Source organism: Mytilus edulis, chromosome 12 (assembly GCF_963676685.1).
Source record: "Mytilus edulis chromosome 12, xbMytEdul2.2, whole genome shotgun sequence".
NCBI lineage: Eukaryota > Metazoa > Mollusca > Bivalvia > Mytilida > Mytilidae > Mytilus > Mytilus edulis.
In genome coordinates, this window is record NC_092355.1 from 59853418 (window position 1) to 59919143 (window position 65726).

The 65726-nt window shown below is 32.2% G+C and overlaps 2 protein-coding genes across 3 annotated transcripts; one reads left to right on the forward strand and one right to left on the reverse strand.

The window, feature by feature from the left end:
• Nucleotides 1-514: 514 nt before the first annotated feature.
• LOC139498875 (uncharacterized) lies at nt 515-21280 on the reverse strand. Of its 2 annotated transcripts, none has more exons than XM_071287463.1 (4): nt 21176-21280; nt 12953-14093; nt 9194-9223; nt 515-4750 (listed from the first exon to the last, which is right to left on the reverse strand). In XM_071287463.1, exons 2-4 carry the CDS (start codon nt 13878-13880, stop codon nt 2733-2735), a joined length of 2976 nt encoding a protein of 991 aa, XP_071143564.1. In that variant the 5' UTR covers nt 13881-14093; nt 21176-21280; the 3' UTR covers nt 515-2732. The 2 variants fall into 2 exon arrangements, with proteins under 2 accessions (XP_071143564.1, XP_071143562.1); XM_071287461.1 differs by lacking the exon at nt 21176-21280 and adding an exon at nt 19430-19496 and having other exon boundaries at nt 12953-14113.
• Nucleotides 21281-31066: 9786 nt separating this feature from the next.
• On the forward strand, nt 31067-54589 carry LOC139497738 (uncharacterized). The gene is made up of 9 exons (XM_071285973.1): nt 31067-31392; nt 32933-34496; nt 34957-35161; nt 35462-35662; nt 36050-36240; nt 49629-51221; nt 51728-51932; nt 52233-52433; nt 52821-54589. Exons 2-9 carry the CDS (start codon nt 33708-33710, stop codon nt 53015-53017), a joined length of 3582 nt encoding a protein of 1193 aa, XP_071142074.1. The 5' UTR covers nt 31067-31392; nt 32933-33707; the 3' UTR covers nt 53018-54589.
• The last annotated feature ends 11137 nt before the right edge of the window (nt 54590-65726 follow it).

The window sequence follows — 65726 nt, forward strand, 5'->3', positions numbered from 1 at the left end:
ATGTGTAAAAAGTTAGCAATTATGTGTCAAAGTACAAATTATAACCGCAAGCAAAAAGTACATAGCACACTATTAAATCGTAAAGGTGATTGATATTTAAACACATTTGTTCGGCAATTATTTCTGTTTCTTTTTCACTACTTCCAAGGAACTTCAAAAATATAAGTTCTGATCGATTACTGTTCGTTGTTAAAATGGAAATTGTCGGTGTATTTGAGTTTATATTAAATTTACTTCTGCGAAGGCATGTACGGTAAGAAAAACATGAACATGTTAAGGCTGGCATTCTTGCAGTTTTGTCAATTTATTTCATAACGTGTACATTGCATCCTTCTGTAACTAAACCAGGAACATTATTAACGCTTATGATCCATATGTCTGAATACACCGTTTTCATATCATGTCACAAAAAGCTTGCGCCAAGTACTGATCGTACCTTTCTTCCAACAGGTTACTTACTCGTTCAATCAAGTTCAAAATTCCGTGTTTTTGTTTGGCAGTAAAGTAGCTCAATAGCTTGCTTAATATAATAATATGAAATCTCACATTGTTATGCTGCTTGATTAAAATAACATATAGCATAAATGTCGACTGCAACTATTTCATAGTGATTTGATCAATTGTTCACAATCCTTTGATGAAGTCGAAGAGAGATACATGTAAGCAATCCAGTAAAATGTAATGAGTTTACCTATATATGACAAATTAGAAGTACTTCATCCGTTTCGTTTGAATAGTATGTCCTGTAACTTTTCTTAATATCACTTACTATGGTCGTCAATTATCAAACATTGGCTACGGGTAGCATACTCATTGGGCCTAGTTCTTCGATATTTTATAGAATGAAGGGCCATACCTTTTTCAAATCTTGAAATTGTGGCAATAAATTGCTTTCCTTCTTTACATTCATGGCATACATGAGAAAATAAAGCTTGTAACTGAAAACGAGTTAAAGGCCTTATTGTTATTAATCTATCCCCAACATATTCACTGAAATTAATCAAAATCATGCTAGCGCATAACTTGTGCGAGGGAAGAACATTTCTGGATAAAAATACGATAAAACGCCTCTTCAAATAAAGCCGGTAAATCTAGTAAGTCAATCAGATGTAGTCGTGACATAAGTTAGTGTTCGATGTGGTCATCTACAAAACAACGTACAAATAGCAAGAAAATTGCGTCGTTCATCATAGTTTTTTTGTTTGGGATTCGTGTAAAACAAGTATTATAAGTATCAATCACTGTCAAATATAACTGACATATTATTGTTTTGCCTTTTTCTGCAAAGGCGATAAATTCTAATTTAACATCCAAGTTTCAAATATAACAACTGTGTTCCAAAAAAAGCTTTAAGGCTGATGGCTTTTTATATTGAAAGGCGAGATACATAAATTCGTCCAAATGAAATAGAAAGTCTTCATATTTTGGTTTACATGTATCTTCATTTAGGATCATGACTATATCGTTGACATACGATTCATCACCATGTATTATTGCATATTGCAATAATGTCAAGTAATTAACTTACGGAAAGCTCATGAATATTCGCCGTACACACATTGCATCTTGCAAATCAATAGCATTTACAAGTTCATCTATAACTTCCTTGGTCATGTGAAGTACATTTACACTCACAGTTCTCAAAATCAGAAGTGCTAAGTCAAAATTCTCCTGTTTTAATGCTTCCATAACGATTTCTTTGGCATCGATATTTTCATGATCAACGTTTCGCAAGAGAAATTCAAATACCTCTAAGTCCTTAATGGCTAATGCTTGAAAGAATTTAGTTTGCAATTTTTTCTGTAGGTTGAGTTTGGAAATATTTCTTTTAAGAACATCCAACAACAAGCCTTTGAATTTTCCTTTAGTGATTATCACAGTGAGTAATTTGTCAATATCTAATAAATCGATATTACCATATCGGAGAAGAAGTTCAAAACATTCAGGTTTTCCTGCTTTGATAACTTTTATGAGGTATTCGTATATTTTCCTATGGTCTGAAATTGGAAACTCATGTAACAATAATTCAGCTACGTGTGATGTAGGATTATCCAAAGAGTAAACGAATGCCTCATCAACCATGAGCTTTTTAATTTCTACTTCATTCAAAAATATTTTAATTTTCTCAATATCTCCTTCTTTTGCTGCAAGCGGAAATAGGCTAGGATTTTTGTGAAGAAAACCTATTGGCGTATTCTGTAAAATAACAGAAGGCAATTTTGAGAGATGACAGAAATTATAAAAGTTAAGGCTATAAAAGTCTTCACCCGCTTTTGTTATCAATTGACCGTAAGTTTCTTCGTCATAATAATTTAAAATCATTTCAAGCACCTCAAGGTTTTTTGATTTACATGCATCTAGGAAGACACCTTCCATGTTAAAATGTGTTCGATGACACGATAGAATGAAGGATTGTTGCCAGTGACTAGATTTAGCTACAATTTTGAATACATTTAACGCTATTATTATATTGGATTTAATTCCTTCTGTTATGAGATCAATTCCATAATCTCCTGCACTCATTGAATCGTCTAGCACTTGTCTTATGTTACTTGAGTGAGGTAGGTTTCTCCATTTCATAATTCGTATAACTGGTATGGCTTCAATTTGTGACGATATCTGCATATCACGTGACCATTCTAATAACCATTCAATTATTCCATATACATGATTATCCCATGCCATCGATACAGCTGTTTTGAAATCAAATGTTCGAAGATCGATTCTATGTCTTAGAAAATCAGCTGACTCTCGATTTCCAGTTTTAAAGCTTCAATTAAAAGCTTATTTGTGAATTCATTGTCGTAATTTGCACTAGTTTTCAATAAAGTTTTTAAAATATTTTTGTACATATCCCAAAATTCGAAAATGTTTTCGAAAGCCTTTTTGATATTCAATCGATGCAAATCGTATTGACCAAGGAGCCATTCCACAATTGTTACGTCATCATCATCATTATAGCATGCTTTTAAAAACGTCTCTTCTAAATTGATATCATTGTCATATTTGCTCATCAGCATTAGAAAGATTTCATTGTTGCCTATCTGACATGCTTGATCAATGATAATTTGTTGGACCTTATTCTCTCCAGGTGAATAAAAGACCTCATTCATTTTTGTTATTAAAGCGTCATTAACTACTAATGTTTCCAAAAAATGAGATTGATAGCAAAATGTCTTTTCCAAACACTGTTTAATAAACATTTGATTGCTATTCCAAACCATCCATTCCAGTAACTTCATCTGATTCCTTTCTTTATCAACTATTATGAATACGCTGCACATGGAATGTACAAAATATGGGGTTATACTTTTTTCAGCGAATAATTCCCAGATGAACTTAAAGCAAGATAGATTATCCAAAGAAGCAGTCTTTTTTAATGTCAAATCCAAAAGTGTACACACACGTGTCCTCAACTCGATATCTTCACTTGAAAAAATATCTTTTGGTTTGAATAGATATTCAAATGTCCCTACAATTGCATGCAGAAATTCCACGTTTTCAAAAATTTTACTTTTGATGAGAATATATTCAATAAAGCACACACCAGTACAATTTAGAAGCAACAACTCTTTAATAACTTTAGCAAGATGTCTGTAATTATTTGACGGAATTTTCAAAACCACTTCACCATCTTTTTCCATGTAACAGTCTGGTTTTACCATTTCAGCAATGAAGTCAGGATTCAACAAACTAATTACTTGTGATATGTTACATTTACTGTAGGAAATCATAACAGCTTCTGCAACTATTCTATGCTGGAAGTAATACGCATTCTCGAGAGAACTGTATGTCACGTACTGGTCTACCATATCATCAGCTGCATCAATAAACTGGTGTTCCATAATTGTACCACAACCATTCACAGATCTAAAAATGTCTTGAACTTTACAGAAATCTAATGAGTTCTTACTCAGAACTTCATTACTCAGCAGCATATATACTAATGCAGTGAACTTGGACTTTAGTTTGAAAGATATGTTGTCATTTCCGTCTGCTCTTCTCAAAGCATCAATTTCAGTTCTAAGTGAGATAGTAGGGTGGCGGAAGAAGTTGATACCAAGTCTAGTAAAACATCGAATGGTTGTAAAAAGACGACAATTTTCCGGAAAACCACCCACAGTCTCTAAGTGTAATATTTCATCTATAACTTTATTGCTGATTGTAACAGCTGCATCTGGCTGTAATTGATCGTCCATGCAGTTTCCACATTTCGATACAGTTATGTTATTCAACTCTAAATATCTCTCTAACAATTTTTTCTTCTCTGCTTTAACTAGTTTAAAATCCCTTGATAAATCCACAACATGAAGCCCACAGAACACATTGCTTGTGTAAAACAAGGACATACATGATTTCATAATTGTTGTTCTTATTGTTATGATAACTTTCAATGTGTTACCTATGCATGTACCCAATTCGCCTAACACATTTCTATCACTGTTTTCAACATACGTGTAATTTGTTCGACCAAACATGTCTTCCAACAGGACAATGACACGTTCATCAGGATTTGGATTAATAAGAATTGAAAGATCTGTAAATGTTGATATTTTCAAGGGTGGGTAGTTTTTGGTCATTTGAAAATGTTTTAATACATAAATAGCAATTGCAGACTTTCCAGAGCCAGCTGATCCTGTAAGTACGACCATGTTTTGAGATTCCATTATTTTAATAGCCTCATCGACAGCTCTGGTCTTTACAAAATTGTTTCTTTTCATCTGTCCCTCGATTTCTAGTTCTGTTAAAGCTGAAAAGTTAAACAAATACAAATTCAACAAGTTGCTTAGTAACAATCTTAATTTTCATTTGCGTTTATAATAGACGTACAATACGATATGTTATCATGACAGCAAAACCTTCTGACATTCATGAATATTTCTTTATTCGAGGCGTTTCCTAGGACATAAGCAAATGAGGAGCAGTTCGAAAAAGTATTGACTTCGACCTTATATGGGCTTAATGTACCTCCTTCTTTGATTTAGCAATTCCCTACGTTATATAACATTTTTGGTAAATTAATCGTTCCTTTATTTTAAACATCTTACATGTACTTATTAATACTAAATATTAGCACATTGAGAAAACTATTATAGTGCAACTGAAACGTAGCGTCATAAGTTCTTTCAACGTTTTCCTGGAAAGACTTTTTGGCTTTGTTCTGATTATTATTACATCCTTCCACCTTTCTGTGGATGAACCCTTTAATTTTGTTCTTTTTTTTTTCAGCTGTTCGCCAAACCCTTTTCTTGCGATATCAAGTGTTTTCGCAAGATATCGCTTAGATGTTTTGGATATGATATCAAACGGTTTTTGAAACTCCCTTTTGTAGGAGTCATCTCTTTAAACACTTTCATTGCAACTCCTTCGTAACAACAAAAAAATACCAAAATCTCAATCTTTGTTTCTTAATTGTTAGACATATCTTCAGGAATTTTAGCTAGTTTTGTTCAGCACCACCTGGTGAAATCTTGTAGGAGTTATCTAACTATACCATATATTATGTGTTTGTTACTTATAAACCGTAAGCTGTATAAATCAAGAGTCATTTGATCTGAAGTCGTTTAGTCCTATATTAGAAATGTATTCAAGATCAGAGGCTAAGGTCATATTCTCAATTTGAATTTTTCATTTTTTAACCATCTCATTTAACACTTTTAGTGTTAATCAGTACTTCTGCATGTTCTGTGTTGACATGAATTATCATTGATTTAATTATAATTAGAAATTTAGGCGATTCGAGTATATAAATTCATTTTTGTTTTAAATATAGAATTTCGCTATTTTCTTCTATAAATGAACTTAATAGAAAAATGAAATGAAAAATGGTGTCACCGTTCATTTAAGCTCACAATCTACGTTTTAAAGAAGCCTGCATTTTTTCTAAGGTCCTTTTTTCTGTAGAACTAATAAGAAACATAGTGGTAATATCGAAATGAAAAAGACATCTCTTAGATTTTACAATTGTTTAGTTTAAGTACATCTCATTTGAATAAAAAAATAATAATAAATATCGGTCATCGTTAAGTTATAAAAGATATTGTAATGCAAACAAATGGCATTTTTTCACCATAGGAAGATAATTTTGATATTTTTCAATGATGTAAACATAAAATTCATCTTTGGACAAAACGAGTCGTTTTTTTCTGGATTATTTTGTAGTATATCAGAAAGTAACAACTAATAGTGTAGTGAATAAAATTGGTTATGAAAAAAAAAAAAACGTTTAGATTTTTGCTGAAATTTTTGTAACCTCGAGCCTCCTTAACTGTTTACAAATCTTAAACTTTTGAAAAACAAAAGCTTTTCTATCTCAGAAAAAGATTACCCTAGCTATAATTAGCAAATCATTTAGGAATTTGTGGTCCTCAACTATAGCTATAATTATACAATTCTTTGTTTTTAACATCATAAAAAAGTAATTTCTTAATTTATGAGATACAATTTTTTACTTGTAAAATGAAATTCCTTTATTTGTCACATGAACGTTTACGATCCGTTACATGCATTTCTACATTTCTTAATTTGTGAAATGTAACTTCTTAATCATGTTAATTTAAAAATGCAATTTCTTATTTGACGTTTTTTTTTCTTCGTTCGTTACATGAATTTATACATTTCTTAATTGTGAAATGTAAATCGTTTCTTTTTTTTAGTCACGTTTTGGGAGTATGTTACAATGCAATAGTTACCACTGACAGCCAATTAAAAATTCCATTTCTATAAAGGAAAACTTCTAGTTAAATACAAATCATGTTACAAATCAAGTATCGGAAGGGAAAAATTACATGTTACAAAATAAAAAATTACATTTTACAAATTAAAAAAGTGCATGTAACAAATTAATCAATTAAGTAATAACATTGTACAAATTAAGAAATTTCTAATTATGGTGGATCTTCCCTTCCACATTTAAAGAGATGATTAAACAAGAAAAAATAAAATTTGAGAAAATAACCTTTATCAAATTTTCTAAGCTAGGACCAAAATCCTTAAAAAAAGACTATGGGTTTGTACAGCTTACGGGTTACATGGTTTAGGAGTAACGAATCTATTTTGGAAAGGTAGATAACTTGTACAAAATGTCATCGAATTCGAATCGTTTCAATCATAATCAGCCAAAAATTTGACAAAAATTTGAGTCACACTACTTCATTTTTGTCCATGTGCTAATATCATGAATATTGTATAGTAAATGTAAGCTCTTTAATATGTACATACGATTGATTTCACTTAATTGTTCTATAACGTAGGGAAATGCTTATTGATTCAAAGGAGGAGGTACATTAAAGACCATATAAGGTCAGCGTCAATGCTTGTTTTATAACTACTCCTTATTATTTAATGCTACAGGAAATGCATAAAAACAAAATTTACGTAAATAAAAAAATTGAAAAATAACAGCTCTTGAATACATATCATATTGGTGAAAACATTTGCAGAAGCATCAACAACAACAAAAATTTGCAATATTCTTTTCTAAAGCTTTTCATATAATTTTAACTTATTCCATCATCATGAGATATTGATCATCAACTGGGAAAATTTGTTTTAGTTCACCTGAGTATCTTTTTTCAAGTTATTTCAGAGAACTTTACGGATCATGAAATATTTTACTGTCATCACTTTTAAAAACTTTAAAAAGGTACTATTCACCTCACCTTCGTAACAAATACTTGATTAAATAGTGAACGATAAACCTATATGTTAGATGTTATATTGGGAAATAATTTTCTGATGACGAAAACAAGCATTAAAAGAAAAATCAAAGGTACCGAATCTAGCCTTTCTTTCAAATTGTGAAACACTTGCTTGGTATGCACAAAAAGTCAGTTCTGATAAAAGGGCAAAAACGCAAGAAAAGTTATAAGATTGACAACTATATAAAAATAATGTTCAAATGAAGTGGATGTAAGTAATTATGGGCAAACGTACGGCCTTCAACAATGAAGAAAACCAATACCATATGGTTGGCTCTACAACCCCTCTACATGAAGAAAACAAACAAATAAATGGAGAAAACTAACGGCCTAATGTATAAAAACACATTTTACGGAAAAAAATAATAAGATAAACATGAACCAAAGACAACCACCAGACTACAGACTCCCGACTTTGGACAGGCATTTAAAGCTGTTGCTTGGTTAAACATGATTGGGGACACTCAACCCTTCACCTACTTCGGACAGTGGTGTAACAATACAACACAAGAACAAAGTATAACTATAAGTTCAACTCATCAAATGGACATAAATAGAATTACATTCAACAATAACAGAAAGTGAACGTGGACGAATACTTAGACGAAAATCAAAACCAGACGATACTAATCATAAATCTGAAAGTACTCGCAGTTACTGACAGCTAGTTCAAAGTCAACTACAACTTATGAAAAAAAAAACATGTATATTAGCTTTTTCCACAAACAATTCGTCAGACGATCCGATTATTCCATTTGGTCATATGAATGTCAAAACGAATAACTACACACACATATGTCAGAATCGCAGCCTTGACTATCGATCTTTGTCAATGCATTAATGTTGATTAACAATTTGACACAATGAAAAAAGTAAAATCACAAAAATACTGAACTCCGATGAAAATTACTGACAGTTAGTTCAAAGTCAGTTACATCTTATGTAAAAAAACATGTATATAAGCTTACTGACATTTAATGAGTTGAACCTTTTCCAACTTATTTTTATACTTTGTTCTTGTGTTGTACTGTTACGCCACTGTGAGTGAAGGGTTGAGTGTACCCAAACATACATTTCAAAATATAGTTACGTTCAAAGTTAAACAACCAATTATTAGGCATGTGGATCCATGTGAAAAGAAATCAAATATTTTTTTTTCTTTTTGGTTGTAGATACATTGCAATTACATTTTGTGTGTTTTGTTTAACTTTCGATTATTTTACGAGATAACTGTATTGTATTTCAAGCTAGCAGACGTCCATTGGCATAATTTCCCTGTCAAATCATAGCAGAAACATGACAATGAAACTACGTATGTATAAAGCTTGAAACAGTACAGTTATTTCAAATATAATGCAAAATAAGCAAATATATCAACTCAAGTCATCAGTTCAACATGAAAGTGTCATTAAATAAAAATTGAGCGATTTGTATGATTCTTGGAATGTAAATCAAGCATGAATAAAAGGAGATATGAATAGATGTTTACATACCAATTCTTTGTTTTCTTTTTTCTTCTAAATCTGAAAAAATTAAAAATTTAACATAATGAGAAAATAAAAAAACACAAATAGATATGAAAAATCTATGAATTGGTAATATGCATGTTTTTAAATACCTACTAAAGCATATGCTCAAGTTCTAAAAATGGACTATTTTTTTTTAAATATATATGCACATATGGAATCTAATAAGTCTTTGAAATCATAGTTCCCTTTATTGAACAGTGTATATTTAAAACAGCAAAAGGTCCGAGACCACAATTGTCGTCCCTTGATTTTCGTTGTTCACAAATATAGTCCCTAGTGTTGACAGTGGGTTACTTGCCATTAATTTTTATACCCCTTCCAAATTGATTTCTCCATGTTTAATGCCTCAAATTGCAAGTAGGGGGGGTGAAATTACACTGTAAAAAAATTTGGGTCCAGAATTTTAAAGAAAAGTAGTGAAAAAGGTTGAAAATTAGCACTTCGGAAGCTGTCAAAAGATTTCAAGACGCCCTAAACATAAAATTGTCCATATTTTGAGTTAGAGCCGATGAAGTTTTCTATAATTTTGATATAATTTGTCCCAAAAGTAGTACAACGCACTGTAAAAGTTTCTTTGAGAAAGCGCAGGTGGGATTTTTTTTATTTTCATTTATGTTCTAAAAGAAATGCACTACGAAATAATTGTGTTCTCGGACCTAAGAGGTGAAATCTGTAAATATAGAATCTGTACTTTGGCAACTTCCCCAAATGTTTTGATGGTGTCAAATTGTCAAATAGCATGAAACTAAAGGATTTAAACTTTAATTTTATAGAATTTCTGCAAAAATGACCAATTTTGGCATTTTATGGTCAAAATAGACATTTATAGCTTTTTCACTATTGATGCATAAATGGCATCCTGACTTTCTATCTGACAGGTTTTCATGTGTCAATATTTGTGTTTCTGTGCCTTTATCTAGTTCTTTTACTTATTTATGAACTCTGAATCTACAGAAAAGAAGATTATCTCAGACAATATGTGCAAAATGTGTTGTATAAATGACCCTTGTCTAACGCCCTGTTTGGATGAAGTAAAAAGTGGGGAGCTTGGTACATAAAATTTGAAGTCCATAATAAAGACCTCACTAAATTTGTATCAAAAGCACTTTACAATGTCTATTGTACCTGTTCCATTTCACATAATATCTTTCTGTTCTTCTGTAGGATAGCAAGTGATTTAAATATAAGCCTGTTGAGAATAAATTGCATGCAAGTTTTTCCCTAAAAAGGCAAAATTCTTTGTATCAGACCATACTGTTTGTAAGAAAAGTTAATTGCAAGAGTCTTTTTGTGCTCAGATTTGTTGTATCATGTCACATGAGTATAGAAATGATAAAAAAGACAAAATTTTTTATTTCTTATAGCCTCAGTATGCATTTTTTAATGTAAATATATGGCACCGCCTAAATTGACCCTAAATTTTTTCCAGTCTTACTTGGCCTAAGACCCTTTTAAACTAATATGATATGTTATTTGTAACTTTTCTTTCCATTTAAAGTACTTTCAATACATATGTAAAGATCATTTATAACCAAAAAGCTTCACAAATTTAAATTTGCTGGAAAATATTACATCTTCATGTAAGGCTCCCCTTCATTGAAAAACCTCAATTTTTAGGCGCAGGCTCATATAAATTTTACTTATGAATAATTATGCCAAGTATGATAAATCAAATGAGTACTCTATTGCTTTTGGTACAGGATGAGTTATATATTACGGCATTTAAAAAGATTTTTTTTGCAATATTTTAATATTTAAAGCCCCAAATGTTAATAATTGAAATTTTTCAATTTTAACGTCAAAATTTTACGCGCAAAGATGAGTATAGAACTTAAGTTATTGTCTATAATATAGATCCTATTGTCATGAAACTTTGTAAGCAGTGTTATAATTTATTAAGCTTTGGTCATACCAAGTTTTTTTTAAGATTTGTCAACTCTTTCTATCCTATTAGGTCCGAGACCACAATTGTCGTCCCTTGATTTTCGTTGTTCACAAATATAGTCCCTAGTGTTGACAGTGGGTTACTTGCCATTAATTTTTATACCCCTTCCAAATTGATTTCTCCATGTTTAATGCCTCAAATTGCAAGTAGTGGGGGGGGGGGGTGAAATTACACTGTAAAAAAATTTGGGTCCAGAATTTTAAAGAAAAGTAGTGATTTGGTCCAGCTGAAAAAGGTTGAAAATTAGCACTTCGGAAGCTGTCAAAAGATTTCAAGACGCCCTAAACATAAAATTGTCCATATTTTGAGTTAGAGCCGATGAAGTTTTCTATAATTTTGATATAATTTGTCCCAAAAGTAGTACAACACACTGTAAAAGTTTCTTTGAGAAAGCGCAGGTGGGATTTTTTTTATTTTCATTTATGTTCTAAAAGAAATGCACTACGAAATAATTGTGTTCTCGGACCAAAACGGGTTTGAACATGTTGAAACAGTGAGACATGTAATAACCACAAACATGGGATCAATAATCTTTTATAGCCGACTATGCGGGATTGGGTTTGCTCATTGTTGAAGGCCGTACTGTGACCAATAATTGTTACTTTCTGCGTCATTTTGTTTTTATTAGGGAGTTGTCTCATTGGCAATCATACCACATCTTCTTGTTTTCTTTTTTTTATAAGAGAGCCTTAATCGTTAACCTTTCAAAACATTTTTCACAAGCAGCCTAATTTTTCATTCAGAACCCTCTCAGCTAAGGTTATTTTCACATGTACAGATAATTGATATCGTTAAGCTATGAAAACAAAACAAACGAGTCGCTTTTTAAGTTCCATGAGCATGTTATTTTTTTACTTTAATAACGCTATACAATGTATGTTACGAAAATCTTTTCAGTTCCCCCTTACTCCTTCACTTAAATGACCAGCCACAATTATTTTTTAATTAAAACAGTCCTTAAAAATAGGAGACCAATAAAACAACAATTGTAATTATGATATTGTCCAAGCATAAACATCCATGCTAACAGTTTCTCTCTATCCATGATAGTTTTGATTGAACAGCTTGATACGATCACAGAGGTCGAATTATAAATAGCTGGGACAAGTATGGACACAACTTTTAATTTTAAACAGCTCTGAATTTGAATTATTATCACAGCATAGTTGTCTGACACAGAATAAAAGCGGTTTAAAAACTCAAATATGTGAAATTGGACATTTACCTATTACTGCTTAACATCTAAATATAGATAACTCATTGCTCAGTATATCAAAGATCTCGAAGGATGCAGTATTAATGTTTGATGAAATCAATAAAAGTTGAGTTTTGGACCCTTTTGAACCTGAAGGTCGATTAACTTTATAACGGAACCCAAAATTCAAAGTAAGATTTGGCATATAAAAACAAACATTTTATTGTGACAATCCCGAATTGATTGGAGGCTTAATCGTAAAAAACTAGTCTAATCCTACCACATTCTATATCTGTTTTATTTGCTTATCGTTTATTTGTTTGCCTAGTTAGTTTTTGAGTTCTGGCAGATGAACATTCTTTAAATGTTCTTTAGTTATATCCCTTTATAAATGAAAAAAAAATTGCTAAATTTGTCATTTAGAAACTCTGATATAAAGATAAGATAATAACATATAGGTTAACAAAAATCATATTACCTCCTTCTACAATGAACAAAATCCATGGCGCATAATCAGCTACAAAAGAACCGAAATGACAAAAATAAAACTTATATCTGACAGTTAAACAATGGTTAAACTTACCATCTAGTTTTTTATTCTTCAGAGTTACCAGTTCTTTTATTTGTTCATCTTTGATTTGAGTTGCAATATAAGTGTCCTGAATTCCATGCCGAATCAAATTACATGTGACGTCCTCTATTTCCATCCATTTGTCATTGAATTCTGCATCGGTCATATGCGTCATCTCGCGTGCTGCCCGATGTCCCTGAATGTTATTTCGAAGTTTAATTAGTTTTTCCAGATCTTTCTTCAATTCACAAAAATCAAGTAAAGTTATTCTCAATTTACTGTTCAGTTGTTGCCACATGATTCCACTAGAAGCTGCCACGGAGCATGGACTTGGCAGGGATATCTGTGTATGGAAGTGGCACGGAGTTATTGAATTGTTAAACAGTGTTTTCCATTCATGTTCTAACAGTTTTCTCTTTTCACACGGATAAGTGTATCCTGCAGGGCATTGGCAACAGTTTGAGTTTACCTGCCACATATGAAATATGTTATGCTTGCTTTTGTTTAGGAAGTTCTCAAATGTCTTGCCTTTCAGGCAATCGATCCATAATAAATCCTGGCAGAAATTAACAAGCAGACAACGTATTAACGTCAAATCTAAATCCTTTATTTGTATCCCTATTCGACTTTTACAACAGTAAAATTTGGGAAGATTTCCAAATTTATGGCATGGTAATTTCAATCCTGAATCAAACAAATCGTTCAACTGTTCAGCATAGAGCACTTTGTCATAAGGAAGCTGGTATCCTGTTGTACAATGAGGACATTTAACTTTGTTATAACATAAATGACATATATCATGCTGATGAAGATTAATGAAATCTTCTAGTGATTGTCCGTTTGTTGTCAAGTACCTCTCAAAGACATGGCATGCTGACTGAGTTGCTATGCCAATTCCTGTAATTGATTTGTAAAAATTGTTACGTTCTCTTTGATCCATGGCTAACACTATTGTTCAGTTTTCGGACTTCAAAACTGTATTATCCGTAAACGTTAACAATTTGTCCATTGTATTGGCTCCACGTTATTTCGGTGTAACTATTTAGTTTTTGCAGTTTTTATTTCCTAAATCAGGTATAGGTTTTGTTATACTGTGTGTTTAAAAGAAATTAAACAGTTCAGTTCGAAGATATATTTGATGGTTGATACAGTTCTAGATTTGTAGAGTAAAAACTGAAAGAAAAAAAAAGAAAAAAAATTAAAAATAAACATGTATGCATTACTAATTTTTCGATTTCAGTTAATAAACAAAGACACATAATCATTACAATTTGTATCCACACTTAAGTAGCGCTTGATAAAATAGTTGGAAGGGTAAACAAAAAATAAAGGTCAAGAACATTAAAATTCCGAGAAATTGTGTCAAATTTAAATGCAGCAATCTATGCCTGGGGTAGAAAGTGTTTCGAAGGAACTTATTACATTATAAACTGTACATTACATAAAAATGCTCAAAACAATGATATGTCACATCAGCACTATCTCTTGGGATAGGGATAGCTTTTGCATTGAACCAGTGATTTTGATAAAATCAAAAATAAAAAGCTTATAATTATGAATACGAGACGTACATTTCATTTACATAGAAATGATCAGAATCACTCGGAGCTATAATGTTCGAGGTTCAAATGGTAGATTTGATTCAGTCTCGGACGCAAGAAATAAATTAACCCATAATGTTCAGGAACTAACACTTGGTTGATACTTCTGTCGGTGGAATGCTTATTCCCGAGTGTATAAATAGATAAGGAGTCAGTGCTTCGATACTGACATGATTTATAACATACGTTGACTAGGTTCTTTGTTGTCATTTTTTGTTGTTGTTAGGAAACTAAGGTTTCATCATCAACAAGCAAAGTTCATCCTACTAATAGACGAATTTGGTCATAAACCTTTTGACGTAAAATGATTAAAAGCAGTCTACAAAGCGCAAGGCAATGACCACAGAAACTCAGTGGTTAAATCACGAAGTGAAGTATGTCAAATCAATATCGACAACAAAAGAAGTTAAAAAAAATATTCCATAATATATTGGACTCGGAATGTAAATCCCCATTATAAACTCATTGTACATAGTATGATAGAAAATAATAAAATTCATTATTTCTTATGCAGCAAAAATACTGTAATCTAATTGGTTAATTACCCCGGTGTAAATAACACCCCACCCTTGTTCACCCCGGGATAAATACAATTTTGTCAAAAATTTAAAAAAAAAAAAATTTGCAAAAATGAAGAAAAAAAATTTCTTTTTGCCAAAATGAAGAAAAAAAAATAATAAAATGTCAAAAAAAAAATAATAATAAAACAATAAAAAGATAATTAAATTTGAAAAATTAAAAATTGAAAAAAAAAAGTTAAATAATGTACGGAATTGTACACCCCTAGTTACACCAAGATTACTAATATTATTCAAAGTGTGACAATCGATATAATTTTATGTTTATATATTGATTAGTTGTAAAGAAATGCAATGTGTACCAAAGAACATAGGTACTTCGGAGTGCATTACTTTAAGACAATTAATGCAATTTAAAAATATCGAACTTTCGCTTTCTCAATAATATTTTTACATTGCGGTGTATTACTTATTTATGGAACTTTAAATGTTAGATTAAGATATTCGTAAATAAATAACCTTAGGCGTATTTGGCACAACCTTTTGGAATTTGGGTCATCAATGCTCTTCAACTTTGTACTTGTTTTTATTTCTAACTATTTTTATCTGAACGTCACTGATAAGTCTAATGTAGATGCAACGCGCGTCTGGCGTATTAAATTATTGTCTGGTACATTTGATAACTATTTGGTAATCGACAATACAAAACTGCAATTCACAATTCAACATTCATTATCCATTCGAATTCAGATTTAAGTTTGACATTTCAATACTGGACGTCAGTACTCAATTCTTAAGTTGAAAAGATAAACAATTTATAAAATCCTTTCAAAAGTTTCCTTTTAACATTAACATTTTTATTTAAACAAGGTGTATTAAATTACTTCGCCATATCTAAATCAGTTTAGATGTTACGTTCTTGTACCGTTAGTTTATTTTGTTTGTTTAAACATTTTCTTTAACTTTGTGTTTATGAAACGAAACAATTTAACGTAAGGCATTGAAGATTCATATCTGAATTTGATCAGCTGTGACAGTCTGTTAACAACTAAACTATGCGGGAATAGAGGTGATTTAAGATTTCTTTTTTATAAACATTCCGTTTGTATCAACATTTAAGTTTTTCTCATTTTGAGGTCTTGCAACTGTTTCTGTCAAAAACATACATATATCTGTTAGCTTGCTCTTACAAGATATGAACATGGCTGGTTTTTTTTAGTATAGCAAACCTATGTTTGACGTGTCCAGTAAACTTCATAAATATTTATATAAACAATAACAGGATAATTTAGAGAATTGTAATTAATAATGAAAAATCTGACCATTATTTTCGAGATCCATATTAAAAATGTATGAAAAGTAAATACATAATTATTCTATTGCCGGTAATATACAGATATAGGAAGATGTGTGAGTGCCAATGAGACAACTCTCCATCCAAATAACAATTTATAAAAGTAAACATTATAGGTCAATGAACGGCCTTCAACACGGAGCCTTGCCTCACACCGAACAACAAGTTATAAAGGGCCCCAAAATTACTAGTGTAAAACCATTCAAACGGGAAGATAACTATTTCAATACACTCCCTAATACAATACGATGAGTGCTTAAATAACCAAATTTAGAGATATGATTGTAAAATATGTAAAATAGGGGCGAAAGATACAAGAGGGACAGTTAAACTCATAGATCGAAAATAAACTGACAACGCCATGGCTAACAAAGAAAAAGACAAACAGACAAATAATAGTACACAAGACACAACATAGAAAGCTAGAAACTTAGCAACACGAATCCAACCAAAAATTAGGGTGATCTCAGGTGCTCCAGAAGGTGATCCTGCTCCACATGTGGCACCCATCGTGTTTCTCATGTTATGTAAAACCCGGTAAATAGTCTAATTCTCGGTAGGTCACATTCGTGAAAAGGGAAGGGGATCGTAGTAACGACATACGGAACATAGCCGATACCATCTGTGAAACGGTTATTCCATAACGGTCATCCAACTCGTGATGGCGTCCGTAAAAATTTACGAAGGGATGATTTCAACCTCACCATTTGAAACTCTTGGTTTAATACCTTCCTTGCAATTGTGAGAAGCAAACCTCTATCAAGGAAGTCACGATAGGAAATACAAGCCCAGGAATATCGTATCAATTGGGAGATATATACTCCGTATGCAGGAGCAAAATAAACATGTTGTAAAACTGTAAAATGGTAAATTATAACGTGCATGTACTAGTGAATATCTGATAATCGACCATACAAAATTACATCTAGCAATAAAAGATGCAATATCTATTTTTTTAAGTGTACGTAAATACTCGTTTCAGTGGAACAAAAGCATATCATACAATTATATCAGACACTGTATTTAAACAAGGTGTATTATATTTCTTTGCGTGATTTAAAGCAATTTAGATGATACGATCTTGTACTATAATGGTTATTTGGTTTGTTAAAGGGACACTAACTGACATTTAGATGTATATATATATCATGTACTGTGTTACGACACTAGATTAAAACAACATGGAAAGGTAACAACCGGCCACCTAAAACTTTATTATTGTAGAGCCTTGGTGGTCGAGTGGTCTGAGCGTCGGGCATAGTGCAAGGCGATTAGGCATGAATATGGATTTGTTACAGATCAGCTGAATTATCTATTGTAAAGGATCCTACAAAGTAATGCAAGATAGCAGTGATGATGATCCAAGATTACAATACAATCTGTATATATAAATATATATACACCATTTGTTTCGTTTTAACAAGTTATAAAAGCGGAATAATGAAATATCATATCGCTACAAGCAGTCAGTTGGGTTCAATTTGGCCCAAAAAAGATCACAAACATATAGGTAGAAAAGCCTTAGTATTTCACAGTTTCCATTTTTTTTAAACACTCAGTCAGTTAATTTATAAATATTACAATATCAATGATAATTCATGTCAGCACAGCACTACTGGGCTGGTGATAACCTCGGGGAATTAAATCTCAAGCAACAGTGGCATCGACTCAGTGGTAGGAAATAAACTCATCAAAGATACATGTACCAGGATTTCATTTTGTATTTACGTCAGACGTTTCGTCTACAAAAGACTCATCAGTGACGCTCGAATCTAAAAAAGTTAAAAAGGCCAAATAAAGTACGAATATAAGAACATTGATGACCAAAATTCCTTAATGTTTTGCCAAAGACAGTTAAGGTAATCTATTCCTGAGGTAGCACATAAACGAAAATGAATGACAAGTAAACAAAACAAATACCTTAGCACAATAACACAACAGCGGGTTGTATAAGTACCGAGCCAGGACAAAGGATATTACCAAAAAATGGAATGAGCAGTAAAGGTAATATTTTTCAAAGACAAATACAAGAACATAGAAGCGTATGATACATACGTCTGCTCCATATCTCGATTTTGATACATACATTGACCGTGAAAGGTTGTTTAAAACTAAACTATTCGGAAAAAATATTATTATATACCCTGTCCGTGAAGTGACATCGTGATTGATTACATTTTTGAGATTTGCAACCTTTCCTGTAATATAATAACATGCATCTATTTACTTAAAGATATGAACATGACTATAGGTTTAAAATAAAAGCACCAATAGTATACCGCTGTTCAAAAGTCAAAAATGAGTGAGGCGAAAACAAATCCAGGTCAAAAACCAAAACTGAAAGAGACAAACACATCAACTATAAGAGGAAAATAACAAAACAACAGAAACACTAAGGCAGCAACCATTTGATTTTCTGGGGGGGGGGGGGGGGGGTTGGAAAAAAAAGTTTGTTTTCTCAGCTGCCACTATATGTAATGCTAAAATTGAAAGAAAATAATTGTTTTCGACTTGTCGCGAAAAAAAAAATTGTCCAGAAAAAAAAACCCATAGCCCCCCCCCCCCCCCCCCAAAAATCAAATGGTTGCTGCCTAAACTGCTATAATACAAACACAACCTACACAAGAAACGGACTATTTGAAAACAACTGCCACATTCCTGCCTTTGTTCAGGACATTTTAAGGAGTAATGGTTGGTTGAACCCGGTTATGTGGCTTGCCAAATATCCAACTTTTATTGCAATGTTAAAAATACCGCTAAAATGACAACATTACATGTACATAATGTATGTGACAGTACAAATAAACACAATAACACCATACCTACATGACATGGGTTATATTCCGTCTCATATATATATCATGATGGTATGATATTAAACCCCTAACGGGAGAAATTATGATTGAAACTCCATATGATTAAAAAAATATTTATGTTAGGAATTTCCCCCCTAGAAAATGTATATGATGATAAGATACTTAGTTTTTGTAACTATAATCGAAACGAACTAGCTTACCATCATTGTCCGCGGCCATGTTTTACCTGTACTAAATATAAACATTTATGACTATATTCACTGATTCATAATATATGGTTATTTAAAACTCAATGACGCAATGCATTTTTTATACATGTCTTAAAAATATCAGAGATTGACATAGGTAAATTTATCAAAAACGAAACTTAAAATAAATAGCTTTGATTTAAAAAAAATCATGTTATGATTTATAAGGTCACATATACTGACGCCATTTTCAGAAATGAAACTAAAAAATGAAATACACATCAACTATAAGAGGAAAACAACGAAACAACAGAACAACTGCTATAATACAACCACCAACATACACAAGAAACGGACTATTTGAAAACAACTGCCCTATTCCTGACTTGGTTCAGGACATTTAAGAAGTAGTGTTTGGTTGAACCTGGTTTTGTGGCTTGCCAAACCTGGTTGTGTGGCTTGCCAAACCTCCCACTTACAAGGCAATGTTGAAAATACCATCTAAAATGACATCATTATATGTACATAATGTACGTGTCAGGAACACAGTATAAATAAACACAAGAACACTATACATGCATGACATGGGTTATGTTTTTATATATTTCATGATGGTATGATACTAAACCACTAACGGGAGAAATTGTGATTGATATTCATATGATTAAGACATAATTTTTCAATCGGTTTAATTTAGGTCTGGAATTGGCATGTCATTAACTGCTAGTAGCACTTTGTTAATTTATTGATCATTGCATTTTGCTTATTTTCTTTTGTTACCTAGCGCCTATTCTGACATCAGACTCTGACTTCTGTTTAACTGAGTTTTTCTGTGCGTATTGCCATTTGCTTATTTTTCTATATTAGTAAGAGGTATAGGGGAGAGTTGAGATCTCAAACAACATGTTTAACCCCGCCGCATTTTTCCTCTGTCCTAATTCAAGAGCCTCTGGTCTTTATTAGTCTTGTATGATTTTTAATTTTAGTTCATTTATATGTTTAAAAGAATAAGAATGACGACCATTTTCACTAAACTAGTATACATATTTTTTAGGGGTCAACTGAAGCCCACCTCTGGCTGCGGGATTTTCCCGCTGTGTTAAAGACCCTTTGGTGGCCTTCGGCCGTTTTCTGCTCTATGTACTAGTGGTGTCTTTTGACACATTCCCCATACCATTCTCAGTTAATACCAAAAAAAATGTAAGATATTTCCCCCAAGAAAATGTATATAATGATAAGATACTCAGTTTTTGTAACTAATATCGAAAAGAATTATATCTTACCATCATTGTCGGCGGCCATGTATTACTAAAATACCAATTTATGACTATAATCACTGATCCGTAATTATGGTTATTTAAAAGTCAATGACACAATGCAATATTTGTATACATGTCCTAAAAATATCAAGATTGACATACTAGTAGGTAAATTTATCGAAAACGAATCTTAAAATAAATAACTTTGAATTTTAAAAATCATGTTGTGATTTATGATGTCATATATACCGACGCAATTTTCAGATATGATTAAAATGTGAAAACAAGAATAAAAGTTAGCTTTTCATAACGCTCGCATATATATACGTGATAAAAGAAATAAGTTTCTTTTTATTCTGTAAGTTACTTATTGTCCCAATGTGTCGGGTATATTTTATTGTATATATAATATATTTGTATTTTTTAACTGTTGTTACACTTAAGCTTGTCACTACAATACAAACTTACTTACTATAAGATTGGCATCTCTTAAAATCACTTAAAATTGATAACAATTAGCATGTTGTCTTTAAAACCTAGAATTGATATTGTGTCTTCAATTGGAAGTAAATTTTCAGTGGAGATACATAGGATATTACTAAAAATATGAAATCAACTCTTTTGAATTTCATACTGTCGAAGCGGTTTCCTTGATTTTCCTTCACCAGGAACGCGAATTTTTGAAAGCCAAAGATGTATAGGCACCGAAAATGTTGAAGAACTATTTGACAAAAAGGACATAAAACAATAACATTTGTATAGCTATTTTCGTAAATTTTGCTATCATCTCTTTTGTGATAATGTTTCATATAATTCGTTTAGGATGGGTTAGATATTACTCAGTCGAGTTTCTAGAAATATAGTGTATGACACCAAAAGGCTACGTTATTGACGATATCTAGGAAACGGCGATACACAGATTATCCATAGTCTTTCAAACTCAAGGATGTTTCTCGGCCACATCTCATGTCAAGGCTGTCGCCTTCCGATGAAATGGTAGCTAAGAAACACCATCTAGCTGAAAAATCATTGATAATCTCTAATTCCCTGTAAGGTCATGTGAGTAAAAGTGACATCTTCAACATGGTTTTCGGTGAAATATGCTATGATAATGGTTTCATTCGAACATGATCATCTTATGAGTTTCCCGAATCTTAATCAATCAATTCTCACACCGGTTAACCTTCTTGAAAAAGTATATCGACGAAGTGCCGATTTCGGCCCTGTGAGTTGAAATGTAAAAAAATAGTAAGGTAGATTGTTTTACGCTATAACATATCTACGTATATAGTTATTTGTTATTATAATAATAAATCATATTTTCATTAAGTCATTATTGGGACGTTGTACCAGATATGGAAATGGAACGCACACAATATCAAATTTCGCAAAGATTTGCAAACATCCTGGTTACATTTTGCGGTTTCCTTATGGAATGTACAGCTATGCATGAAACCCGTACACCTTATCTGCACTAGTTATATAACTTTATATATAGCATTGATGTGTGCATGAAATGTAGTACTCATTGTAACATCACCCTAGACACTAACTTTATATTGGATCCTAGTAGTTTTATCTGTGCCTGTGGTTGGAAGTGTAAATGTACTGATGCTTGCTACACTATAGAATACATAACGATAAAGCTTTGCTTTGCTCTACACGGACTACGAACTCGTATAATCAAAAACCTTCCGCATAGCAAGCGTAATGGTCTTTGACAGTAACCAACACTCATCCCACGAGGCGTACCTAGTATGCCCTTTTAGGTTTATAAACATTTATATTCGTCAATCTGCGAAGTGCTCCTTTGAAGGAGGGATATTCTTTACCAGAACAGTACAGATGGTCAGAGGCCTTTTTAATTTTAATCTCCTTTTTTTTTTGACACTTTGATGTTTGATTTATAAAAATAAGAAAATGAGGTATAATTGCCAGTGGGACGACTTTCAAGCCATTACAAATCAGTTGATGCAAGCAATTATGGGCAACCGTCAGTCCTTCAACAATAAGAAAAACAAATATCGTATTTTCTGCTAAAAAAAGACCTCTACGGGAAAAAAAATGGAAAAAACTAATGGCATTATTTGAAAAAAAACATTGTAGGAAAAATAGATATGCCAGACATGAACCAACGACTACCACTGAACTACAGGCTCCTGAATTGGGACAAGAACTTAGAGAATGTGTTTGGGTTCAACATGTTTATGAGCACTAAAACCTCTCCAACCTAGGACAATGGTATTATAGCTCAACATAAGAACACACTATTAACATCAACAGGAAAAGGCTTGGTCGCGGTCTGTGGCCACAGAAAAAAAAACTAAACTTTTGCTAACAATTGAATCCTGATAAGATGCTATAATCTTGGTAATTTCCGAGATTTACCTACGTTTGTATTGTTATAATGTTACTCTGTAAGCATGCGTATTGAGTTGAATGAAAATCAATTGAATACTAAAACTATGTAAGGCTTATATTCGATGTACTTTATTTTCGAATACATTTGAAATATAGATACAAACATTTTTTTTGTTTATTTCTATTCAAAGGAAGACAACTCGAAATTTGATAAAGTCAAAACCTATGAAAATACACTATACATATAAGTTAACGATATTGTGTTGATACTCATATGGTTCAGATGGTAAATGTCCTATGGTACCATACGTGAATGGCCCAGACGTAAAAAAGTGTACAAACAGACTACGACAACAAACAACAGTTACTGTGTATAGTTTGAAGTAAAAACAGCAATGCATTCTCAAGATGTATTGCGACATGTGAAATAAAAGATCCTCTTTTTTATGACCTTAAAATAACCATAACAAACAACTGTGTAAAGTGTTAAGCCAATTATAAAAGGCATTCTTAAATGCAGCAAGACCTGGGAGAAATATGAAATTAAATATTAATTATTAAAAGAAGACTATATCTCTTGAACCTAACTATACCAGAAAAAAACGTCACTAAAAATTAAACAGTTCTTAAGACTATAGTAACAAATAATTTTGTAAAGTAAAAAGCCAATCAGAAAAGGCATTATCAAAATATGTATAAAAGTACCTTCCTTTTTTTTAACTTATAAAAAAATACCATAGTCCTGGAACGAACAATCATTATTTCACCCAAACGTATACATATCGTTTGACCGTGCCTAATTACTGCTTACCGCATAACGTGCACGGATGAGTAACGGCTATCATCACAATTTGTTAGTTTAAACAATTTATTCGTGTCTGTTCATATTTGTTAAACTCCGTTCCTCGTCTGGTGTACCCGTTACTTGTTCGTTGACGCCCAGTGAAGTCCGTTCGGTCACAATGAACATTTTGAGCATGTTCCAAAACTTTGAACGGTCGTGTAACGGATGGGTTGTCAATTGACTGCAGTGTCCGGTAGGTGTCCGTTTTGTACGGTACTTGTCCGTTTCTTCTCTGTTTCTTATCCGTTTCTTGTCCGTTGTAACGAATTTACGAGCAGACTACTACCAAACTTAATACGGATCAAACGAAATAACGGATGAAACTGATGCGTACCGTTTGTTACCTGACGGATTAGAGGTACAATGAAAAATCACGGACGAATTATAAATTAACAAGGAACTTTGAATGCATTTGATAGATTTTAAGATGGATTTTGGAATAAGAGATGAACGAAGTCGTTGTACTAGATTTACCCCATCTTAACTTTTGGTGGCAATTTGAGAGACTGAATTAAATATAAGTTCACACACTCATGTTCTTCAAAATTATTTATGTATTATCAATATTATTTTGTTTTGTTTTGCGATATGCAAACTTATTTCGTCCGTTTTATCCGGTACTAGTCCGTTACTTGTCCGTTATATCCGGTACTTAATTATCCGTTAATTTACATGTTTGTTTTATTCGGTATTCGTATGTTGCATATTAGTTCGACGTCAATTCCATCCGTTACACATACGTTTCGTATCATGTAGCCTTCATATTCGGTATGCATGTGCTATATATCAGTCAGTATACCGACGGAGAGAAATTTGAGTCTCACTGGAGAAAATATTGTCAGCGGACAACTTTTTTTCATCCGTTCGTCTCTCGTTCGCGCTATCCGATAAGGTGTTACCAAAGCGTATATATAAACAACTGTGTTACAAAATAAGTTTGAAGTCAACTACACGTCAGGTTTAGCCTATTTACGACGGACGGGTATACATTTGAAAATCATGATCTGTCTATTTATAAGGGGAATATTTTATACGATAAAAACAAACATCAGTTCTTTTAATTATTCTTGTAGGAATTAAGAAGAAAAAAATTGTAACTTGTTGAAAATGTCACTTCGTAAGGCACAACGTTACCTTGGACTTCTTTCGTATCATGCGTGTTTTTTTAACAGTATTTTCATAGAAAAGTGGTTTACTAGTACCTAGTTGCTGAAGAAAAAGCATAGAAATGATTCTTGAACTCTTTACGAGTGTTTAGATATGAAAAAATCACAAAAAGAAACATCGAAAAAAGATGTGTTTTCATTTCCTAAAAAAATGAAAAGTGCTTGTTAATCAAAATCAATTACGGTGTGGGACGCGTCACAAATTCGTACTTAACATGTTACAATAATATGCCACTTTTGAAGTGAAATCATGCTGTCCTTTAGCAAATAATTGATAAAGCATTAATCTCAATATTTTTTGAAGCACCTTTGGCTATACCAAAGCACACGTAGCAGTCTGTAACACCAATGCCTGAACTAAAAAAACGAAAAAGGAAATCCTCTTGAAATGACCTTGACATCGACAAAATCTATAAATACGTATTCAAATGAGGTCCCGATTGAAATTGCAAAGGCCTCGATCGAGTATAATGTTTTGGGGTTTACACACAGGCCCGAGGCACGGTAACAAATACTAATAACATCAGATTGTATTTAACGATTCAAAAAAATACATAGCCGTTTACAATGTAGAAATAAAATAATCAAGTGTTCTTACAAATTCAAGACTTATACCAGAGAGGAATTAAGTAATTGCTTTTAAATATTTACCTTTTATATGATATTAGGATGGAATCCACCAGTCAACGGCGTCACTGATTAAAAATAGCCGCACAATAATATCCATGCGCCATTTGGCAAATTTTAATGACTTCATTACAGAAATTTTCGGCGATGAAATTATTCTTACAATAGTTCACTTACATCTTCACCAAAAGCACAGACGACAAAAAGCTATGTTTAACTTTTAATTAGCACTTTTTTAAATGGGGAACATCAATGGTTTTGGGTGATTCGACGATCATTTAGGGTAATCTTCCACATATTTGTTGTTTTTCATAACAAAAAGTGTGAAAATAATGTCTAATTAGTTATAAAGAATCTACCAGACCTGCCAGAACATAGCAATGGCACTTTTTAAAAAAATCCTAGAGGGGATACCAAATCCAGGATGCTCGCGGATCGTATAAGGCAGCTTAACTGCCTAAAAAGCAATTACAAATCATTATGTATACTAAAAAATTTGTGCGAAGGACGTATTTTCAAATGCGATAACTGAGCCTACGGTATGATGATTCAGTGATGGGAAAACCACGCGAAATGTTGATCCGATAAACGGACCAAGCCAGAAAAATCCCGACATTTGTGGATAAGACAATAACATGACTAGAATAACAAAAATCATAAAAAGAACAGAAACGAAAAATTCAGCATGGTTTGCATTCGTATAGCATGTATAGAGCCTAACTCAATAAAGGTTAATGTACGCTATCCAAATTCAAACTTGATTTGATTTTGTGGTAATTAGCATTGTGTATAGTTTCATTAAATTTGGTTGAAGCAAACTATAGTCTGAGAACAGACACCATGATTTTCGGGACGTACGGATGTACGGAAGGACGTGTAAACGAACAAAGGTAAAACTTAATGCATCCTCCTTCTGACTTAAAGTATCAATTCTAAATTCTTTTTTTTTTTTTAATTTCACGTAGGTGTATCATTAAACAAGAAATTAAAACTATTAAACAAACCCTTGCCTCGGTAAAGCTATTATAGCTAGCATTGTAAGTCAGATATAATGTTACGTTAAAATTATTTATTAGATACTATAATTGCCCTAGAAACATTCGTTATTTTCTTAATTCTCGATTTCATCGATGTTGTGTGTGTGCATGGTGTGTGTATCTTTGAATTATCTTTTGAGTAAAGGGCTACATATATATTTTTAACAATAACGGATAAGCGTTTTATTTCATTCAATCCGGTTAATTGAAAAAAAAAAATTTGCTCAATTGATTAAAAACCCAGAAACCTAGAAATGTCGTCGATTTTAAAATTCCAATGCAGAGCGATTCAAAATGTTAATCCAAATTAGTCTAGAAATAATGCGGTTAAATTGCTCATCTTTTTCATTCTATTACTAATATTCTTTCCGCTGAAAGAAAAAAACTGCACGAATTTCAAATACATTACAATGTACACAAAAACAACCATAACAATGTTTTTTCCTAAAATCAATTCTGATTCCAGTTTGACGATTTTTTTTTTTAGTCTAGCAGATGACAAAAAAAACATTCTGAATCCAGATATTCCCCATACCTTATAATGTTAAATTGACTGAGCCCCCTTTTTATTTGGAAGTTAAATTGTTGCTTCTCTATGATATAAGGTCTAGAGGTCACCGTACGGCCTTCAACACTGAACAAAGCCCATACCGCATAGTCAGCTTTAAAAGGCCCCAAAATGACAAAATTAAAACGATAATTTTAACGGCCTATATTATGTACAAACAATATGAACGAAAAACAAATATGTCAACAAACTATCACCACTGAATAACAGGCTTCTCAGCCTGTGTTAAAGAGTTTTCATTTGGAATTCGAAAAACAAAAACCTAGTTTATCTTCTCTTTGTAAGAAGAAAAGGAAATTGAAAAATACTTTAACCTGAGTCAAAGTTCCTTTGAGAAGCAGTTGTGATCCAATTCTTGTTAACTTATCTACACTATTAAACGAGAAGACCTCATTTTGTGTGTCGCTTCTCTTCCTTCCACAATAAATTAATCATCATGTCTCTGTGTCCTATAGGTACCATGCATAGTCACATTTGTCATCCATTCTTATGACTATTCAGTTTGAGTTATTTTGGGAGAAAAACGAAAATAAAGGAGTCCGGATATTGATTCCTAATTCAAACTGACTTTTAAGTCAGATATGACTTCCGTTTAAACATTGAGAACCAATCGTATGATAAATAACAGAAATGAAAAATAAATAAGCCAATCAGGGCGTTATCGATATCGTGGTTTTTAGATCGTGCGAACCACTACTATTATACCTCGGTTGAAAAGTTCTCGGACGAGGACATAATAATTCTTTTCGCGTTTATCTGCATGTATACTATGATTGATATACTACTATAATATATAGACTGTCTATATAATATAGTAGTGATCGCCATGGAGAAGAAACTTAGAATAAATAGCTAATAGAAAATTAAATACACTTTACTATTTATAATATAGATACGTATGTAAATATACAGAAACGCGAAAATAATGAAATATAACAGAAAACAAAATAATAACGGAAAAAAGAGAGAGGGCTTAAACATATTGTTCTGTCTCCATGCACCTATATAATTTTTGATGTCATTTCTTAAATTCTCCAGACATAAAATCTTTCACAAAAATTCATTCTAAAATAGTTAATACGCTTTCAACCAAGTTTAAAATGCCCGCGATTTTGCTTTTAAGTCAAATTGGACTTCCGGATTTTAATTTGCACATAAATTTCATAAGGGTACTCGGGGACAGGACAATAATTATCATCAGTCGCGTTGATATAGACTCTCTATATAATATAGCAGTGATCGCATAGGAGAAGAAACTTGAATTTGATAGTTGATAGCAAATACACTTTAATTATAGTAAGGACGATTGCAACATTATGCACATTGAATTGTCTCTCGTTAATCAGACAAATCATTAAAATGTGCAATCACTAATTACAAATGTTAAGAGGAGTATCCAAGGAGAAACATAGGAAAGGGGGGGGGGTTCCGGGGGTTTGACATCTGATGCTTTTGTATGGTTGAAACCCCTCTTTAAAAAGAGAGAATTGAACTGCGCCTACTGCTGTACAAGTTTATTTCTGATATAATTTATGATTGAGATGTCCATACGTAAGGAATGTAGGATTAATGTCGAAATTTCAAGCGTTTTGTAAATATATTTTCCTTGTAATTATTAACTGTATTAGAATCATCCCTAAAAAAGAAGGACAACACTCTCAACTATAACTTAAGACCATACGAAAGAAAAGTGAAACACTATACATACAATGTACTTGCTGATGATTACCAGCTATTTCATCCTTCGGGAGACTGTAAAATGGGGCTCCGACATTCAATATAACAAGTTGTTAAATGGAAAATTCGATGATCCCAAATGTTACTTTATAAAGTTTCTTTTTTTCAAATTTGATCAAATAAGGTTGTAGAATTATAAGATATAAATTTGGATAAAATGGGGAAAAAAATCTCAAAATTTTGTCACATTCGTTTTAAAACGAACAATTTATAATAATGTGAGGTCTTCAAATGGACGAAAGTAATTTCAAGCGTTTACAAGGCAACACAAATAAATAATTATATTCAATTTACCTATTAGTACTTGCTAACATGTTAAAAGTATTGTAAACGAAGCTGTAGTAGTTGTAAAATTATATTTATTATGCAAAGCGCCTTCAACATTTGTAGTAAAATACATTTCAGGGACCTACCTCTTCAAATATATTTTACTGATACATTTGTCACAATTAAAGTTTACTAAGTGCATTAGCAGATCTCAACATAATCAGCTTCTTCCTCATTTTGAAAATTCTAGATACCAAAAATCAGCATCGAAAATTTTGTACAATTTTAAATACATATTGATATTTTAGGTTAGGCTAAGGCAGTGGGCGACTGTTTCTGGTTGGGTTAAATTTTAACGACTAGTAAGTGCTTTCCAATAAAAAAGAACTTAATTATAATTTTAAATGAGACGTTTCCCTTTACTAACTATTTCAAACAGGAACATATATATATATACATTGTAGTACAACTCGTCTAAACATCAACCCAACAATGTTAGATCTGTAAATTTGCTTTCGCAAATTAGTACAATACTAGTATATCAATCCTTTGTTTCAAAAAATTGATATATTTTCCGATAATTGGAAATTATTCGTCGAATACAATTTAACAATTCAAATAATTGATCTTTTATCTTATATGTATAAATGTATAATGTGTATATATAAACGTGTATTACACAATGTACAAGGTATATCCCAAATTGAACCAAGAAATTCCCGATCTATTTATAAGTCTTCCAAAAAAGAAATTCTACGTTAGCAATCTATAAATGAAGATACATTATGTTAACGACATATACACGCATCGATAGACATATTTAGTGTGTCAACGGTAAGTTAAAATTAAACTAAAACTGATGCAATAGATGGTAATGAGTTATAATACGGTTAAAACCTATAGTGCGTTTCCGCATTTAATATATCAAAATGGTTACGAACTTTACATGTACCCTTTTTCTTATTCTTAATCATTCATTTCTTATTTTTCTGATTTTATTGCATTTGATTCAATTTATTGTGTTCATATTATTTTATTATCTCGGTTTGACAAATGATTGGCGAGAAATAAAATTTCCAAACAAAAAAAAATAACGAAGGGTACACAAACTTAATTCAAATAGTTTGGGGGCTTTGGGGGGAGGTCAAAATTGCTGCAAGTTTTGTTTAATTGACATCGATTTTATATATATCCATATTGATCAATAAATGTTTCCCAAATTAAGTTAAGAAGAGGGTAAAGGGTGTGTGTGTGTGTGTGGTGGTGGTGGTGGTGGTGTTGGGGGGGGGGGGGGGGGTAGTCATTAAAAAATGGGTTCACCGTCTGGAAGGATTGGATTCGAGCGTTCGCGGCACTCTACGCTTTACATTGGGATGCACATGTATTAAATGATCTGTACGCTAGAACATTATGATACAAGAAAATTATTCATAGAAAATAATAAACATGTATGAAGTTGTATTTTATAATTTTTAATTGTTCCATTTACAATCTATCAATCAAGTATTTGCTTCCATGTGTATTGTTCTTCTATGTTTGTATTTTCATGAACGTGTTACTGTAATCATTTTCCATATTGTCCCTTAAATTGTATGCCCAGTACTTTTAAACATAAACATATTCTATTCTATTAAAATATAATCCCTAATATATTCTATCCTATTCTTTTCAAATCTGTTCTTTTATATCCTATCAATTTTCTATTCTATTCTATTCTTTTCCTTTCTATGATATTCCAATTCTAGAACTAACCAATCAGATTACGTCTAGATGACACACAACCACGTGCGTCGTTGTTTGTAAACAAACAGCTGATATTCTGTAAACATGACAACGTTTTCATCTTACTTAATACTGTGTATAAGATAATCTTACGTTAAGATTGTATAAAAGACCATCATACATTAATATTGTGCAAAAGACACAATACATTAAGCTTGATAAGCATTCGGAATCCGTTCAATATACAAACATAAATCCGACTCGCGTCATGTGATTATGATGAGTCATTCTAAAAACTATTTGTTTTCTAAAAATAGATATTTCTAAAGTGGAATATATATTTAAAACATCGTATGACTCAACTATATGTTAAAGGGACACTGTGAGGTAAGCACACGATATGTATGCACGCGAAGCACGTTTTTCTTAACTTGAATTATATAAAAGTATTAATATTTTACAATTAATGATAACAACAGCTTCTCTATATTATATGTTTTTTTTTGTTTTTTTTTATAAAATATATAGCATGTCGGGTACAAGTTGCGATTTTATAACATATATGTACATGTTATAAATTGGACCATGCAAAAATACAAGTTATAGCATGCACAAAAAATACCTCAAACATGATAAAACATGTACAAAATATTGCTAAAAAATTGTTTAAACTTGTTCAAAATTTTAAAATAAATTTAGACATATATAAAAGAAGAAGTATTTTTTGTTCTCAGAATTACCAGACATTGTACGATTGACTGTAACAATGAAATCAGAACTGCGTATATGTACAGTTGGAAAAGATTAAAAACAATTTCTTAGGAATATGTTAAGGTCTTATATTTTTGTTGGGATCATAGGTACTTGTGGATAGGGCAATTTGTTTTTGCCCTCCCCCTTTTTTTCTCAAAATCTTTTTTCTATTAGTTTTAATTATTTCTAGTTTTTCTGTATAATTAGAATTTATTAGAGATTCTCTATTTAATTTATCAGTGACCGCTGTGGATAGTAAACTTGAATTTGATGGGAAATAAAAATACAAGTAGTATATTTAGTATATTTATAGTATATTTTTGTTCTAATGATACAGAAAAACGCAAAATATAATTGGAATCAATAGAAAAAATAACGGAGTTTGAAAAAGGGAGGGAACAAAAAAAAATGTCCTGTCCCAAGTACCTATATATGTTTTGGAAACAAAAAATGTAAAACATAAAATAAAACCCCTTTCAATATGAATCAAATTAGATAAAAACACATTCAGGTCCAAAGGGTCCTAAATCAAAGTTTTGTTTAATTTCATAAAAAAATGATTTTGTTTTATATGCTGATTCTAACAATGTTTAAGTGGTAAAATCATGAATCATTTTATTGTTTTTCATTCAAAAATAGATGTAACATCATATCTAATTTTGGAGAACTATTTGTATATTATTTATTCTGTTTGAGTTATTTCCCTTTAAATAGAAAATTATTTATTATATGGATAAAGTTAGACTGTTTCATTTCAAAATAAACTCAGTATATATATGGTTCTTTCAAATGTTGAAACTAAACATCAAATTTCAAAATTTTCAGTTCTTTCACCACCATATTTAGTGACACAAATCTATTGTGTGATCAATCTTTAATCACAATCCAAATTCAGAGAGTTTTTTTTTTTAGCTTAAATGTAGTAGAAGTAATGAAAAGTGGGCATAGTACATATTTAAAAAAAAACCCAAAGAAACAGAGGAAGTTGGATTGAGCAACTAATTTGGCTTATTTTTTCTTTCATATTGATTACAGACAATCATTATGACGTATAAAGTAAAATCACAAAAATACTGAACTCAGAGGAAAATCTAACCGGAACGTTCATAATCACATGGCAAAATCAAATGAAAATTGTATTTTACTACTTTAATCTTCCTATTTTTTTTTCTAGATTATTCTGCAATTATGTGTTGTACAGAAATGTTAGATATTGTTCTACAAGGAAAACACCAAAGCAGAGCCATTGATTCAAGAATGTGCGAACCAAGAATATTCCAAAGATCATTTAGTGATACGGGGCAAGGGCCTCTCATGCTTTCACGTTCTGTACAAACTGACCAAACACCAGAAAGCACGTGTTTACAGGAAACTGAAGACACGCATGCAATTGATACGACACGTGACAAAGAGGATGAGAAAGGATATGGAAAAGTTTGCAGTGACCTCAAAGAACTCGACGAAAAAGTTCAACAACTGACTTTAGCACTAAACTTTTCGGGTCCAGCGCAAATACCAGAAATAATTAATAGACTGAAAACATTTGCTAACATCAAAGAACACTCAACGAATTTAAGACTGACCATAGAAAGACTAAAATTAATGGCTGACAAAACAATGTCTTCGGATGTCGAACACATTATAAACCATCAGGAGTTAACGGCAATACGCTATAGTACTGCTTTAAAGAATATAGATACCGTCAGTAAAGTTCAAAAGGAATCAAGCTTAAAAAAGAATAAAGACAGCTACAATGTACTTGGCGATTTATTGCGAATACACATTTTCCCACAGTCTAAACCTCAATTATGTCCTTTTAGTTTAACAAATTATTTTGAGAGTATTTCAAGTGGTACGCCAGTATCGCACTGCAAGTCAATGTCAAATGAACTACTTAGAGTGTCATCGTTTAGCAATTTCCCACAAGAAATAATATAAATCTAATTAAAATGGCTAAGACCGGTTTTTACTACATTGACGGAAGAAAAACAAAGTGCTTTTCTTGTGGAGTTACATATGACAAATGGAAATCGGGTGACGATCCTGTCGTCATACATCGCTTGCTGTCACCATCATGCGCACTACTAGTCGAACCAAGACTCTCATCGTCTGAAAATCACGAAGAACGGACAACTGTTCTTTCGAATAAAACTGATTCTACCGTTGATACAAGAACTGTTACAAGTCAAGGTTTGAATCAGTCAGAAAATGCATCATCAACATATGAACCTAGAATACAAATCGAACAATCTTACAATGGTACCAGCAACAATGTACAGGAAAGACTGGGAAACCAAATAAGTTCACCATATAATAGAGACAGATCTAGCTCTGCAACAGGGCACGAGAGTAGTCAAGACGCACAGACATCCAATGAAAACCATAATGCTACTGGTACCAGTTCATGCCAGCATAACACCGAATTCGAATTACTTGGAATACACCTGGAAAAACCTAAGTATCCTAACTATGCCTGCTTGACTGTTAGGATCAGTTCCTATGAAGGCTGGCCATCATATTTAGACCAATCCCCACGTCAGATGGCTCTCGCTGGTTTTCTGTTTGCTGGTTACCATGATTACACAAGATGCTTTTTCTGTGGTGGAGGACTGCGAAACTGGGAAGCAGGTGACGATCCATGGGTTGAACATGCCAGATGGTTTCCGAAATGTACTTTTCTGAAACAAAACAAAGGAGAAAAGTTCATTAACGCCGTTCAGAAAAGACAAGCCGAAATAGTAAGTAAAAATGTTAAACAAAATACAATTAACCCGAATATACATTGCTAAGCAAATCATAAAAGCAAAAATATGGGGAAAAAACCCGATTATAATGATATCACTGATAAAAATGAAACACATGATACTACAACTTGACAAACATAAAGATGATTTCAATAAAAAAATGAACGTTCTTATACGTTTACATGCAAAACATGAAGCCCCCTCGCCTGAAACCAAAAATAAATAACCCCAAATCGGAATTATTTTTAGTAATCAAGGACTTGTTATGCGATTTGACGTTTTCTTCTTTGGATCAATTACATGGTTGGTTGCTGTTCTTCTGAGTAACAATAGACTGTTTTCCAAAGACCACAAAATATCATTATACCAGTTTGCATACATGATTTATTTTGATTCATAAGTTCCTAAATTTTAATCATTGACATATTTAAAATGAACTTTTTGCCTGTTTTAGGACCGAGAAACCAATGCAACAAATGAAAATACACAAGAGACAAAATCGAGAGCTCAAACTTCTTCCTCTGCTGTAAATACCAGTACTACTAGAACAACACACAATGACATTTTACAAACAGTTGCAGCTAGAAGTGTCATTGAAATGGGATATACAGATCAACAGGTTATAAATGCTTTTCAGCATCTAACGACTTCCGGAAAAGGTATGAAGTCTTGCAAATTTTATTAGATGTGTAAAACGACATGATACGAATGATATATAAGAAGATAAAAGCATTTTAGATTTGCAGCCTTAAGCATTATTACAAAACTTCACAATAAATAAAATGAAATCAAGATTAGTGAAAAGAAATGAAAAACTTAACAAGTTTATATTTCACCTTTATGAATCAAAAACATATGTTTATAGAATTGGTGAAATTCACAGCTGCTGCGCAATACTTCTTGTTTTGATCGCTTACATGAAATATGCAATATCATATAATTATTCATAATCATTTCAGATATGAACAGCATATCAGCAACAGACGTTATGCACATTTTACTAGATGATGAAGCTCATCCTCAGCAGCAAGGAGCCACATCAGACGTGACTCAACATGAAAATAACACGAACACGGCAGGTGACCACAAATCAGATAGTACCAGTACTCAGTGCAATGGCTTAGACAAGACAGTAAATGAGGAAAATTTACTGTTTGATGGTATGCTTCCTATTTATTTTCTTAATTTTGTAAACAATTAAATTGCCAAACGCAAGGATATATACAAAATTAAACTATAACAGATATTTCAGAGTGTTAGGCAATACCTTTCAGCAAGTAAATTCAAAACTATAAAATGAAGAATTTCTGATATGACATTGAGAAGTTATTGAACTTTATTCTTTCAAATAGCGACGGGCGTATCATGGGCTCATATCGCAGCTGTTTATTGATATAGTAAAATAAGCTAAATATTAAGAGTTTGCAATTTGACATTAGTACTGACTTTCGTCTTTGTTCTTGGCTAAAATAGTATGAACTAGCAATTAAACAAGAACAAGAGAGCATTTTACATAAATACAAAAACTCTATTTTTTCTTATTTCAGATACAGAAAATCTGATAGAGAAAAACAGACAATTGAGGGACCAGCGACTCTGTAAAGTGTGTTTAGATCTAGAGGCATCCATTGCATTTCTACCATGCGGACATATTGTGTGTTGTATTGACTGCGCTCCTGCCATGAGAAAATGTCCCGTATGTAGGACGTATGTGAAAGGAACTGTAAAAACTTATCTTGCATAAGTTACTTTTCAGCGATTCTATAAAGAAAATGATAACGATGACTACCAAATCAACCTGCAATTAGAAAATGTCCCGTATGTAGGAGATACGAAACAGGAAACGTAAAAACGTACCTCGCATAAGTTATTACTTTGTGGATCCATATGTAAAATGATTCAAATGACACCCATGTGCCAAAATCAATCTTAAAAAGTAAAATTTATTTACTATTTTTGAAATTTATATTTTGTGAAATTCTATTGTATTGTTGTTATAATTGAATATATGCATTTATTGTAATATTGTACTTCTGTGTTTAAAATTTGATGGTTCGATCCAAAATGGGATGATTTACAATGTTTATTAATACAATATAATATATTAGTAATGTAATATGTTTCAAATACTAATATAACTATTTTTGACGATGCAGATCTTAAATAGTCTGAATTGTTTGATTGCACATTTGAGTCTTTCATAGCTTCTGTTCAAATACTTCATACCTTTAATCGACTAATCATTGTAATAAAGAGCTTTGTATATTCTTTAGTCACGTGTCTATCCGCCAACTCATTTCCTCTCGATTTCCTTCATACTTACTGATAAATATTTTTCGAAATTTTTAAGAATGTGATAGAAAAAAAGCACTTAAATAAACTCATCATTGATACCAGGACTAAATTTAGTACATACGCCAGACGCGCTTAACGTCTACAAAGGACTCATCAGTGACGCTCGAATCCAGAAAAGTTAAAAAGAGTTTCAACATACAAAAATAACCTTATAGAAATATCAGTGTTTAGCTATCATATTAGTCAAGTATATAGGATAGCTTTTGTTAACGATCACAGTTCATCAATTGCGGATGTTCTAGATATAGTTTTATATGTGTAATGTTCTAAATATAGATTTATATATGTAATTATGTCATGAGTGACGCATTCACACTGCAAAAGCAGTCAGACGTTTATGATACATGTACCAAATCTACATCTTTAAAGTGGGGATGAGAAATATACACATGTAAAGTAGATGTCAGTTATTTGGGAAGTAACTTGATTTTAAAACGATTTCCTCATAGGCTAGGACACTATTTCATCAATGTTAATATTTTGTGTTCTAAAAATGATCCAAGTTTTTCAGAATTTTTGTTTTAATCTTTTACTTTTTTTTGTTAAATGCGTACCATGTTATCATGTTTACCTAAATTAGGTTTACTTTTGTTATTGTTTTTCTTAAGGTTGATTGTTTATGTATCTTGTTAGGGCAGATTGTTTTAATATTTAAAAATGTTTTAAGACTTTTAATACTTTTGTTGGTTATAACATGTATACCTCAGGTAAGACACACTCATATTTTTTGTTTATTTATTACTTGTGATTCACTTTATACATGGTCACCTGACGTAACTGCACGAGAAAAATGCACGTGCTATTGTTTATGAAGACAATTTTTTAACGTTTGTTTTATATCAATATTTGTTAATATTGTAACTTCTTTCAGTATTTTTGTCATTGTTCATATTTTAATATCCAATTGCAATTTTTTGTTATTTTTTTATTGCTGTTATTTTTATTAAATAAATTTGCTATTGTGTTCACCAACTTGAATTACTCCTTTGTTAATGAAACATTAAAAATATATTATTCAGAAGATTCAATTTCCAATTAGTTCAATCATAAGGATTGACCAAGATAATTTTGAACATCCCTGTAGTTCTTCTGTCCGTTGGAACATGTTTAACTTTTGCGAAAGTAGATTGTCTAAAAGGCTGTGCATATGTTAAATTCACAGGCACGTCCGGTCGTAATTGGTACGTTGAATTCGATACTTCATAACGGAAGAATGCCATATACTCTGTATGTCAAAGGAACCTTTGGGATAACGCATACTCATTATAGGTTTTCTGTAGGTTGCTTCATATTTGAATGTCTTCCGCTTTTTAGTACCTCTTTTTCGGTAAGATCAAAATGTTACGCTCTCGTCTTATCGACCTACCTAATAGATATTACGATGTTCCTATTGAGTTAATTGATAATCCATCTTCGTCTTGTATATATATAAACTAATTGCAAATGGATTACTACCTCTATCAAATTTAATTTCATTTGTATATGGGCGTTTTGGCAGTACCGACGTATCATATTGATATTTATTATTTAAATGATTATTCACGAAACATTTGCACTGGGCATTGATTAAATATGTTTCGTTGTTATTCTGAAATCCATTGTTTATTTGCACTACCGAATTCTTAACTTTGATATAATTGTAGAATGTTTTATGAATAAGTGTGATGCGCTCTGAAATCTAAGCCAAGCGTCGTATATATGTCGATTTAAAAAAAATAAAGTTCTTATATTGAACTGATATTCATTATCCGGTGTGTTCTTATATTGTGAGTACATGTAGTTAATATATTTGGTATTATCACTGCTATTCATGCATGTAGTTCATCGATTTGTTATTATCGTTTAGACACAGTTTAACGATTTTTTATTATCGTTCATACACAGTTGATAAATATTTTTTTATTATTGTTAGTTTATATTTGAAACGGTTGTTTATTATTCTTCCTTTATCATATACTACATGTTACCTCAGATAAACCATGCGTTGTGCTATTGAACTATTTGTGATATCTGTTCAAATTGTCTTATAATTAAAAGCATTTTTGTTATACATCTATATGTTTTTATTATATTTTCCGGATGTAAATTGTACATTCCAATTTCTCCAAGGAAGAGTCATGAGCTGGCATCACTCACTTACATGGATTAATTTTGTCCTTGCTCAGAAGAGGGTTATTTTGAACATCTATCAACCTGTACTTCGACTATCCATTTAGCAGTCAATTTGTTCCTCTATCTATAGTCATTGTAGACTAGTCCGATAGGGTTCTTACATTTCAAGACGTTCGTCTGTCACATGAATACCGTACCGGTAAAGTAAAAATATATCAAATTTATTCTATAGGGCTGCAAAGTAGGATCGTTAATATCCCGTCCGATTAGAAAGGTGTAGGTAGAGTACTGTGTTTGCACAGTAATTGACTTTTGTATGGTCCGTGGTTGGCCTGTTGCAAGGCCTAATTTCTGTCTCTATCCAATATAATTTCCTTTTTAGTGGCATCGGAATTCATCCCGCCCTTCATTCCCATCGAATCCTTTGACTGTATCTCTCTATTGGTCTATGTCAAATTGTTCTGTTCATGTACATGCATTGCCATTAAAACGTAAAGCAAACAAAAAACAATCAATTAATCAATCGTATACACACATTGGGCAGTACTACAAATACAAGCTAACTGATATTTGGTGACAGGCTTTTAATTGAAAACTGTCATTTACCTTAAGCTTATATTCCTGAGGATGCAACAAACAATTTAGAAAAATAATTTTGTCGATATCTTTTTTTGTTACGAAGGAGATGTACACATTTAATAGACAGTGAATATGTTCCTTTGTTCTGCGGTTTGTATGATCTGCCGACAATTATATTGTTTGATTGTGAGTTTCTATAGATCTGAAATGACTACTATTGCTTGTTTTTTTAGCTGCATTTCTGTCACGAAGTGTTTTATCGGCATTTATTTATCATTGTAAAAACGCCGAAGGTTTCGCATGCCATTTACAAAGGTTCAACCCACCATTGGTTTTTTTAAATGTCCTGTACCAAGTCAGGAATATTACAGCTGTTATCAAATAGTTCGTTTCTATGATTGTTATCGTTTGTGTTTTGTTGCACTTCGGTGTTCCTGTTGTTCATTTGTTTTCCTATAATAAGTAATGGATTTCCCTTGATTTTTGGTTTGGAACTCGGATTTGTTTTTACTCAACCGATTTATGACTTTTGAACACCAGTATACTACTGCTGCCTTTAATTGACATGTTTCTGCAATAGTCAAAGACGCAACAACTGTTTAAATTATTTTGATATTCGCATTTTGTTTGTGTGTTATTTTCCACTTGTTTGATTTGATCAATGCTGTAAAAAAGAGGAAGAAGATAAGGTGTTAGGAGCCTCTGGCCTTTGTTTGTCTTGTATAATTTTTAATTTTAGTTTCTTGTGTATAATTCGGAGTTTAGTATGACGTCCATTATCACAGTACTAGTATACATATTTTTTAGGGTCCAGCTGAAGGATACCTACGGGTGCGGGAATTCTCGCTACATTGAAGACCCATTGGTGGCCTTCGGCTGTTGTCTGCTCTATGGTCGGGTTGGTGTAGCTTTGACACATTCCCCATTTCTTTTCCCAATTTTATGTGTTAAAATAGTATTAATATACAATGAAACACCCATGGAATTTTATAATTAGGGTCTAAATAGGGTTTACAGTTAAACAATGGGACAAATCAACGTTAAAGTTGTCAAAAAACATAAAGAATAGAGACAAACATAGATCATTCATAAAAATATAATATCAATGGGGAGCTATTGCAATGTAAATAAAGAAAAAAGAATAATAATACAATTTTTATAATGGAGAAAAACTACTTCTGACATTAAAGAATAAAGAAAAGAAGGATTCACACCTAGACCCTCGATAACTTGTTAATTTAATAGTTATTCAGCTATTTGAATTTGTTTAGATATATTTATGTTTCATTGAACTGAACTTCATTTCTATTTCCTTGTTGAAATTTTTTAGGCGTATGACAATAATTTAACATCTTTAATATATATGTGTATATCACGCCTATCATTTTAAGTGTATTCATCATCCATTGAGACGGTACAATATTTAGTTCAATTGAAATGATGAATGAGTCAACAACAAAATTTATTAAGCAAGTGTTTAATTATAAATTTAAACCTTGGATGGTACTATTTCTGTGAAAAATATCAAGTTTGATGATTTCACACTAATTAGTTAAACTTACTGTACCAAGTCAGGAAAATATCTTATATCCGGTGTGTGTTGCATTGTCGTTTGGTTTTTGTAGACCTTGACGCTATTTATCTAGTGTTTCTCTTCTATGAACAAAATATAGTCAAATCAGAACTTTGATAAAATTAGTTTTTTTGTTTGTTGAATGTGTTAACTTTTGTTATTGATACTCATGTATTCGGTTTTGATGTTATATATATATGTTATATTTGTTATTCTCGTGGGATTTTGTCTATGTGTGTTACATTTTAGTGTTATGTCGTTGTTCTCCTCTTATATTTAATGCGTTTCCCTCGGTTTTAGTTTGTTATCCCGATTTTGTTTTTTGTCCATGGATTTATGAGTTTTGAACAGCGGTATACTACTGTTACCTTTATTTAGGTTCACATGGCATATTATCATGTTCTTTGATAATGTAATTGTTTATGACTTCTGTTTGTTATAACTCAGGTATTTAAAGATACACAGTATTATTTTCTTTTTTTATAATTTCATAACTTGTGATTCGCTTTATATTTGTTATAAATGGTAACTCGACAAAACTGCACGAGAACAATGTACGTGATGAGTTTTAGCCATTGTCTTATATTCACATACGTTGATACTTTATTTTCTGCAAAAATATTTTTATTGTTATTAATATCCAGATGCTAATATTTTTTATAACTATTATTTTTTATTGCTGTTACATACAGTTGCAACTTTGTTTACCAAATTGCATGACTCTTTTGTTAATGAAGCATAGTTGTCTAAGATACTTGTAAACATTCCTGGATATCTGACGTCCAGTGGAACATGTTTAACTATTGCTATAGTGGAATTTCGCTACGCAGATGGTTAAATAAGCAGGCACGTCCCGCTGTAATTAGTACGTTGAATTCGATACTGCATAAGGGAAGAATTCTATGAACTCTTTATGTTGAAGGAACCCTTACAATAACTCATAAGGGTTCCGGAGGGGTCTATATTATATTCGAATCTTTTCCCTTTCTGTAGTACCTCTTATTCGATTAAGTCAAAATAGTCAGGTCCTCATGTGTTTTTATATAATTTTCGAATGTCAATTGTCATGATTGTATATTCTAATTTCTTTAAGCATGAGTCCTTGGTTATCATCACTGACTTAAATCCTTAGTCCGTCTTAATTTCTGACATATTGTTAGCAAGATGTCTGATCTTTTTGAACATGTGGTACCAAGCTTGTTATTTATAAGCGATGCTACAGAAATTTGACAAGTATAATGACCCAAAACTTATTAACTTGATGTTTACCGCATACATATAAGCATTGCCACGAACTAGCGAAATTTTATATTGAAATTGAAGGTAAGGCTAAGGCAGTGGGCGACAATTGGCGACGCTGGTTTCTTGTTGTGTTGAACTTTAACGACAAGTAATGAATTGCTTTAAGAAAAGAACTTGATTATTATTTATAATGAGACGTTTCCGTTACTCATTATTTCAAAAGGGATATAAATCTATACTACTATATCAATCCTTGTTTCAACAACATTTCTATTTTTTCCGATAATTGAAAATTATTCGTCGGATACGATAAAATCAATTAAAACAATTAAACTTTGATCTTATATTTTGATTTCATTACACGTTTTAGTTTTTCAGAATTGATATATGCAGACCTTTATAATGTGTATATTTAAACAATGTTACACAACATACAAGGTATATCCCAAGAAATACCCGATCTATTTATAAGTCATCCGAAAAAAATATTTCTACGTTAGCGTTCTATAAAAGAGGGACGAAAGATACCAAAGGGACAGTCAAACTCATAAATCTAAAACAAACTGACAACGCCATGGCTAAAAATGAAAAAGACAAACAGAAAAACAATAGTACACATGACACAACATAGAAAACTAAAGAATAAACAACACGAACCCCACCAAAAACTAGGGGTGATCTCAGGTGCTCCGGAAGGGTAAGCAGATCCTGCTCCACATGCGGCACCCGTCGTGTTGCTTATGTGATTACAAATCCGGTAAATAGTCTAATTCGGTAGGTCAAATTCATGAAAGGGAAGGGGATTGTAGTTACGACGTGAGGAACATATCCGATATCATTTGTGAAATGGTTATTCCATAACGGTCAACCAACTCGTGATGGCGTCCGTAAAATTTACGAAGGGATGATTTCAACTTCACCATTTGGAACTCTTGATTTAATAGCTTCCTTGTGAGCAGTAACCCTCTATCAAGAAACTCATGATAGGAAATGCAAGCACGGGAATATCGTATCATTTGAGAGATATATACCCCGTATGCAGGTGCTGCTGGAATGTTGCTACTTAGAAATGGAAAGTTCACAATTGGAAAGCTGAAATCATCTCTTTTGTCGTAAAGTTTTGTCTTCAACCGACCCTCATTGTCAATTTCTAGATGTAAGTCAAGATATGAAGCTGACTTAACTGTATCTGTAGTATCCTTTATCTCCAATTCGATGGGATAGATGCGTTCCACATAGTCACCAAATTTTGAATTGTTTAGTGAAAGAACGTCATCTATATAGCGGAAAGTAGAGTTAAAGGATATTGCTAACTTCTTATCTTTCTTCCTAAGAAGTTCCTGCATGAAGTCAGCCTCATAATAATAAAGAAACAAGTCTGCAAGTAGAGGGGCACAGTTTGTTCCCATTGGTATGCCGACAGTCTGTTGAAAACACGTCCTCCGAACGTAACAAATATGTTGTCAATCAAGAAATCAAGCATCTTGATAATATCGGTTTCAGAGAATTTTTTGTTTGAATCAGAGTGATTCTTTACAAAGTAGGATTTATCCCTCCCTAAGACAAGATACTTGTATCTACGTTGGCCATTCTTTTTTATGAAGCAAAGTAATACCAGCTCTTTTAATTTGTCTTTAAGTTTGGAATGTGGAATACTTGTGTAAAGAGTAGAGAAGTCAAATGTTTTAATACTGTTACAAGATGAAAGAGAGTTAGATTGTATGTACTCTAAAAGATCTTTGGAATTTTTAAGTATCCACATCTGATTCACGCCACCTCTAGAATAGGCAGTTTCACAATAACTTTGAAGCCCGTCTTTGATTGCTGATAAAATGGATGTTAATAATTTAGAAAGAGGTTTTGTGGAGCACTTGGAAGACCCAGCAATATACCGCTGTTTGTAAGGACACTTATGTAGTTTAGGTATCCAATACAGTGATGGAAGATCCAGTTCTTCATCTTTGGTTGAAATACCAAAGGAACAAAGAACAGACCTATGATTATCCAGGATTTCCTCTTTGGTAAGTGTCGTGAGGGTATATGTTTCCAAGTGAATTGTCTATACCTAATTCGTTTATCAAGCAATTAATGTAATGACTTTTACAGACAAAAACGATGTTATTTGGGGCTTTGTCTGCGGGGACAACAACATATTTATCATGGAGGTCGGATAGGTGTTTAGCAACATTTGGGTCTTTAAAAATTGACGTAGCATGGGCATTGATGGACCCATTCAGTTTCTTAATTCTGATTTGTATTAAGGACCTCACTGTCTTTATCCATTCGGATAGAGTGTCTACGTCTTCCTTCTCGCGCTTAGCCCATTGCCTGGCATAATCCTCGACTGAATCCATCAAAATTTTAAAGTTGTATTTCCAATTGATGGATTTAGGCTCACGATATTTCGGACCTTTCGATAACACGTTTCGTAGAGAAGTGTTATTAACAATGTTAAGGTCACCGGTAATAACGTGGCCAGCGGGATTATATGTGAATTGGGAACTAGCACAAGTGCAATCAGGAGGTTTAGACTTGAAGTCGTCAATATCGAGATCCTGCAAAACGCGTTTGTAATTGAAAATTTTAGTTGCAATAGGTTTGGTATAGGTATAAGAAATTATTGGTACAGACTGGTCTTTAAAATAAGGAGGTATTTTCGATTGAACTAATTTATGATGAAGGATATTGCCAAGGTTGACGCCATCGAGACCTTTGTTGGCAAAGGAAAGATTTAGAAAATATCTTTTCTCTTTTTCATCTTTTCCAATGCGAACTGGCTTGAAAAGTCTGTGACTTGCAATATCCGAAATTATAGCTTGAAGTTTGTATTGGTTTGAATGAGGGTTTGTAACAGTGGATTCCAAACATAAATTGAACAGAGAATGAAGTTTTGAAAGGGGTAATGAATAAAGTTTCGTGCGAATGTGATGAATACCTAACGGTTTTTGTATGAATGGCAGCAAGTCATTAATAGAGACATCATGCAGAGAGGGTGATGTATAATGACGATGACCATGACTGCGTCTACGTCGAGGAGTCGAGTTGAAAATATTCATCACATTCACCGAGTTACACGAAGGACTAGATAGAATACCTATACCATCAATTTTGTCATTGCAGCCATACGGTGTTGCAGTTCCCAATTGTCTAATCCAGTAGTCTTCTTTTTGTCTACGGAGAGTCGTTGAAAGATTAGGATTGTTAGAGCTATGGTATATCTTTTCGATAATGCGAACTGTCATAGAAACGATGGAATGATCGGGCTGATTGAAATGCTGGTATAGAATGTCGTTAGCATTGAGGTTAATGTCTGATCTATGACCGCACATCCGTTTGTTTAGCCTTCCTTTCGTTTCACCGACGTATACCAATCCGCAAAGGTTGCACTCTAATCCGTAAACGACATTTATCGATTTACAATTCAGATCATCGTAACTTCTGGTAAAATATGACTTCTTGGTCAAATTGCTAGTGAATTCAGCATCTGTAATTAAAATAGCACAAGTTTTGCATAGATACATTATTTTATCGACATATGCATACACCATTAGTGTGGTGTCAAAGGTAAGTTAAAATTAAATCAAAACTGATGCAATATATGGTAATGAGTTATAATACGGTGAAAACGTGTACCAATAGCGCGTTTCAGCTATTCCATTAGTTTCGAATTTAAGTTTTTTTCTCAATCATTCATTACCAAATGATCTGATTTAAATGAATTTTATTTCAATTTATTTTGTTTATTTTATAATAATTATTTTAATAATGTTTTGCGAGGATACAAATCTCTAAACAAAAAATGTTTCGAGAAAGAAAACAACCAATAAAAATAAATAAGATAATCTCCGACTGTTATGGAACGACCATTTAACTCCAAAATTAAAGGGGGGAGGGGGTATTGTTTTTTTCTTTTTTCTTTAGCAAACACATATTGTGATCCCCCATTTTGGAGAAAAATATATTGTGATTAAACAGATGACAAAACAAGAAAAATAAAACTGAATCAAAATTTCCCCCATACCTGATATATATATAGTGTTAAATTTATTTCTGTTTCTATTCCAATGTTATTTTCAAACAATCATGGTCTATATAGATTTCTAAAACGGACCCATTATTTTCAAAAGGGATAGGCCGGGGTTGGGGGAAAGGGGACTGGGCGATTACGATATTTATACAAATAAAACCCGATCGACTGTTTATCATTCTTTTACTGTTCTTTTCCCTCCTCCCGAAACATACAATATTTAGGGGATTTTTTTTTTTGGAGAATCAGTTGTCCAGCACATGTTGTTAATTATCATAAAAATAATTATAATAAACGACAATAAATGTCTCACAAAATGTACATTAAATGCTGTAGAAATTAAAATATACATGAAATAAAGCGGATATTTTTTTAAAGTAGGGAGACATAGCTGCAGAAAATTTTATTAGAACATTTTCTACCAAAAAATAACTGTTTTTACAATCAAGGGGTGCAGGTGTTGGGTTGGGAAAAGGGTTGATAGTACGCGACGCTCTGCGCTTTTCAATGAAGCCGTCACTTTAAACACATGTATTCATGCAATGATCTGTAAGCACGATCTAAAATATATAAGACAAAGTTTTCATAATTAATAATGTACATGTATGAAGTTATATTTTTCTATTTGTTTCATTTATAAAATCATCATTCAATCAAGAGTCTGATTGTTCTTCTATGCTTGTATATATGTTATTTTAATTTTTCCATATTTCCCCGTGTGTGCCCATTGATTTTAAATTAGTTTATTACTAATATACTGTAATTCCTAATATGTTCTATCCTATTATTTTAAAATCTGTTTTTTTTTATATCCTACCATCTATTCTTTTCGGTTCTTTTATATCCTATCATTTTCTATCCTGTTCTTTTCCATTCTATTATATTCTAATCTATTCTAGAAATAACCAATATTACGTCTAGATGACACACACACACGTGGGACGTTGTTTGTAAACAAACAGCATTATTCTGTAAACATGACCAACTATTCATCTTACTTAATAATTATATTGTGTATAAGACAATCTTAAGTTAAGATCTTACAAGACACAAGACGTTAAGCTATATCAAAATTCGGATTTCAAAAATCAAATTAAAGCATGAACCTCGACGAGCTTTAAAACACTTGTTTGCGATATTGTCATGTGATATAATGAGTAAAACAACTTGATTGGGATATGTTAAGGTCTTTTCATTTTTTTGGTTGGGTACCAGAAATGTAAAAATTAAAAAATTAGATAAACCGAATTTCAATATAAATCAAATTACTAATCATATATAGTTGATACGGGATTCAATCTTAATATTTTGGAGTTGGCATATGTAGTTCTATTTATAATCTGCTATCGTATCTTACATTTACATAACATAATTAAAGAAACTTGGCATACATCCAAGCATTGTATTGATCGTGTTTGATCATTACCTATAAGCTTTAATTTTAGTTACTTTCTTTTAAGAACGTTGTGCAACGTTTCGATAGCATATTTATTTTATGATATGAGCTAATTTTAGATCTTTCATTATCATGAAATATAAGTAACTTTAGTGTAAAGGTCACGGATTCATTCAACAGGACCTCATCCATAAAGTAAGTCACTTACCAAATACTCTGCGTTTATATATTTTGTTTTATATATTTCAAACAGCATCGGTATCGAAGGATAATAAAAAAAAACAAGCGCTCGGTTGGTGAACTCAATTTTCTTTTCCCCTTTTTTAGGGGGGGGGGGGGAAGGATATTACTTTTTTTCAGAAATATTCTTTAATTTCTAAACTTTTTTTCATCATGCCTTATACACAGTTATTATTGTTAGCTTTTAAAAACATATTGTTTTGAAGATAAAAGACATTTTGGATATATATATATTATTCTCTGTGGTTAATTATATAAAGAATTTTGTTGTAGGTTTGATTGTTGTTCTGTATAAACTAATTTTTCTGAATGCTATATAATATACAGTTTTGATGATGTTAACTCCTTAAAAAAACTAAGTTTTTATTCTATCAATAAACATGTATTTAGATTTTTGAGTTTTGGCACTGTTGGTCCAGATCGGGGTCAAAAATTAAACTGTGTTTGATTTCAACAGAACTGTAATATATATAGGAGGCGTTAAAATGCTAAATTTAAACCTGTATTTATTTTAAATACTAATTAGATAAACACACATTGAGGTCCAAAGGGTCCTAACCCAAAGTTTTTTTTTATTTTCTTCGATATTCTGATTTTTACAATGTTTTAGTGGTTAAATCAAATATCATTTTATTGATTTTAATTCAAAAATAGATATAACATCATATCTTATTTTAGAGCACTATTTCTTTTTGTTAAATTATATATGATATCAGGAGACAATTTTTTGGGTTAAATCATTATATAATTTTAGAAAACTATTTGTATATTATTTATTCTGTTTAAGATATTTCCCTTTGAACGTAAAATTAATTAGTATATGGATAAACTGTGTTTCATTTCAAAATAAATTCAGTATATACAGGGTTCTATCAGATGTTGAATCTAAACCTGTATTTGAATATTGGAATTTTGGGCCCAGTTTTCAAGTTGGTCTAAATCAGGTTCCAAAATTAAACTTTATTTGATTTCAACAACAAATGAATAAATGGGGTTCTGAGTTTGAAGTGCTGAATCTAGTCAGATTGGATTATAAGCTCCCTTATCGAATTGGTCCACATTAAGGTTCACAGGGTTCCAAATTAAACTTTTTTTTTATTTCATCAAACATTGTACTTAAATTTTGAATATTGGACAATAACAGGTAAATATCCAAATTCAAAATTTTCAGTTCTTTCACCACAATATATTGTGACACAAATCTATGCTGTGATAAATATTCAATCACAATCCAAATTCAGAGAGTTTTTTTTTAGCTTAGCAGTAGTTTCCATACTTACTTAACTGTTCAGGGTTCGACCTCTTCAGGAAATTCGATTTGCTGTCACTGTAACAGCCTAATGTTAAACATACACTTTATATTATCTCTATATATTAAACTTAAGATCCTTAATTAAATAAAGTAGAAGTTGTATGCTATTTTTGATCCCAAAATTGTTACATTAAAAGATACGAAAAGTGGTTTAACATATTTGTAAAAAAAAACAAAAAACAGTTGAGGATGGATCGAGCAGAAAGTTTGGGTTATTTTTTCTTTCATAATGGTTACATACAGGCATTATAGCTAGCTCACTTTTATGGACAATATGATGAATTTTACTACTTAAATTTTCCTATTTTTCTTTTCTAGATTGTTCTGCAATTATGTGTTGTACAGAAACGTCAGATATTGTTCTACAAGGAAAGCACCAAAGCAGAGCCATGGATTCAAGAATGTGCGAACCAAGATTAATCCAAAGATCATTTAGTGATACTGGACAAGGGCCTCTCATGCTTTCTCGTTCTGTACAAACTGACCTAACACCAGAAAGCACGTGTTTACCAGATACAGACGACACGCATAAAATTAATATGACAAGTGACACAGAGGATGATAACGGATATGAAAAAAATTGCAGTGACCTGAAAGAACTTAAAGATAAAGTCCAACAACTAACTTCATCAATAAACCTTTCGGGTCTAGCGCAAATACCAGAAATTATAAATAGATTGAAAACATTTGCCAAAATTAAAGAACATTCAACAAATTTAAGACAGACCATAGAAAGACTAGAAACAATGGCTGACAAAACAATGTCTTCGGATGTCGAACACATTATAAACCATCAGGAGTTTACGGCAATACGCTATGGTACTGCTTTAAACAATATTGACACCGTCAGTACAATTCAAAATGAATCAAGCTTACAAAAAAATAAAGAAAGCTACAACGTACTTGGCGATTTATTACGAGTTCGCATTTTCCCACAGTCTAAATCACAATTTTTTCCACTCAGTTTAAGAACTTATTTTGAGAGCTTTTCAAGTGACACGCCAGTATCTCACGGCGATTCAATGTCGAATGAACTTCTGAGAGTGTCATCGTTTAGCAATTTCCCACGAGACATTAGTATAAATCTAATTAAAATGGCTAAGACTGGTTTTTACTTCATTGACGGAAGAAAAACAAAGTGCTTTTCTTGTGGAATTACATATGACAGATGGAAATCGGGTGACGATCCTGTTGTTATACATAAAATGCTGTCACCATCATGTGCACTCCTAGCCGAACCCAGATTCTCATCGTCTGCAAATCAAGAAGAACAGACAACGGTTGTTCCGAATAATACTGATTCTACTGTTGATACAACAACTGTTACAAGTCAAGGTTTGAATCAGTCAGAAAATGCTTCATCAAGATCTGAACCTAGATTACAAATAAGTTCATCTTACAATGGTACCAGCAACAATGTACAGGAAAGACCGGGAAACCCAATACGTTCACCATCTAATAGGGACAGAACTAGCTCTGCAACGGAGAACGAGAATAGTCAAGAAACACAGACATCCAATGAAAACCATAATGCTACTGAAACCAGTTCATGCCAGCATAACACCGAATTCGAATCACTTGGAATACACCTAGAAAAGCCTAAGTATCCTAACTATGCCTGCTTGACTGTTAGAATCAGTTCCTTTGAAGGCTGGCCGTCATATTTAGACCAATCACCACGTCAGATGGCTTTGGCTGGTTTTCTGTTTGCTGGTTACCATGATTACACAAGATGCTTTTTCTGTGGTGGCGGACTGCGAAACTGGGAAGCAGGTGACGATCCATGGGTTGAACATGCCAGATGGTTTCCGAAATGTACTTTTCTGAAACAAAACAAGGGAGAAAAGTTCATTAATGCCGTTCAGAAAAGACAAGCTAAAATAGTAAGTAAAAATGTTAAACACAATTTAATTAACCCGAATGTACATTGCTAAGCAAATCATAAAAGAAAAATTATGGAAAAAAATCCAGATTATAATGATATCAATGATAAAAATGATAACTATGATACTACAACTTGACAAACATAAAGATGATTTCAATGAAAAAAACAAATGTTCTTATCCGTTTCAAGCAAAACATGAAATCCCCTCCCCTGATACAAAAAAGTAAACCCCAAATCGGAATTAATTTTAGTAATCAGGGATTTCTTATGGAGTGCAATGCGATTTGATGTGTAGTAGATAAATTGTACATTCCGATGGTGTTTTGAATCAATTACATGGTTGGTTGCTGTTCTTCTGAGTAACAGTATGCAACATGCCGTTAGATTGTTTTCCAAAGGACACAAAAGATCATTATACCAGTTTGCTAAATGATTTATCTTAATTCACGAGTTCCTAAACTTTAATCATTGACATTTCTAAAATGGACTTTTTACCTGTTTCAGGACCGAGAAACCAATGCAACAAATGAAAATACACAAGAGACAACATCGAGAGCTCAAACTTCTTCCTCTGCAGTTAATACCAGTACTACTAGAACAACACACATTGACATATTACAAACAGTTGCAGCTAGAAGTGTCATTGAAATGGGATATACAGATCAACAGGTTATAAATGCTTTTCAGCATCTAACGACTTCCGGAAAAGGTAAGAACTCTTGCAATTTTATTAGATGTGTAAAATGACATGATACGAATGATATATAAGAAGATAAAAGCATTTTAGATTTGCAGCCTTACGCATTATCACAAAACTTCACAATTAATAAAATGAAATCAATATTAGTTAAAAGAAATGAAAAAAAATAACAAGTTTATATTTCACCTTTATGAATCTAAAACAGATGTTTATAGAATTGGTGAAATTCACAGCTGCTGCGCAATACTTCTTGTTTTGATCGCTTACATGAAATATGCAATATCATATAATTATTCATAATCATTTCAGATATGAACAGCATATCAGCAACAGACGTTATGCACATTTTACTAGATGATGAAGCTCATCCTCAACAGCAAGGAGCCACACCAGACGTGAGTCAACATGAAAATAATACGAACACGGCAGGTGACCACAAATCAGATAGTACCAGTACTCAGTGCAATGGCTTAGACAAGACAGTAAATGAGCAAAATTTACTGTTTGATGGTATGCGTCCTATTTATTTTCTAAATTTTGTAAACAATTAAATTGCCAAAAGCAAGGATATATACAAAATTAAACTATAACAGATATTTCAGATTGTTAGGTAATACCTTTCAGCAAGTAAGTTCAAAACTATAAAATGAAGAATTTCTGATATGACATTGAGAAGTTATTGAACTTTATTCTTTCAAATAGCAACGGGCGTATCATGGGCTCATGTCGCAGCTGTTTATGATATAGTAAAATAAGCTGAATATTAAGAGTTTGCAATTTGACATTAGTACTGACTTTCTTCTTTGTTCTTGGCTAAAATAGTATGAACTAGCAATTAAACAAGAACAAGAGAGCATTTTACATAAATACAAAAACTCTATTTTTTTCTTATTTCAGATACAGAAAATCTGATAGAGGAAAACAGACAATTGAGGGACCAGCGACTCTGTAAAGTGTGTTTAGATCTAGAGGCATCCATTGCATTTCTACCATGCGGACATATTGTGTGTTGTATTGACTGCGCTCCTGCCATGAGAAAATGTCCCGTATGTAGGACGTATGTGAAAGGAACTGTAAAAACTTATCTTGCATAAGTTACTTTTCAGCGATTCTATAAAGAAAATGATAACGATGACTACCAAATCAACCTGCAATTAGAAAATGTCCCGTATGTAGGAGATGCGAAACAGGAAACGTAAAAACGTACCTCGCATAAGTTATTACTTTGTGCATCCATATGTAAAATGATTCAAATGACCACCAAATCATGTGCCAAAATCAATGTTAAAAAGTAAAATTTATTTACTATTTTTGAAATTTATATTTTGTGAAATTCTATTGTATTGTTGTTATAATTGAATATATGCATTTATTGTAATATTGTACTTCTGTGTTTAAAGTTTTGATGGTTCGATCCAAAATGGGATGATTTACAATGTTTATTAATACAATATGATATATTAGTAATATGTTTCAAATACTAATATAACTATTTTTGACGATGCAGATCTTAAATAGTCTGAATTGTTTGATTGCACATTTGAGTCTTTCATAGCTTCTGTTCAAATACTTCATACCTTTAATCGACTAATCATTGTAATAAAGAGCTTTGTATATTATTTATTCACGTGTCTATCCGGCAACTCATTTCCTCTCGATTTCCTTCATACTTAATGATAAATATTTTTCGAAATTTTTAAGAATGTGATAGAAAAAAAGCACTTAAATAAACTCATCATTGATACCAGGACTAAATTTAGTATATACGCCAGACGCGCGTTACGTCTACAAAAGACTCATCAGTGACGCTCGAATCCAGAAAAGTTAAAAAGAGTTTCAACATACAAAAATAACCTTAAAGAAATATCAGTGTATATCTATCATATTAGTCAAGTATATAGGATAGCTTTTGTTAACGATCACAGTTCATCAATTTCGGATGTTCTAGATATAGTTTTATATGTGTAATGTTCAAATATAGATTTATATATGTAATTATGTCATGAGTGACGCTTTCAAACTGCAAAAGCAGTCAGACGTTTATGATATAGTACCAAATCTACATCTTCAAAGTGGGGATGAGACATATACACATGTAAAGTAGATGTCAGTTATTTGGGAAGTAACTTGATTTTAAAACGATTTCCTCATAGGCTATGACACTATTTCATCAATGTTAATATTTTGTGTTCTAAAAATGATCCAAGTTTTTCAGAATTTTTGTTTTAATCTTTTATTTTTTTTGTTAAATGCGTACCATGTTATCATGTTTACCTAAATTAGGTTTACTTTTGTTATTGTTTTTCTTAAGGTTGATTGTTTATGTATCTTGTTAGGGCAGATTGTTTTAATATTTAAAAATGTTTTAAGACTTTTAATACTTTTGTTGGTTATAACATGTATACCTCAGGTAAGACACACTCATATTTTTCGTTTATTTATTACTTGTGATTCACTTTATACATGGTCACCTGACGTAACTGCACGAGAAAAATGCACGTGCTATTGTTTATGAAGACAATTTTTTAATTTTTTAACCATTGTTTTATATCAATATTTGTTAATATTGTTCTTTCCTTCAGTATTTTTGTCATTGTTCATATTTTAATATCCAATTGCAAATATTTGTTATTTTTTTATTGCTGTTATTTTTATTAAATAAATTTTCTATTGTGTTCACCAACTTGAATTACTCCTTTGTTAATGAAACATTAAAAATATATTATTCAGAAGATTCAATTTCAAATTAGTTCAATCATAATAGGCGAGCGCCAAAACAAGGATTCGGAGGTTTTTAATGCACCTACATAACACACGGCTATATGATATATCATTTAAAAGGTATTTAATCGTACATTCAGAATTGCCTGGTCGTCAAACTGGGAAATGGTCACATTTTTCTAAAAACGGCAAAAAAGGGGAAACAATATAAGTCTTAATTTGACGATATTGTTCGAAAAATGCAGTTTAAAAACAAATTCATATGCAATATAAGATGAAATTTATCATTTAATAAACTAAAGTCTATCTAATTTTTGTTTCTGAAATAAAAAAATTAAAAAAAGTGTTTAAAACGAAAAAATCTCGTATTTTTGTGAAAATGTGAATTTTTACAGGTATTGACGCAAAACGCTCGGTAATATTTAATTTTGCATCGAAAACACACAAATTCTATTGGTTTTATATTAATAACATATATAACTAGTTTTATAAGTTCTAATGTCTCGTCTAGCATGTTTTTTATACCGACAAAATATTGATAAAACTACATTAAAACATATCGTAAAACTGCTTTAAAGCGCATATTTATGCATCATCGCATACGGAATTTAAGTACACAACCATTTGTTTCACCTGTTAGAGTTATTACATAAACACCAAATTAATGATAATATACATATTTACATTGAATAATAATAGTGAGGCAAATTAAACTTTTTGTTGCCGCATTGCTCAAATGCTCTTTCGCTATTAGTCAATGGTATCGTTTTCATCTTCATCAGCGTCATTCATTTGATCTTCGAGGTCGATGTCCTCTTTACAATACATATTTTGGCAGGCATCACTACCCTGACATAGACAAAGCTTAGTGCAAGACATATGCTGCTCTAGGCAAATACATGACTTGCTACATATATATTTCCCCTTGCAAGAACATATTGAATCTTGCAGGAAATCGGACTTCATCATGTTTAAAAAGTAGACTGGATCCGGGCCATGTGAACTCTTTTTCCATCCGTATTCGTAAGGAGACAAAGGATTTGGGTGATCGAGATGTGAGGACATCTTCATTTTCGTTTATAGACATGACCGCAAAACATTTGAATGCAGGTTTGCTTGGGGGCAATCGCAACAAACTTGTGTCTTTGCATGTTGCAGGTTTAACACGTAACTTGTTTAAGTCAACATGTGATGAAGCGAATTTGTCTGTTGGGTCATACAAGCTTGAAATAAGCTCTCTGGATGCTGACAATGATGTGGAAAAATCAATCGTGTCAAAGTTTTGGAGATTTGTAAACTTACACGGAAATTTTCTTATCAACTTGAATACAGTCTTTTTGCCGAAACCAAATATAGCGGAAGTGGTATCACAACTAAATTAAGCATGAACTGCAGGGAGAATGTTACCTAGTAAAAGTGAAAGAGATTTACTTAACTCATGGATTGGTATGTACCTTCTACAGTCCCTAAGAGAATTAGTTGACCCCGTCAAAAAACATATTTGTTCAGTCGACACAAGAACCTTGAAATAATGAACACAGGGCACAAGCACATATGGATCGGAGCATTTGACTATGATTTGTCCCCTTATACTCAACTGCTGAAAGATTTTATCAGAGTGTATAACATGAAGCAAGATTCTTGTGTCTGCTTCTTCGTGCGAACAGAAAAGGTCTGGGAGATCGATTACATGCTCGTTAGAGAGTTGCCACACTATTTCTGGATTGGAAAATGCACCGGTGAGAACTTAACAATTATTTTCATCCTGGAACATATCAGACAAATTGCTGCTCAGATAATCCTCAAGGAAAGTATTCAGAGCTTGATTGTTTTTGTTGCTTGATAGAAATTTTGTCCAGTCTGGAACAGTTCGGCCTTCAGTGATATGATAAACTTTTTGCGTAGTTGTTGTTGCCAATCGTCTATGTCGCTCTGTTTTCTTTATAGAATGTTCAGTGTCATAGCGATCGAAGACATCAACAACCTTGTCTGTGAATCGGAAGCATGATTGTACCTGCATAATGTAAGATTTGGCCAAGTCTCCAAATGTGGACATCCTTTTAACATCAAATGACTGAGCTCATGCCATCTTTTATTAGTACGGTAGCACTGTGGTCGAATTGAGGAATGTTAAGGACTGATCCTACTAAATTTTCCAATTCATGGGCAAGATCAGACTTATTTATCTTCCTCATAGTTCCATCGTCATGAAATAATGCAGTAAGAATGGGACAAATTGGATAGGAAAAAACAGTTTCCACAGATACGTCATACATTTAGTAATAGATAGTGCACGTCTTAACACAAGCTCGGGATTCAAACGACCTTTTACAACTTGCCCAGATTTGCATTTTAGTTGTACTTTGGGGTTCATACCTTCAAAGGTCCTCAGTCCTGATCTTTGGATGGGATGGTAAAAGCTACCTGCCTTGTCTGTTGATAGAGATGACTCAACAAATATCTTCATTTTAGTTCTTCCAGTGTCAACTGATTTTAACAGTGAATCTTCAATGTCGTGACTTGCATGGAGACCAGTTGAAATGTGAATAAGCTGTCGGAGGTGATTATCAACGTGAAATGGATTTGTCATATTTTCTGTTATATAAACAATAGATCTTGTACATGTTTTTCATCCCTTTTCATTGCAGCTGGTTTTGCTTCATCGTGACATTGGTCATCAACCTTGACAAGACACGCACGTGCTCTCATTGCCGATGTTATCTGACATAGCACATGCCTTATAAGATTCCATCTTATCAATGAAGCCTTCTTCCTTGTTAAACCAACAATGCATCAATGTATCAACCTCACTCAAACACAACCTAAAAACATCATCTTGTCTTTGCCTTAAAGCATTTATTAAGCTTGTAATACCTTTATCAATTGTCATACTGAGAGTCTCTTGTGTAATATTTTGACATATTATACAGCGTTGCCAATTTATGGGCATGCGACCGCGCTTCATTGGAGGTGGCGCACATTTCACAGGACTTGGACACTCATCCATGATGACTTATTATGATAATATTTAAGAATAAACTATTCTACAAAATGCTGTCTGCTTCTTACATATCGCATGCCAATATCGTTAGTAATGCTTAAAATGGTCTTTCGGTAACACATATACGAATATTTATTTAGTAATATGTTAAAACACGACTTGTATTTAAGCAACTAAAATGCCACCTGTGCATATTAGATACTCAATTTATATAAATTTTGAGCGTCTGGGATAAACACGATACAGATCCGGAATACCGTGTAATAATGCAGGTTTTAGAGAAGTCGTCAAACAGTTATTATCTATCATTGAGCTTCGATGTGTGTCGCAATCGTTTCAAGGTATATGGAATTTCTAAAAACAAAACATATGAGAGTTTTAATAAGTCATTGACACTGACAATCTTAAAAATTATGGTATTTTTTTTTTTAATTTTAGGGTTGGTCTGACATATGTCTCTGAATTAACTAATTTTTCATAAAATCTTCTTTTTTTGGATCGATGTCTTTTTAGAATGTAGTTAAAGCTATCTTAGATAGAAATGAATAATATATTTACAACAATGCCGATATAATAAATGTTAAATATCACCGTATAATCCAAAGTGTTTCGACATGTCTGTGTTCTCGTGAGATTTGCAAGAAACGTGACCATAGGGAACTTTGACGACCACCCAAATCGTATGCTCTAGAAGTTTTTCTTTCAATTGATACCAAAATTAGCTGTGTGTTAGATAGGTGCATTAAAAACCTTAACGAGAGGCGTTTTCTCAAATCGGCGCTCGCCTATAAGGATTGACCAAGATAATTTTGAACATCCCTGTAGTTCTTCTGTCCGTTGGAACATGTTTAACTTTTGCGGAAGTAGATTGTCTTAAAGGTTGTGCATATGTTAAATTCACAGGCACGTCCGGTCGTAATTGGTACGTTGAATTCGATACTTCATAACGGAAGAATGCCATATACTCTGAATGTCAAAGGAACCCTTGGGATAACGCATAAGTTTTCTGTATGTTGCTTCATATTTGAATGTCTTCCGCTTTTTAGTACCTCTTTTTCGGTAAGGTCAAAATGTTACGCTCTCGTCTTATCGACCTACCTAATAGATATTACGATGTTCTTATTGAGTTAATTGATAATCCATCTTCGTCTTGTATATATATAAACTAATTGCAAATGGATTACTACCTCTATCAAATTTAATTTCATTTGTATAAGGGCGTTTTTGCAGTACCGACGTATCATATTGATATTTATTATTTAAATGATTATTCACGAAACATTTGCACTGGGCATTGATTAAATATGTTTCGTTGTTATTCTGAAATCCATTGTTTATTTGCACTACCGAATTCTTAACTTTGATGTAATTGTAGAATGTTTTATGAAAAAGTGTGATGCGCTCTGAAATCTAAGCCAAGCGTCGTATATATGTCGACTTAAAAAAAAATAAAGTTCTTATATTGAACTGATATTCATTATCCGGTGTGTTCTTATATTGTGAGTACATGTAGTTAATATATTTGGTATTATCACTGCTATTCATGCATGTAGTTTATCGATTTGTTATTATCGTTTAGACACAGTTTAACGATTTTTTATTATCGTTCATACACAGTTGATAAATATTTTTTTATTATTGTTAGTTTATATTTGAAACGGTTGTTTATTATTCTTCCTTTATCATATACTACATGTTACCTCAGATAAACCATGCGTTGTGCTATTGAACTATTTGTGATATCTGTTCAAATTGTCTTATAATTAAAAGCATTTTTGTTATACATGTATATGTTTTTATTATATTTTCCGAATGTAAATTGTACATTCCAATTTCTCCAAGGAAGAGTCATGAGCTGGCATCACTCACTTACATGGATTAATTTTGTCCTTGCTCAGAAGAGGGTTATTTTGAACATCTATCAACCTGTACTTCGACTATCCATTTAGCGGTCAATTTGTTCCTCTATCTAAAGTCATTGTAGACTAGTCCGATAGTGTTCTTACATTTCAAGACGTTCGTCTGTCACATGAATACCGTACCGGTAAAGTAAAAATATATCAAATTTATTCTATAGGGCTGCAAAGTAGGATCGTTAATATACCGTCCGATTAGAAAGGTGTAGGTAGAGTACTGTGTTTGCACAGTAATTGACTTTTGTATGGTCCGTAGTTGGCCTGTTGCAAGGTACTGATATTTGGTGACAGGCTTTTTATAGAAAACAGTCATTTACCTCAATCTTTTATTCGTGAGGATGCAACAAACAATTTAGAAAAAGAATTTTGTCGATAACTTTTTTTGTTACGAAGGAGATGCACACATTTAATAAATAGTGAATATGTTCCTTTGTTCTGCGGTGTGTATGATCTGCCGACAATTATATAATTTGATTGTGAGTTTCTCTAGATCTGTAATGACTACTATTGCTTGTTTTTGTGCTGTATTTCTGTCAGGTAGTGTTTTATCGACATTCATTTATCATTGTAAAACGCCGAAGGTTTCGCATGCCATTAACGCAGGTTCAACCCACCATTGGTTTTTTGAAATGTCCTGTACCAAGTCAGGAATATTACAGCTGTTATCAAATAGTTCGTTTCTATGATTGTTGTCGTTTGTGTTTTGTTGCACTTCGGTGTTCCTGTTGTTCATTTGTTTTCCTATTATAAGTAATGGATTTTCCTTGATTTTTGGTTTGGAACTCGGATTTGTTTTTACTCAACCGATTTATGACTTTTGAACACCAGTATACTACTGCTGCCTTTAATTGACATGTTTCTGCAATAGTCAAAGACACAACAACTGTTTAAATTATTTTGATATCCGCATTTTGTTTGTGTATTATTTTCCACTTGTTTGATTTGATCAATGCTGTAAAAAAGAGGAAGAAGATAATGTGTTAGAAGTCTCTGGCCTTTGTTCGTCTTGTATGATTTTTAATTTTAGTTTCTTGTGTATAATTCGGAGTTTAGTATGACGTCCATTATCAATGTACTAGTATACATATTTTTTAGGGGCCAGCTGAAGGATACCTAAGGGTGCAGGAATTCTCGCTACATTGAAGACCCATTGGTGGCCTTCGGCTGTTGTCTGCTCTATGTAGCTTTGACACATTCCCCATTTCCTTTCCCAATTTTATGTGTTAAAATAGTATTAATATACAATGGAACACCCATGGAATTTTATAATTAGGGTCTAAATAGGGTTTACAGTTGAACAATGGGACAAATCCACGTTAAAGTTGTACAAAACATAAAGAATAGAGACAAACATAGATCATTCATAAAAAAAAATAACATCAATGGGGAGCTATTGCAATGCAAATAAAGAAAAAAGAATAATAATACAATTTTTATAATGGAGAAAAACTACTTCTGACATTAAAGAAAAAAGAAAAGAAGAATCCACATCTAGCACCTCGAGAACTTGTTAATTTAATATAGTTATCCAGCTATTTTAATTGTTTAGATATATTTATGTTTCATTGAACTTATTCACTTCGTTTTTATTTCCTTATTGAAATGTTTGTAGGCGTTTGACAATCATTTAACATCATTAATATATATGTGTATATCACGTCTATCATTTTAAGTGTATTCATCATCCATTGAGACGGTACAATATTTAGTTCAATTGAAATGATGAATGAGTCAACAACAAAATTTATTGAGCAAGTGTTTAATTATAAATTTAAACCTTGGATGGTACTATTTCTGTGAAAAATTTCAAGTTTGATGATTTTACACTAAATAGTTAAACTTACTAAACCAAGTCAGGAAAATATCTTATATCCGGTGTGTGTTGCATTGTCGTTTGGTTTTTGGTGCCCTTCAGTGTTATAGTTACATGTATTTCGTAGTTTTCCTCTGATAGTTGATGTGTTTCCCTCGGGTTTAATTTATAACCTGGATTTGTTTTCACTCAATCGAATTATGACTTTCGAACAGCGTTTTACTACTGTTGCCTTAATTTCCTCATAGACCTTGACGCCATTTTTCTAGTGTTTCTCTTCTATGGACAAAATATAGTCAAATCAGAACTTTGATATAATTAGTTTTTTTTGTTTGTTGAAAGTGTTTACTTTTGTTATTGATACTCTTTAGGTTCACAGGGCATATTATCATGTTCTTTGATAATGTAATTGTTTAGGACTTCTGTTTGTTATAACTCAGGTAATATACACAGTATTATTTTTTTTTATAATTTCATAACTTGTGATTCGCTTTATATTTGTTATACATGGTAACTCGACAAAACTGCACGAGAACAATGTACATGCTGAGTTTTAGTCATTGTCTTATATTCACAGATGTTGATACTTTATTTCTGCAAAAATATTTTTATTGTTATTAATATCCAGATGCTAATATTTTTTATAACTATTATTTTTTATTGCTGTTACATACAGTTGCAACTTTGTTTACCAAATTGCATGACTCTTATGTTAATGAAGCATAGTTGTCTAAGATACTTGTAAACATTCCTGGATATCTGCCGTCCAGTGGAACATGTCTAACTATTGCTATAGTGGAATTTGGCTATGCAGATGGTTAAATAAGCAGGCACGTCCCGCTGTAATTAGTACGTTGAATTCGATACTCCATAAAGGAAGAATTCTATGAACTCTTTATGTTGAAGGAACCCTTATAATAACTCATAAGGGTTCCGGAGGTTGCTATATTATATTCGATTTTTTTCCCTTTCTTTAGTACCTCTTATTCGATTAAGTCAAAATATTCAGCGCCTCATGTGTTTTTATATAATTTTCGAATGTCAATTGTCATGATTGTATATTCCAATTTCTTTAAGCATGAGTCCTTGGTTATCATCACTGGCTTAAATAGAAGAATTACGCACTTGTTCCAATGTTGTATTTCACAACCTCTTTCCACATACCATCGTTTGTCTATCAACCGGTCGATTTGTCTTTCTATCTCCTGACTTTGAGCCTTTCTATTAATGTTCATCCAATTGACCCTTAGTCCGTCTTAATTTCTGACATATTGTTAGCAAGATGTCTGATCGTTTTGAACATGTGGTACCAAGCTTGTTATTTATAAGCAATGCTACAGGAATTTGACAAGTATAATGACCCAAAACTTATTAACTTTATGTTTACCGCATACATATAAGCATTGCTACGAATTATTCTGAATCTTAACCAACCTGAGTTTTTAGTCTTACTCAATACTGCAAAATCTGTAAAAAAAAACCAACATAATTTATACCAATTATTAAATACTTGGGTTGTCCTCCTTATGTTTTGAGTCAAGGCAAGCACCCTTACCACGTGAACACCAGGACGCTTTTTACACATTTTATTTCGATTTCTATCGAACAGTGGTATACTACTTTTGCAGATATATATATATATTGCATATGTTAATTCTTGTGCATATTCTCCATTACTTTTTTCACATACAATCTTAAGGGGTAAAAGTACTTGCTAGTCAATAACATTTTCAGAATAACTTACGTCCAATGTTTTTCGTAAGATGTTTGGAACTCGACAACATATATTATAAGTAATGAAATAAGTCTAGTCTTACCAACATCATCATTCTCAAGTACTGACTGAAGTATAATGAGTTTTACTTATTTATGAATATTTACTCCTTAAACGTTGCATTGTAACCTGATTACATTGTGTATTTTCCATATGTGCAATTTGCGCACCCAATGTGCTTAACAGCATTATCATACTACGTGTACGTAGAAAAAAAATGTTTTTTTTTACATTTTTAATGTCATTGAAATACCGAGGAGCAATTTGCCTTTTGTAGATTTGAAAAATTGTTTATCTTTTAGTCTACATTTTCTGAGATTCAGATAATAATGTTTAAAATTTTAAACGGTCGTATATTGGTATGACGTTGGCGTGGTCGTCGTCGTCGTCGTTCGAAGGCATTTGATTTTCGCTCTTTAACTTTAGTATAAGTAAATAGAAATCTATAAAATTGAAACACAAGGTGTATGGCCATAAAAGGAAGGTTGGGATTGATTTAAAGAGTTTTGGTTCCAACAGTTTAGGAATCAGGGGCCACAAAAGGCCCCAAATATGCATTTTTTCTTGGTTTTCGCACAATAACGTAAGTATAAGTAAACAGAAATCGATGAAATTTCAACATAAGGTGTATGTCTACAAAAGGAAGGTTGGAATTGATTTTGGGAGTTTTGGTCCCAACAGTTTAGGAATTATGGTCTAAAAGGGTTCAAAATTAAACTTTGTTTGATTTCATAAAAAAATGAACTATTGGGGTTCTTTGATATGCCAAATCTAACCGGGTGTTTAGATTCTTAATTTTTGGTCTACATTAAGGTCCAAAGGGTCCTAGGAATTAGGGTCCAAAAGGGTTCAAAATTGAACATTATTTGATTTCACCAAAAATTGAATTCTTACCATGTATTTAGATTTTGGATATTGGACCATAATAGGTAAATGTCCAATTTAAAACTTTTAAGTTTAAGTTTAAGTTCTTAGACCACATTCATTCTGTGTCATAAACCTATGTTGTGTCAACGATTTAAATCCAGCTTTGCCCATGGGTTTTTTCATGATGAAGATGCCCATAGTTGTTGACATGTAACCGTCAACTTCATTTTATATTCGTAGGATATATCAGCTTTCTATCATGACCACCTTTCAAGATAGAGAGTTCGTGATTAACGAGGAATCTATTCAATAAAAGTGTATCAGGATAAAGTTGGAATCAACTCCTCTGAAGTGTAAATAGTTATCAAAGGTACCAGGATTAGAATTTAGTACGCCAGACGCGCGTTTCGTCTACATAAGACTCATCAGTGACGCTCATATCAAAATATTTATAAAGCCAAACAAGTACAAAGTTGAAGAGCATTGAGGATCCAAAATTCCAAAAAGTTGTGCCAAATACATCTAAGGTAATCTATGCCTGGGATAAGAAAATCCTTAGTTTTTCGAAAAATTCAAAGTTTTGTAAACAGGAAATTTATAAAAATGACCACATTATTGATATTCATGTCAACACCAAAGTGTTGACTACTGGGCTGGTGATACCCCCGGGGACGAAACATCCACCAGCAGTGGCATCGACCCAGTGGTGTAACAGACTCATCATCCATGATTTGATTGATAACATATTAGAACCTTAGATTAGAACATCTGTGTCTTTTGTTAAAAGTAAATTCCTGTAAAATAAAAAGAAAAAAGAAAAAAAACCTTATTTTGAATTCATCATTGACCATTACTTAGTTTTAAATGACGAAAATTATAATCTTAGCAAATTAGAAAAAAAGAGTTAGAATTTAATATTTCCCACCACTACCCTTAAATATTAAATATATTGATTTTTAAAAAATCAATATATTTAATATTTAATACTTCGTTTTGATTTTGCAATAGTCGGAAAATTCTAAGATTATCAAAAGTTTGAATTTAAGAATAGCTAAGCTGTTTTTTGGGCGAAATTTTACAGAATTTTGAAACCCCAATGATCTTCAATTTCGTTAGTTATTTGGCCTTTTTCCATGCTAAGTCTGATTGAATACTTGACTATCTGGGTATAGTCTGAATGTTATCTGGACAAATGCTCGACGTGGTTAATTATGGTTTTGAATAGTATTCTTGAATTGCTGTACTGTCAAGCATCTTTTTATTAAAAAATTATGAGTGATATCACCACAATTATAAAGTATCTGACGGTCGTTTTCCTGGAAATATAGTTTTCGTTAAATCATTCATATGATAATATAAGCAAGAGCAGTTGCTGGGACAAAACTAATGTAGAAATGATCTAGACAACAACATGACAAAAAAAAAACCCATCAAGAAGTAACTACTTTATTCAATGATGCAGAGTCAGATTTGTGGAAATGGTGGTGGTTTATGGGGGTGGTTTGTTATGGATTTGATGTCCTTCTATTTTTCTCTATTCTTTATTAGTTTTGGCCAATATTCGCTATTTTTTATTTTTCTGTGCTTATTCTTTATTCTAGTCTTCTTTTATTCGTCTTTTTATTGCTGTGTCTTGGAAAGTGACAAAAATGGCGTTAAAAATTTTATGACGATAACAAGAGTCACCAGATGAAGTGAGAAATCAAAGTCT

Excerpts from the sequence above, each read along its gene's own strand:
- LOC139497738 (XM_071285973.1), top strand. The coding sequence starts at position 33,708 with ATGGCTAAGACCGGTTTTTACTACATTGACGGAAGAAAAACAAAGTGC. Across the intron at positions 35,663-36,049 it reads GGAAAATTTACTGTTTGATG|ATACAGAAAATCTGATAGAG; the intron begins GTATGCTTCCTA and ends TTCTTATTTCAG. Across the intron at positions 51,933-52,232 it reads TCTAACGACTTCCGGAAAAG|ATATGAACAGCATATCAGCA; the intron begins GTAAGAACTCTT and ends TAATCATTTCAG.
- LOC139498875 (XM_071287463.1), bottom strand. The coding sequence starts at position 13,880 with ATGGATCAAAGAGAACGTAACAATTTTTACAAATCAATTACAGGAATT. Across the intron at positions 9,224-12,952 it reads GAAGAATAAAAAACTAGATG|ATTTAGAAGAAAAAAGAAAA; the intron begins GTAAGTTTAACC and ends TAATTTTTTCAG. Across the intron at positions 4,751-9,193 it reads AAAAAGAAAACAAAGAATTG|CTTTAACAGAACTAGAAATC; the intron begins GTATGTAAACAT and ends TTAACTTTTCAG.